The 71,177-nt window shown below is 39.7% G+C and overlaps 6 protein-coding genes across 11 annotated transcripts; 2 read left to right on the top strand and 4 right to left on the bottom strand.

Annotated features, from left to right (window-relative positions):
- Positions 1-18,872: 18,872 nt before the first annotated feature.
- On the bottom strand, positions 18,873-19,817 carry LOC122049566 (50S ribosomal protein 6, chloroplastic). The gene has a single exon (XM_042610940.1). The coding sequence runs from the start codon at positions 19,519-19,521 to the stop codon at positions 19,102-19,104; it is 420 nt and encodes a 139-aa protein (XP_042466874.1). The 5' UTR covers positions 19,522-19,817; the 3' UTR covers positions 18,873-19,101.
- A 12,517-nt stretch (positions 19,818-32,334) lies between these two features.
- LOC122047340 (homeobox-leucine zipper protein HOX19-like) lies at positions 32,335-33,695 on the bottom strand. The gene is made up of 3 exons (XM_042608542.1): positions 32,995-33,695; positions 32,845-32,924; positions 32,335-32,774 (listed from the first exon to the last, which is right to left on the bottom strand). The coding sequence occupies exons 1-3, from the start codon at positions 33,337-33,339 to the stop codon at positions 32,471-32,473; spliced, it is 729 nt and encodes a 242-aa protein (XP_042464476.1). The 5' UTR covers positions 33,340-33,695; the 3' UTR covers positions 32,335-32,470.
- Positions 33,696-43,528: 9,833 nt separating this feature from the next.
- On the top strand, positions 43,529-46,163 carry LOC122047337 (branched-chain amino acid aminotransferase 2, chloroplastic-like). Of its 4 annotated transcripts, none has more exons than XM_042608537.1 (10): positions 43,529-43,661; positions 43,751-43,803; positions 44,133-44,310; positions 44,388-44,567; positions 44,651-44,782; positions 44,850-44,939; positions 45,050-45,166; positions 45,424-45,519; positions 45,604-45,716; positions 45,825-46,163. In XM_042608537.1, exons 2-10 carry the CDS (start codon positions 43,754-43,756, stop codon positions 45,934-45,936), a joined length of 1,068 nt encoding a protein of 355 aa, XP_042464471.1. In that variant the 5' UTR covers positions 43,529-43,661; positions 43,751-43,753; the 3' UTR covers positions 45,937-46,163. The 4 variants fall into 4 exon arrangements, with proteins under 4 accessions (XP_042464471.1, XP_042464469.1, XP_042464470.1 ...); XM_042608535.1 differs by having other exon boundaries at positions 44,070-44,310; XM_042608536.1 differs by having other exon boundaries at positions 43,532-43,688.
- A 936-nt stretch (positions 46,164-47,099) lies between these two features.
- Positions 47,100-49,213, top strand: LOC122047339. 2 transcript variants are annotated; one of them, XM_042608541.1, is made up of 3 exons: positions 47,100-47,256; positions 48,361-48,780; positions 48,866-49,213. In XM_042608541.1, the coding sequence occupies exons 1-3, from the start codon at positions 47,191-47,193 to the stop codon at positions 49,082-49,084; spliced, it is 705 nt and encodes a 234-aa protein (XP_042464475.1). In that variant the 5' UTR covers positions 47,100-47,190; the 3' UTR covers positions 49,085-49,213. The 2 variants fall into 2 exon arrangements, with proteins under 2 accessions (XP_042464475.1, XP_042464473.1); XM_042608539.1 differs by having other exon boundaries at positions 48,346-48,780.
- A 554-nt stretch (positions 49,214-49,767) lies between these two features.
- LOC122047338 (receptor-like protein 44) lies at positions 49,768-50,923 on the bottom strand. The gene has a single exon (XM_042608538.1). It carries the CDS (start codon positions 50,788-50,790, stop codon positions 49,963-49,965), a length of 828 nt encoding a protein of 275 aa, XP_042464472.1. The 5' UTR covers positions 50,791-50,923; the 3' UTR covers positions 49,768-49,962.
- A 529-nt stretch (positions 50,924-51,452) lies between these two features.
- Positions 51,453-63,011, bottom strand: LOC122047336 (AP2-like ethylene-responsive transcription factor ANT). 2 transcript variants are annotated; one of them, XM_042608533.1, is made up of 10 exons: positions 62,904-63,011; positions 54,368-54,719; positions 53,699-54,293; positions 53,213-53,295; positions 53,015-53,023; positions 52,844-52,932; positions 52,682-52,755; positions 52,551-52,601; positions 52,388-52,464; positions 51,453-52,208 (listed from the first exon to the last, which is right to left on the bottom strand). In XM_042608533.1, the coding sequence occupies exons 2-10, from the start codon at positions 54,678-54,680 to the stop codon at positions 51,739-51,741; spliced, it is 1,761 nt and encodes a 586-aa protein (XP_042464467.1). In that variant the 5' UTR covers positions 54,681-54,719; positions 62,904-63,011; the 3' UTR covers positions 51,453-51,738. The 2 variants fall into 2 exon arrangements, with proteins under 2 accessions (XP_042464467.1, XP_042464466.1); XM_042608532.1 differs by lacking the exon at positions 62,904-63,011 and adding an exon at positions 54,834-54,994.
- Between the last annotated feature and the right edge of the window lie 8,166 nt (positions 63,012-71,177).

Genomic DNA, 71,177 nt, shown 5'->3' with positions numbered 1-71,177 from the left:
ATAAGACCATTGAAGCTTGAAGCAAGAGCAGAGAAAAAAAAAAACTCGAGCTTTATATGTGAGCTTTGTGTGAGAGAAGCATGTGTGTGAGAAGAGCACATGAGCACTTGCTTCCCTTCCTCTTTGAATCCCCATGTTTTCTTCCCTTCTGTTGTGTATTTATTTTGCTCAACAGAAATAGTGATAGTTTTCGGATCTAGTTCAGATCGTCACGACAATCAGTGCTCGGTTGTGCTCGTGATCCTGCCGTTTTATCCTGGGAAACAGACGTCCACCTAATCCTCTGAGCACCACGGAGGGGCCGAATCTGTTTTAAGGAGACAGCGCTCTGCTGGACTCGGCATCCACTCTGAGTTCGTGTTGCAGCTCTTGACATCCTGTCAGCAACTCTCAACAGCAACGTGGCGCCGCTCGACAACTAACGATGTCCGCGACTCATCTACTCGGTGCGTGGTTCGGCTCGCTAGAGTCGACAGTTTGAGATTATCTGCTCAAACCTACTTGATTGTAAGTTCTTGTGACTCTGGTACGCACTCAGAATTGTAACGGGTTTACACCCAACACTTTTCATCTGCTTCTTTTGAAGAAAACAAAGGCAACTATCTCTATAATTGTTTAGTTTTCTGTACAGTGGACCATGAACATACTAAATGTTTATCCGATTGTGCATCAGACTGCTTGTGGCAAGATACTGATTCATAGTTGTTGCATTTTGATTACCAAAATCATAACTGGTATCAATTTTTTCAAGAACACGAGTCTTTGATAATTAACCACTTAGTAACTGTGCCAATGCAAATCTTGTCCATTCCTGAGATATTATCTTTGAACAATCAACAAGTCTGAATAGTTGTCAGCTAAAATTCTTATCACTTTTAGCTACAAGGCAAAACTCTATTTCTGCTTTATTTCAAAAGTGCATTTTGTTTGTACTTCTTGGATGATAAAAGTTGGGATTGTGAAAATTTCACATGTCATTTGCTTATTCCGGTTGACTTTCATTAAATATTGAGATTTTGAAAATTTTACATTCAGTGTCTTTTCAAATATTTTGAATGGTGAATGGAGGTATTCAAAAACTCCAACTAAACAGCTCGGATATGGATGATTATAAGAGCAACAACTACATGCTATGTGGAACTGCATCCAAACCTCAAGAGTGTGACTGGAAAGTACTTTGACAAAAAACTATTAAGAAGACTTTGGGATTTAAACAAGAAGATGGTTAAAGCCAATGACTAAAGAACATTCAAGTCAAGAGGATAAGTAACATTTATCAAGATTTCTTAAGTTCATGCAATAAGATGTAGTCGATAGGAGTAGTTTTGAGTGTCTCCTAATTAAAATTTCTTTGTATGCAAGTAATTATGTTTGTTATAGAAGTGTAAGGATGATAATTTCTATATTGATCTTAGTTGTTTATTTAATAATATGCTGTTGATTGAAATATATTTATTTTCATTTATCTTTTATTTGTCTTTGCTATTAAAAAATAATAGTTTAAACTTCTTATCCTTTACTAAACAACAACGTTTTTTTACGCATTGTGAAACTGTTGTCTTTACTAAAAAAGACAACGCTTTTTATGCATTGTCTTTGACAAAGATAACGCTTTTTATATACTGTCTTTAACAAAGACAACGTTTTTTATGCGTTGTCTTTGTAAAAAATGGCAACGCTTTTAAAACGTTGCAAAAGCATTGTCATTGCTACAAATGACAACGCTTTTAAAGCGTTGTCTTTGAGCAGACTTTTAACAACAGTGCTTTTAACAACGTTTTTTCAGCCACATAGACAACGCTTTTAAAGCGTTGTCTATTAGCTATTTTCTTGTTGTGTTTTTTTCTTTGCTTATAAAATTTTTACAAGGATTATTTCTTTCCTTTTAATTGTGGCCAGCCACCCTTGCTTGGTGCCCAAGCAAGGGGTCAACCAATCATCCTTTAAAAGATTCAATCAATTAAACCAATTAATGATTGGTGATTGATTCAATCAAGAGGAAAGAAAAGGAAAAATAAAAGGAGAAAAGGAAAAACAAGAGGCCTAATGAATTAACAATTCTTATTCTCAAGTTGGCGCTTCCTCTTGTGGCTGGCCCTCTCCCTCTTCTTATCCCCTTGCTCTCTTTTGTTCCCTTGAGGTGGTGGTGGCCGAAACATAGAGAAGGAGAAGAAGGCTTTTGGGTGATGTTCATCTTGGAGGATCGTCGCCCACATGACGTCCAAGGCGAGGCGAGGAATACGGCAGAAGATCTCGAGGTCATTAGCATATAAAGAGAAGATATAACTAGTAATTTTCTTCCGAATCATGCTAGTTATTTTTCTTTGTATGAATTCCAAACACAAGAGGCAATAGATTCTAGTTTTTCGGATTTGTTATTCGAGTTTGTGTTTTTGTTTTTCGAATTTGTGATTCGATTGATCCTTTTGGTTAAATCTAGAGTTATATAAGGAAATTAAATATTAGCTTTCCTTAAAAGACTTTGTCTAGGAAGTGGTGGTTGCTCTCATATCCAAGAAGGACTAGTGTCTCGCCATGTTTAACCTGGAAGCTAATTTTGAAAATTAATATTTAATTGAATTTATAACATAGGTGGATTTGGATCAATAGTGTTAAGTTCCGCTTACGATCCAAATCTAACCCATTAAGAACAGATAAGTTAAATTTGGAATCAATAATGTTAAGTTCCGTTTGCGATTCCTAATTTAACTTCTAAAGAATACAATAGGTTATTTAGCAAAGGTTCAACACTTGTACAAAATTTTTGTACAGTGGAAATGGTACGATCTTCCTAGGACTAACCAACAGTCCTAACATCTCACTTATATCTAATGTATACTAAAACACATACAAATCAACCTATAGTCCTTATGAGATGTAAATATTGCATTTGTCCTAAACTAAGTGATCATGTATTTCTATCTCTACATTTTAAAATTGATCATTCACCTAGGATGTCACTTGTTGATTAATGTCATTGTTTTTAATTGCAAGGAATTGACATTGTCAAGTAAAAAAAAACATGACAACCACCATACCACGCACGTGCCACCCCATACCTCTTTCATTTCTCCCTTTCTTTTCTCCTCTTCCCCCCCCCCCCCCCACACTACTTTTCTCTTTCTCTCATTCCTTCTTCTCTTTTCTGTTTCTCTTCAACGACAGAAGAGAGATCGCAGCAGCCCCTCTTCTTATCCAGCACGAGTCCTCCTTCTCCTTCCTCTTCACCAACAAGCAAGAGGAATGCGAGCAACAACCCCTCCCTTCCCTCTCTTTCTCTTCTTCCTTGTTCTCCTGCATTTGGGCAGCACCATCGGAGCTTGCTGGAAAAGAAGGGGAAGGAACTCTAGCTGTTGCCCTCTTTTGGCAACAAGAGCAGTAAGTTGTTGCTCTCTTTTCCAACCAATCACAACTGATGTTGGAGCTCCACCGGAGCTAGCTGTGGTCATGCCGAACTCGCTGAGGCTACTGGTAAAGAGAGAAAGATCATCCATTTCCATGTTCTTTTTGTTTTCATCCCTCCCTTCTTCTCTGATAGCTTCAACAGCAACACCCTAGATGTTGCCTTTCTTTTTCCTAGCAAATACCCCTCCTGTTGTCCTTGCTTCTTGGCAACAACCATCGGAGCTCGCCGCAACTTGCTGGAGTTGCCAACAAAAGAGAGGAAGGGAACCCTAATTGTTGCCCTCATTTCCAGCAACCACAACAATCTTTAGAAGGTATACTTTATGCCTTGTATTAATCAATGTGTAGTTAGGAGGGATATCTAAATTAGAACAGAGGTTTCATTTAGGAATGCGAAGTGGTACAAAGAAGCGAGATTAAAATGATCCTTCAACTTCGAGTTGTAGATAAAAATTTAGATGTTCATGTCATGGTTCTTATTAGATAGTATTTTGACTATTTGAGTTATGTTTGGTATTATGTTTGTAGACACGAGCTCGAGTGGAGCACGGTGACTTGCCTACCGACACTCAAAGATTTTGCTGTATATAAAGTGGGTACATCTCTCTTTGACTCATATATTTATCCTTGTGCATGAATAAAGTACTAATAAAATTATATATATTTGTATAATTGTTTTCAAAAGGGAATTAAAATGATATTAGAATTAGCGAAATGGATTAAAATAATAAAAATCATGGAGGACAAATAATTGATATTATTTCTTATTCACATAAGGGTCCATATTGGGATTAATATGGGAAGGGTTGCTTTAAAAATTAAATGAATATTCTGAATTACTCTTCTGTTGTTATCTATCTTTTTAACTTACTTGACCTTTCATACTCTATGCTTTTAATGATCTACCTAGTGATACTTGTAGTTTTTATCTGTGAACCCTAAGATGATAAATTAACAGACTTGATATAAAAATCTTAACTTGATTGACTATTTGTTATGAAAAGAGAATAATTATGATAAATGGATAAAATGAAATCCTTAAAGTGAAATAATAAAGATGATAATGAAGAATTAAAAAGTGAAGACTATGAGTCTAGCTTTATACCAGAGCTTTATATTAGAGTATTGGACCGTCCACATGTTACTGTGGTAACGCGACGGTCGTGGTCCAGAGTACCTGACCGTACACCCGAGGCGTGGTGGCGTGATGTAGCACTTGGTCAGTGTTTATTATGTCTTCTACCGGTGAGGGTTGATAGCCCGTACGTCAGATGACGTATGCGACAGTTTTATATTCTGAGGAGGCTTTTAGCCTATACATATGACATTACACTTTGATGATATTGGCTCCAGTGATTTAATTTTTAATTGATCTATCAGATTTACCCATGTTGATATTGTACCATAGATGATATGTGCGACTGTTGATTAAATAAATAAGATTTGAGAATTAATCTTAATTGATGATAATATATGAAGATGAATTTTAATTCTAACAAATAAATGTTAGATGATCATAAATATACAATTATGTATATTATCTGAGAACTCAAAGAAGAAATAAAAGTTGAAATAATAAATAATACCTCTTGGGTTTCTTAAATAAGATTAAATTCATGCACATCTTTCATGATTACCACTTAGCCATTTGGCTAACTTTCTACATTCCTTGGCCTCTAGTATTGTAGGCACAGGGATCCTTTTGATATTGTAGTTGATTTTGGACTTCCATAGAGTTGCTCAGAGATCTTGACGTGCTGATTTTCTAGTTTGTTTTACTTTTGTTTCGTTATATTTACATTTTGTAATTTTATTTCAGATGTCGTTTATTTGTATACTAATTGTAGTCTATGAAAACTATGATATATATAACTATCAAAACAGAATAACCAAGAAATATATCAAATATATATATAACTATCACATGCATATTTTCCAAAATAAACTCTAAATCTATATCATGAATAATTATGATGCATGTATGAATGTATCATGATATCATTGCAACATGCATGTGTGAAATGATGACATGACATATGATGGGCAAACAAAGTATGAAAATTTAGCATAAATAATATACCTAGATTATCTATTTAAGTATCCTAATTAATTAATTACTAAACTAAAATTAATCCTAAGTTGTTTTTTTCTCCCAAGAAAATACCAAAGACCCAACTTGGTATTTCTTTTACTCTTCTTATTTGTGCAAATTTTAATTAAGTCCAATTCCTCAAATTTTAGCACGTTTTACTCTTTCAAAGAGTAGCCATTTAAATCTTCTCATTTTCAAGGAGTACAACTATTTTAAAAATACCTTCCAAGTGTCAACTTCTTCAATGTTAGGTTAACTACCATTCCAATTAGAGTTGACACTCTCTAAGCCCATCTAGGGTGTAGAGAACACACTCTTAGGAACTCAAAACATATTGGTGCTCCTTGAGTGTGCTAGGTACTCACTAAGGATAACTTCCCTAGTTACCTTTTTAATGACTTTCCTAGGCTTCTTAGAAGTCTTGGTCATGCTAGACTCCTCACGATCAACTCTAGGGATAACTTCCCTTGTGACATTTTTAGTGACTTTCTTAGGCCTCTTAGAAGCCTTAGTCGCATTGGTCTTCTCAAGGTTGCTTATAGGGATAACTTCCCTTGAAACCTTGAATTGACCATTAGACCTAGGATTAGCTTCACAACTATATAATGGAACTCTATGGTAAGAAGATACATCCTTCTTGACTTGAGGTTTGTAACCCAAACCCCTCCTATCATTAGACAGTTCTTGTCTATCTATTTCTAGGTTTTTTCCATTTGACCCTTGGACACCATTTCTCATTTTTCTTAAGGGGCTTTCTAATTTATCAAGTCTTGACTTCAAAACTTGATTTTCTTTCCATAAGTTGTTGAACCCCGTGGTTGTTTTGATGTGATCAACCAAGTTAGGTTAGGTTTTTTTTGTTATTTGATCCATGTGTCTAAGTGTGTAGGAGCTTAGGAGCGCAGGAAGTCAAGCGGAAGACGCAGCTAGCGAGAAGGACGGCACGGGAAGGGAGCCGACGGGCTTGGTGCGTCCGAAAGATGAGAAAGTTGTAGAAGAGTACACCGGTGGACGAGAAGAACGTGCACGGAGTTCAAGGGACGAGAAGCCAGGTCGGAAGCCTGCTCGAGGAGAAGGCCAAAAATTGGATTCGAGTGAGCCCTGTTTCGGTTGGCCGCAATCACCCATGCATTCGGAGCCTCAGAAGAAGAAAACAAGCCAAAAGGAGCTGGAAATGCTAGTTGGAGGCGCCTTCAACGAGTTCGCCTATAGTGAAGGAGACATTCTAGTAGAGTTGTTCGACTGCCTTCGATTAACAACCCCCTGGGTTGTAACCAAGTTAAATTCCCTGTCTCTCTTTTATTACTATTTATTTTAGATTTTGTTGTTGCTATTATTATTCTTTGAGTTGAAAAGCCTTGAGGAGGGTATTCTTTATTTGCAGGCAATTCACCCCTCCCCTCTTGTCGGCCCCGCTGCTCCAACATAAGTCCTCAAGTTTTGATTTTTCATTAAAACCTTGAGTTTTCATTTCCTTAGACATATATCTATTTTCTTTTGATTTCTTGCCTAAATTGTTATTTACTTTCCTAATCTTAGGTGAGGTAATCTCAACATGATATGCTACATATTTTTCCTTAACCCTATCATGTTTTTTATTTTCATGATAAATAGTATTAAAGTTATATAAATTTGAATTAGCGTGCTTTTTATCATTACTTAGAGGAATTGCATCAATAAATGATATCTTGGGGTTGCTTTTAAGAGCTCCCTCTTGACTTGAGCTTCCTCTTTGACCCTTGATCGGAATCTTCCTCCTTGGGCATTGACTCTGGTAGTGCTCCTTTTACTTGCACAAGAAAGACACAATATATTCTTTTACTTTGTGTACCAAGGCTTGTATCTTCTTTGACTTCTCCTTTACCTTGGTTGTCACTTGACCCTTCTTCTTGATCAAATTAGGGCACTTGCTTTTATAGTGCCCACTTTTCCTACACTCAAAGTAAATAATGTGATCTTTATTTTTACAAATTGAAATAGTTATACCTTCTTTGCTTGTAGGGGTGACACTTTCTTCTCCATTTGATCAGGAGGTGGAGGTTTTTTCTTGATCTGACATTGATGATCTACACTCCCCCCTCAATCCTTGAGGTGGATGTCTCTTCATCCTCAGATGTTGATTATCTCTCAACGTCTGAATACTCATGCACATGAAACAAGAAGTACACTCATTTGCCTTTATCTTCGTGCTCTCTAGAGGATGGACCTTCTTCACTTTCTTCTTCTTCTTCGGATGTTGAGCATCTCTCAACTTTTGACTCCTCATGCTCTTGATTCAATGAGTCTCCTTCTTTGGATTTTCATGATTTGGTATAGTGGAGGGGACTTCATAAATTTTTATCAATTTGCTCCAAAACTCCTTGGCATTTTCATACTCTCCGATTTGAATCAAAATGTTGCTCGGTAATAGGTTGACCAACAATTTGGTCACTTTATCATTGGTCTTGCTTCTTTGAATTTTTTCATTGCTTCATTTGCTCTTTTTGAGGATTTTGCCTTTGTCATCCTTTGGAGCCTCAAATCATTCCATTAGAGTAAACCATTGCTCTATCTCTATCATTAAGAAGTTTTTGATCCTTAATTTCCAAAGATCAAGCATGTATATACGAATGGCAGAGGTGCTCTTGTATCATATCTGAGTCCATCTTGGAAATCTATCTTCAAGTTGAGCTCCCTTGATGATAATCTCGAATTGTTGAAATTTTAGGGCTTCAACTGCCTCTATCTCATTGCCCTGTCGGCGATGAGTCCGATAAAGAGCAGCCTCACTCTAATACCACTTGTTATAACACTTCGGAACTAGAGGGGTGTGAATAGCTGTCTCGCTTGCTTGCTCACTTCGTAGATGTTGTTGCAGCGGATAAACTTAAAGTGACAAACTCCCCACTATCAAAAACACTGCTTCTCGGAAATAATCCAGAGGTGGGCAAACCTCTTATAACTCACATAAGCAATACAACTCAAAATAATAAGCAAATATACAAATAAAAATGAAAACCCTTTTTACTTGATCTCTTGTTGCTTGTGAATGTCTCTTGTAAGCTTGGAAGTGCAGCAATACCTCATCCCTAAGCTTCCAAGAACTGGCAAAGAAAATTGAGTGAAGGGTTGTTGCATTTGAACCTCATTGTCGCCTTTATACTTCACGATCTAGGGCTCCAAATTGATTGGGCTTACTCCTAATCGATTGTCACGTAAGATCCGAGCAATCCTAGCTATCCAGAAGTCATAACATGTGCAACGATCATCTTCCAATCGATTTACTGATTAATTGAGAGCAACTGGATTGATCGACCAACCTTCATGCTTTCAAAGAAGACCCCAGAATCAATTGACCAATCCATTCCGTCTTTCCTTGCTCATCACAAGAAACCTGCCCCAATCGATCAACTGATCGATTGGAGTGTCCCAATCGATCGGCTGATCGATTGGGTAGCACACTGTGCTCTTGCGCGAATGGCCACCAATCGATTAGTTGATTGATTATCATAGCCTCAATCGATCAGTTGATCAAGTGGGCTATCATTGCTCGTAAGAACTCTCCCAATCAATTAATTGATCGATTGGGTTCTGGTTTAATCAATTAGCTGATTACCAACCCTAACTTTACTAACTCAAGTCTAGGGTTTCAAATTCCAACATCTGATCAACCATGACCTGTCGGGACTCCCTATTTCTAGCATTTGATCAACCTTGAGCTGCTTGGATTTCATCACCAAGTGTTTGGTCAATCTTTTGACCCACTTAGACTTTTCTCCCCGTGTCAAGTGTCCGGTCAACCTTGACCCACTTGGACTTACTGTCCTGTGCCAAGGGTATAGTCCTCCTTGACCCACTTAGACTTCCAAACATTAGGTGTTAAATTCGTTGGATCGAGTCACACATGAGAGGGGAGTGAATCACGTGGTTTTGAAAAACTTTACTTTCATTTTGATATCAAAGTAAATGCAGCAGAAAAACATGAAAATCAAAAGCAAGTAAGAAGATAGAACTAGACACGGTTGATTTTACTTGGTTCGGAGCCTTCGGCGACTCCTACTCCAAGACCTAGGTTTCACGGACCTATCAATGAGTAATCCACTATAATACCTCTTCCGGTACCTCCGGAAGAGGGAATCGAGTATAAGGAAATTTAAAACAATTGTAACACACTGCACTTGTCCTTTTGGAATAATTAAGTATACAAATTAAATTTACCAAACATTCTTTAGTAGATGGTCGACTTGAGCTTGATGTTTGGGAGGATTCTCAGCGGTAGATGAGCATATCAGGGTTGTAGCAAAGTCGTAACAAGAAGTCAGAGTAGTTTGAACCTCAATCGGACGCGTAGAAGCTTGTATATCAGATAATTGATGAAGCTTGGTCGAGATGCTCTTATAAAGGTTGTTGAAGGCGCCTTCCACATGGTTGAAGGTGTCTCCAGTGTGCAAAACTTGATCCCGAAAAAATATCCATCCTTATCGCCGAAGAGGTCAGAATTTTATCATGCGGAAGGCGCCTTCTATGCACTGAAGGCGCCTTCCATGAACAGTTCCAAGGAGCCTTTCGATGCTTGAAGGTGCCTTCTATCCCCTGAAAGGCACCTCGGGTACTATTCACTCGAGGCATTTTGTGCTCTTCTTATCCTGCAAAACATGTTAGTCCAATAAACTAAAAAATAACCTGCAAGACAAGTGTTAGCACAAGATTACTGAGTAGTAATTATACCTTGTCTCCCCGAGATCAGGATCTAGTCAAGGTCTCAGTTTAGGGATTCGAAATAGATCTAAACTGGAGTGATACCTACTGCCCCTCAATCAGGGTGCATCATCACCGAGTCACTCTCCTCTAGTGACTTACCTGTACTTACCCACTTACAGTCGATTGACTAGCCTCATGATCCACCAGGTTTTCATGTCAATTGTCAGGTCCACAGACTCAATTGGATTTCTACCGGCTGTTAGATCCCACGGACCTAATTGAATTTTCTGTCAGATATCCTGTCAGCCCGTTGAGCTATCTAGACTTGGCACCAACTATCGGGTCCCACGGACCTAGCTGAATTTCAGTCTGATATCAGGTCCTCCAGACCCATCAACTCCTGCACACTTGGTTAAGCAATTAGATCACAATAACACCTAATTTAACTCACTTGTCATTCACCAAAATTTAAGTTAGACCATTAGTACAAACTGCACCAACACAGTCAACCTGGACTCATATGGATTTTCACACACCTGGCTTCATTCATTAGGATTTTCCATTTGCCTGACTTCACTTACTAGAATTTTCCAACTGCTTAGTTTCACTCACTAGGTATTTTCACACCAAATGTCTGGTCAACATTGACCCACTTAAATTTTCATCTTATGCCAACCTTCCCGTTGGACTTGCCCTTATTCAACCTCCAGTTAGAACTTTCTAGTCAAGTATCTGGACAACTTTGACCTACTTGATTCTTCTTCATATCAAACTAATCAAACCTTGATCAGAGAGAAATTATACTAACAATCTTCCCAAATTGACAATTGTCCATACAATTTTCATATATTGTCAAACATCAAAAGTCAAATATCAAGACTCAAGTTTGAGTAAACTCAAACTTAGTTAAACTGGTCAACCTTGACCTAAGGAAATTACAACAACACCCGAGACCAGGATCTAGTCAGGGTCTCAATTTAGATTTTTAAAATGGACCTACATTGGACCAACACCTACTGTCCCCTTAATTAGGACATGTCCTCACTGAGTCACTCTCCTCCAGTGACTTACCTTCATTTACCAACTGTCAAGTTATCTCCTTGACATCAATCTGACTCAATACGTCTTCCTACCAGAATTGTACATTCAGACTTCACCAATTGGGAACCAAACATCCTGACCTCCTGCAGGATCGCACATCCAGACTTCAACCCATCGGGAATCGAACATCCCAACCTCCTGCCAGAATCTCACATCTAGACTTTTTGCCTGGTGTATGGTCCTCTTGATCCGTCAAGTTAGTCAATTCTACCCACTCGATAACAAGGTTAGATCAATACATCTAACTTTAATCTACTTATCATTCATCAAAACTCAGATTTGATCATGGGTGCTAAATGCACCAACATAGAGGACATCATGTAAGATAAGAGTTAGGCTACCATGCAACTCAAATTTGCAAGTACTGATGCCTTTGACTTCAACTTTAGCATTATTTTCTATATATATCCATCTTGTGTCGCAAGGAACTCGATGAAAATGTACAAACACTTCATGATCTCTAGTTATATGGTTTATTGCTCCTGAGTCTACAATCCACACAGGATAAGATTCAGTTAGTAAAACAATACTAGAGACACATATAGTACTCACAAAAGTGTTAGTCAGTGCTACCTTTTTAGGCTCAGGGCGCTCACGAGCAAAATGACCAAATGCTTGGCAATTGTAGCACTTTATTTTGCTCTTATATTTCTTTTTCCCAAACATCTTACGCTTATTCTTTCAGTTTGTCTTGAAGTTGTCTTCTTGGACTCTTCCACAACATTCTTCCCTTTCTTATTTTTCTTCTCGTTCTTAAAGCATTTAAAGACCGGAGATTTCTTGGAACTAGACTCAGCCACAAAAGTGCTTGCTATGGACTTAGCATCACCAAACCGCTCATCCTCAAGTTCAACATGGAGAGTAGCATCAGAGAAAGTTTGAATGCTATCATTGTGAGTAAGATTGACTTTCATATGCTCCCATTTGTCAGAAAGAGATTGGATCAAAGCTTGAACCTGTTGCTCATCAAAGAGAATATGACCAACTGATGTCAATTCACATATCATGTTTGACATAGTTCACAAATGTTGTGATCAACTTGTTTCTTGTTAAGTGTCAAACTTGATAGTCAATTGTCTTAGACGGGTGACTATAGTGCCTTCATATTACTCCCTTAGGTACACCCAAATGTCATGATCAGTAGGATGCTGCTCATATTCATGGATGAGATCATCAATCACAGAGCTAACCAAAATAGCACAATCGGTGAAATCTTTCTTTTTCCATGCCTGGTAAGCTTCTTGATCTCTCCTCCATTGGGCATTGTTAACCACACCGGGATTATACATGATTTGGTTGATTCCCTTTAAGGCATCTTGCTCATCAAACACATACCAAATCTTTTGATGCCAAGTATCAAAGTTGTCACCATTCAATTTGTCACCTTTGTTAAGATCAACAATAATAGATTTTGATGTCATGGTTTATATATATTAGAGGTGATAACACATGTTAATGCTCATTAAATATATACATTAGTGTTTGTATTTGTAATTAACATCTCTGATGAGTTAACATAAAACTTAGACTCAAAAGTTCACTAAGTTCTCAATCATTATCTACAATCCTAATGTTGCATTATCATAAATTTAATTTCAAAAGTTACAATAAAAAAATATCAATTAATTTTAGATGAGAATCACTCAAATTCTTCCTGCCTAAAACTACCACATAACTTAGAATATCTCAATAAATTCTAAATAAATATATGGAGACAAATATGTATTAAAATAAACTAACATCAAAGTTTATAATTCATGCTTGTATTCAAACACAAATAAAACATAAATTACATTACATATTCCATATTATATTTATGTGAAACTTCAAAATAAACATACATAATCACTTGTCATCGTCCTACGGAAAATCTAATTTCTTTTTATATTACACATGTGAGTTATCATTATGATCATTCTTTTTAAGAGCCTGTCTGATAAGTACTAGAAGAATTTATCCTCAAAGATAATAACTTTTTCATATCGAGTTCAATCTCTTTCCTCCATCTCATAATTAATGATGATTTTATCGCATCAAGGTAGATCAATGATTCCCTTTGGTTAAGTATTTCATCAATTGTGTTCTTCTAACGTCCAAACAGAGAATCTCTTAGAATTTGAATTATATAATCATATTCAAAATAATGACCCAAACACACAAGATATAAATGTTTCTCTTCCCAAATTTTAAGATGTTGAAGTAGGGTGTGAGGCTCTTTGAACTTTAGTTGCTCCTCGGAAGATACTAAGAGTGTGTTTAATTCTAGTCTTATTTATACTATGAGAAAAAAAATTAAATTGGGCACAAAGTTAACTGTAATATTTAACATTCAAGATGATAATGTTAAAGTATCACAACAATATCTCATTCTCAATTTTATTGGCTAATTTTCTTTAGATATTAAACGCAAGAAATTCTTATGGATCACGTTAACTAAAAAATTGATATTCATAATTATATTAAACAATCATAAACTCATTTCAGAATTCAATTACGAAATACACAGTCCAACTATATTATTTTAAAAAACTTTTAAACACCAATTTTTTCAAAAATATTATTAGACCGATTATGCATCATCATTTTATAACTGTGAAATATTAGATTCTAGGAATATCTCTTAATATTTAAAACAGTAGATTAAAAAAAATAATACTGTAGACTTATGCATATTAGACGTGAAAATATAGTACCGCTTGCAATATATGAAATTAAAAAAAAAAAAAAATTGGTGCATCCTTGCTAAATTTTCGAAACATGCAGGACAAGCCAAAAATTTATTATATTTTAATTTCTTCCAAATTCTTTTAAGAAATAACAGGTGGACTCTATTTTTAAAATGGTTGTTCACCGCTTGGGGAAACTGTACGTGTTTGACATTGAACAAACTTCGGTAATTTATGAAGATGTACTTATATTTTTAAATTTATAAAAGATGTATAATTTTTTTTATAATCATCTTCTTATTTTATCCTTTGATAAATTTAATTGATTTTTTTTTTATCATTTCTCTCTTTTTTTTTTTTTTTTTTTTTTTTTCTTTTCTACTATACACTTTCCTCTCCTCTTTTTTATCTTCTCTTCTTCTTTTTTCCCCCTTTTTTTCAATTATTTTCTCAAACCTATTATAGGAGATCAGACCTACGTTGGACCTGATATCTCTCCATATCAGGCCCAATGTAGACATGATACGAGGAGATATCAGACCTAACAATAGAAGAAAAAGAAAAAAAAGATAGAGAGATTTAAATTGTTCAAAATCTCTAGTCCACCACTAAGAATGCCGAAAAAAAACAATGGGAAGTATATTTAGACTCATTGCAATTTTAAAAATCCACATGAACTGAAATAAGTGCAATCGGAGCTCTCTAGGTTCGTTTTGACCAAAACCTACTGATGGACCTAGAGAGCTCCGATTGCAGTCATTTCAGGTCCTGTGGATTTCTAAAATTACGAGGAGTCCAAATATGCTCTCCTTTGTTATTTTCGGTATTCCAGTAGTGGACCAGAGGTTTTGAAAAACCTAAATTTTTTTTTCTTTTTTTTCCATTTTTTTCTTGTTATTGGGCCTTATATCTCCCCATATCAGGCCCAATGTGGGCCTGATATGGGGAGATATCAGGCCTAATGCAGAAAATAAAAAGAAAGAGAAAGATTTAAGTTTTTCAAAATCTCTGATGTACCACTAGAAATGTCAAAAATAATAATAGAAAGCATATTTGGTCTCCTTGCAATTTTAGAAATCCATAGGACCTCAAATGGCTGCAATCTGAAGTCTCTAAGTCAATCAGTAGATTTCGGCCAAAACTCACTGATGGACCAGAGAAATCCGATTGCACCCATTTCAGTTTCTACATATTTCTGATGTTGCAAGGAGTTTAAATACGCTATCTATTATTTATTTCAACTTCTAAAAGATGTTAAAATATAATAAGAAAGAATCAGCAAAACAATCCTCATACGTTTTAGGTTTTTCAAAACCTCTGGTCCACCACTAATAATGCCGAAAATAACAATAGAGAGTATATTTAAACTCCTTGTAACATCAGAAATCCATAGGAACTAAATGAGTGCAATCGGAGCTCTCTAGGTCCATCAGTGGGTTTTAACTGAAACCCACTGATCGACCTAGAGACCTCAGATTGTAGTCATTTCAGGCCCTGTGAATTTCTAAAATTGCAAGGAGTTTAAATATGTTCTCCATTGTTATTTTCGACATTTCTAGTGGTGGACCAGATGGTTTGAAAAACTAAAATCTCTCTTTTTTTCTTTTTTTTTTTGTTATTGGGCCTGATATCTCTCCATATCAAGCCTAACAACAGGAAAAAAAAAAAGAAATTTTTTTTTTTTTCAAAACCTCTGGTCCACTACCAAGAATGTCAAAAATAATAATGGGGGCATATTTGGACTCCTTGCAATTTTAGAAATCCACATGACCTGAAATGACTGCAATCTGAGGTCTCTAGGACGATCAGTGGGTTTCGATCAAAACTCACTAATGGACCGGAGAGCTCCGATTGCACTCATTTCAGTTCTTGTGGATTTCTGATGTTACAAGGAGTTCAAATATGTTATCTATTATTTATTTCAACTCCTAAAAGATATTAAAATATAATAAAAAAATCAACAAAACAATCCCCATACGTTGGGTCTGATATGAATCATATCAAGCTCATGTTAGGCCTAATATGATTCCATATCAGGCCCAATATGGGCCTGATATGATTCATATCAGGCCAACGCATGTGGATTTTTGTTAATTCATCGTTATTATAATTTACACCTCCATAGAAGCTGAAATAAATAATGGAGTCTCTGTTGATTTATGGGATTGCAAAAAATTCAAATATGTCATCTACTGATTATTTCAACTTCTCCAAATGTATTCTAATGTTATCAAAAAAATCAACTAAACTCTAAACATTGTAGGCCTGTTATGTATGCACACATGGAAAAAAAGAGAGGAAAGACAAGAGCATAGAGGAAAAATTAGATTGGTTGCATGCATAGAAAAAAGCAAATAGAAGAAAGAGTGAGAAATAAAGTGAAAAGAGAAAAGGTCAGATTTATCAGAAGGATAAAATAGGAAATGCATTTTAAAATATAAATTTTTGATAAATATCAAAGTAGTGTATACGTTTTTTGGAAATGCACTTTGGTAAATTGTCGAACAAACTTCCTTGCATGCATCTCTTATGTCAGACACGTATAATGTCTCCCACTTTCTCTCTCTTTATTTATACGATGCAATGAGAAAAAAAACACCATAAGCATCCATTCGGACCATTCCATCTGAAGTTTGGACAAGATGAAAAACAAACCACTCGCTAGAAATTCAACTAAAACTTGGCTATGATACTTATGATAAACAAAAAATTAATTAGAAAATCAAATAAAAAAAACATCATTCAATTTAGGATCGTTTATAGTTGATTTATTAACCTTCCTTCCGATGATAGTAATGCCTCAATGGTCTAATACTGATCACGAACAGAAAGTAATAAATTCTCAGAATCTAAATACTTAATAATTATAGTGTTTTGATTTGCCAAATTGAAATGAAGTCAACACTTTCATAAGAAAAAATGAGAACTGTTTTTCTTTTTTCCACCCCACTTTCTTTTCATATATTCTTATGTGTATGATTATGTGGAATTAAGGAGGTTAAGAAAAAAAATAATCATTCTCTCCAAACATTTAAATTTAATATTTGAATTTATCTTAGGTTGAATCAGGTCAATCCTTATGAGCGACCTATTTAATTATTATATATTTCTTACATTATCAATCAACTCTGAAAAGAACTATCAAAGTTGGTGGTATGAAGACTTGGTTTTTTTTAATTTTAGATTGGAGTAATAACAAGTGATAGCGTGATTAGCTTAGAATTCTTGATTTATTTGTATTTTTTCATATGAATGATAAATTCCTATTTGGTATTGTTGTGCGCAGTTGACATGAAAGATTTTCCTATAGTAAATGTTATTTCTAAGGTAATATAACATAAGATTAAGATATTCTTAAATGTCTTGTAGTATTAATTTTATTATTATCCAATTACATTGAATGGATTAGTTACACAAACACAAACTTGTCAAGGTACTTTACACGAAAGCATATTATTGCCTATAGCTTTTGTGAGCTAGAATGGTAATCTTATCAATCAACTCAGAAAAGATGTAAAAGGTGGAACCGTCATTTTAGCGGTCCCCTGGGTTCGACCCCACAGATGTTCAGAGGAGGTAAATCATGATTAAGCTGGGCGGGAGGGGTGACTGGGGGTCGAGTGGAATTTTAGCACAACAGACCGAGGTTTTACGCCCGTGTGCAGCTGGCGACCCTCGACCCTACGGTCTTCGATGCAAGCGTCCAGGCACCCTACTAGCTGATCCAGCCCGTGGGGGCAATCAACTCAGAAAAGAGCTATCAAAGATAGTGATAGGAGTTCATTATACCACATATATCATATGGAGATATACCGAACTATATCGATTTAATAATATATTAAAAATTTCAATACAATATAATACCGTACAAAAAATTTTCGGTATCTATCAAAATTTTCAGTATACTGTGTCGATATCGAAATTTAACATTATATTGAAATTTAATCATACCGAAAATTCGGTATTCTAAATTTTCGGTATATTGAAATTTTGATACGGTATCGGTATAATTTTTTATACCAAATATTTCGGTACAATAGACGGTATAAATTTCACTATACCACCCATAGTTTGAAAAACATTAAGGGATAAAGTTGAGTCAAAATCCTATTTCTTAGATGTTCAAAATCTAATGGAAATCAGACTAGTTATTGCATGAGTCCATTTACCTTTATATTCTATGGCGGAGAGTTGTCAACTAAGCAAGGTGAAAAGAAAATCTTTAAACTCTGAATTAGTATAAGACTCAGGAGTTGGGATACTTGCTACAGTGAGCAAATGACTTAGATGTTGAACAATCGGATGAAGACTAATATCTAAAATACACATGAATAGATATCTACATACAATCACTAAAAGGGCAATTCTATCATATAGGATCACCAAGAGGAAATACATGTCTATCTCGACAATTTACACACTGCATTCTTGAACCAGACATAGAGAAAGCTGTAAAGCAGATTCAAAGTCACACAAGTAGAATTCTTGATGAACACAGCCAGACAAGTTATCGTTTTGAAGCTTCAATCAATCTCAGCTAGTGGCAGTTTGCAAAGAAGAACTGCATAATTACCTCCATTGTGCAAGTGAAGGTCATATGCAAAATTTAAAGCCAATTTGAAGTCAAATGCAGCTTAAGTTCTTGATGTACACAACCAAGACAAGTGTATAATATTGAAGTTTCCAATCAACTTAAAGTGGCATTGAAAAAGGAAGAGCTGCTTATTTACCTCCATCGTGCAAGTGGAGGTAATCAAGCAAAGCAGCTCTAAAATAAGACTTGAAGTGAAATTCTTGGTAAACAAAGTCAAACAAGTTATAATTTTGAGGCTTCAATCAATCGCAGCAAGTAGCATTGTGCAAGCAAGCTCTAAATCAGATTCGTAGTCAAACACAACCTAAAGTCTCGATGAACACAACCAGAAAAGTGTATAATTTTGAAGCTTCGATCAATTTCAGAAAGTAGCATTGTGCAAGTGGAATAATTCCAGTGTCATTCATATTATCAAATAACATGACCTAAATTTGCAGGACAGTAAACAATTCGAGCTAGACAAAACATCGAACACCTGAGAGGCAACCACGACCACGAAGGAAACACGACGCATATAGTGACCAAACCGACAGACGAGGGCGTTACCGGGCGGCCGATGCGACTCATCCGGAAGCGGTGGCCGGAGCATCACCTTCAACCGGCGGCGGAGGCGGCTCCACCGACGAGACGAGGGTCCAGTCGGGGGGTAGAACAGGGAGAGGAGGGTATGCGGTGGGCCCCTTGCGCTTGATGTCCCAGGGCTGCGTCTTCTTCGGCCTCGTTTTCATGTGGTGCGACGTCGCTTTTTTCTGCGGCCGCGAGGAGCACTCCACCACCGACGGCGATCCCCTGTCGCCCCCTCCGTACGACGGAGAAAAAGATGATGGCTTGGGGTTCGCGCAAGGAACTCGGACCGCGTTCGCCAGCATCACCGCCATGGATGCCATTTCCTTCCATCGACCAAGCGGCCACGCGGCCACAAGTAGGGGATGAGTCTCGCTTCCGGTGTACCTACAGCTGGCATGTGCTATCCAGCACCTCATAGTCAATTCCGACACGTGCCGATTGGGGAAGACTTCCTTAGTTTAATGATCATGAACCGGCGGAAGAAATCTCGAGCCGGCTGGAGAGGCACGGTTTCGGGCTTCTTCTTTGCTGCTTCTCGATTGAGAAGGAAATCGATACCTCTGAACTTTGATCTTGTCTTCTTACATCGTCTTGCACAATGATACCTGGATCCCTTCTTCACTTGCAGGATTATCAATATCTGTATGCAGTAGAAAGTTTTCTAGTTGAACGATCCGTTTCATCTTTTCTTAGTTTGCAGCGTTAATCTTGATCATGTGCTCGATCATTTCACTGGTTGTAGCATCGAGGATTTGATTGCTTCGTTGGATCTTTATATTTATATATGTAGCAGAAAGAGTGTCCAAGGACGCGTTTTAGATTTTTGTTTTTCTCAGTAACATTAGTGTTATCCTATGGTAGATCATCTCTCCAGTTGCCGCATCGACGCGCGGTTTTAATTCAGTTCTGGTTTCGATCTTTTCTTCCTTGCGGAATTAGGTCATTGTTAGAACCCTTGTCATTACTTTCGGATGGGGGTGAGTTATATGGGCGTGTAGTAATTTACGCCCTATCAACCCAAGATTTAATCCTAAGACCTCGTGTGGTAAATAATCATCAACTTAATTACCATCTCAGTTATGTCTGTGAAAGCTTTTATCATTACTTTCTTGAGTATTTATATAGTCATCTAGAGAACATCTCCATGTAGATCGGAATATCATCATTATTAGAGCCGATGAGAGGATTAGATCCAACGGTCATTGGTGGCCTCTCCATTCATTCAGCACCATGTGTCAGTAGGTGGTATATAGTGTTGTTTCCGGTAAATTCCGGAGTATGTAAACTGATCGTCGAGGCTAGTGTTCGACACTATCTCCGTAAACGATATTGCTCCGCTACGGTGCTTAACGGATTGTTGCAATTCGTTCCCAAGATACAACGACGACAATCGTCTCGGAATCGTAGCACTCCGACTTCCGAGACCAGCGAACCTTCTCGTAGGCTTCTTAGACTCTTGAATACACAAGATGAGTGAGTGAATACTTGAGGAAGAGAAGATTAAGTTGAGTGATTTGATTCCAATCTGGAGGGTTCTATTTATACAGAAGGAAGAGGCTTTAGGGAGGGGTGTGACCTTTGGGTGGATTAATCTGGGCCGTCCGGACTGAAGAGTTATAACCCTTCACATAGCCCCTTTAATCTCATCCATCAGATCTAAGAGTTGTGACCCTCAGATCTATCAGCCATCGGATCTGGATCCATTGATCCGATGCTTCAGATCATGTCTCATCCCAAGCCGTCAGATCGTGACTCATTGTGATCAACGTTGATCAACGGCTGCCATCCGTTCGCCCAACCAACCTCGCGACGATGCGAAGTGCAAAGTGCGCCTACAAAGCGCCCATTGCGCACGTGCGCACGTGGCGGGTGGCGGGCTCACAGGTGCGAGCACCTGCTCGCCCCTGAGCAAAGAGTACCTGGTACTTTTCTGAGTTAACTCCAATAACTCAACATCATTAATAAGTAAGGAATGCACATCGGAAATTTCCGATGTGGGACTATTCTCCCTTGCATTTCCTTAATGAATAACCAACGTTATTTTGGGCCGACTTTGAACATTAATTTCTCATTCACCCTTAATCGGTTTTGAGCAAATTAATAGTCTAAATCTATCTACGCGAAACGTAGATTTCAATTTTGAAGTCAATTACGACTTTCAACAATTGATGGCTTCTGATTTTTCCTCCTCAAAATCGTATTGGTCCATTTAGGCCCCAATATCCAACAATCCCCCACATGAATGGAAATTAATGTAATGCGTGTATGCATGCTGACACTTTACAAGAGTCCAATCGATAAGTCACTGCATCGGGAGAGGTAGCTTGTGGCTTTGAACCTTCCGTAGTGGAATGCTATCGAGTATACTAGGTTGCGCAGTGAACGTGATGTCTTGAACTGCTCAGCTGTTTGTGTATACTAAGACAATAACACCCACACAGAGACCTATCTCACCTACTTTAGGTTCTCATGGTTGGTTCCGTTTTGGCCATGGACACCATCTTGGATTCATGAGTGTTTCATTGAAGCGGCCTGTCTTCACACTCACATAGGTGACACTTCTATCAAGAGTATCCTACCATACTCCACCTTATAAGGTATAGAAGTCACTAAAAGCATAAGCTTAACCTCACTACATGAGGTAGGACAGCACAAATTCATCCTAGGATTGGGATAGAGATAAACTATCTCTTGTGCTGAACCACAACTTCTGAAACTTTGTTGTCCCATTGAACCAAGATCTTGGGATCTCCAGTCAACAAGTCTGGGTGTTCCACTTGAGTAGCTTTCAGTTGTAGATGTTTTAATCCCATTCCTCTTGATGAGCAGTATACTTGATCTCGACTCAACCCTTCGTAAGAGGATCGCCAAATTATCTTTGGACTTAACATAGTCGATTGCAATCACTCCATTCGAGATCAACTGCCTAATGGTATTATGTCTACGACGTATATGTCTTGACTTCCCATTATACATACTACTCTGTGCCCTTCCAATCGCCGATTGACTATCACAATGGATCAGTACGGCAGGTACAGGTCGGAATATCTTCCAAGAAGTTCGCACCATTCACTTCCTCACCTGCTTTGTCTAGTGCTATAAACTCGGATTCCATAGTTGATCGAGCAATGACGTCTGCTTAGTGGATTTCAAGATACTGCTCCCCCACCGATCGTGAATACATATCCACTAGTGGATTTGGAGTCTTTGTATCGATATCCAATTAGCATCACAATATCCCTCCAACACAGTAGGATATTTTCCATAATGTAATCCATAGTTCATAGTATATTTCAAATATCTAAGAATTCGCATCAATGCCTTCCAATGGGTGTCGTTTGGATTACTGGTGAAACGACTCAGCTTGTTGACCGTACAGGCAATATCCGGACGTGTGCAGTTTGTAAGATACATCAAACTGCCTATTATCCGAGAGTATTCCAACTGCGATATGGTCTCACCATGGTTTTTCGCTAAGTGTTGACTTAGATCCATAGGTGTTTTTACAGTAGAAAGATCGTACGCATTGAATCTTTTCAATACTGATTCTACATAATGGGATTGTGTTAGAACTATCCCCTCTGATGTCCTGAGAATTTTAATTCCCAATATAACATCTGCTTGACCCATATCTTTCATATCGAAATTTTTGGTCAACATTTTCTTTGTAGTCATGATTACTGCCCATTATTAGCATGTCGTCTACGTACAGACAGACGATTATATAGCCTTTGGGTGTGTCTTTGACATAAATGTATTTGTCACATTCATTTATTCTGAATTCGTTTGACAGCATTACTTTGTCAAATTTTTCGTGCCATTGTTTAGGCGCTTGCTTAAGTCCGTATAACGACTTAACAAGTCGACACACCTTTTTCTCATTTCTTGGAGCTATGAACCCTTCGGGTTGCTCCATATAAATTTCTTCTTCCAACTCACCATTTAAGAACGCAGTCTTAACATCCATTTGATGTATTTCAAGGTCATACAGTGCTGCAATGGCTATTAGCACTCGTATGGACGTAATCCTTGTCACCGGTGAGTAGGTGTCGAAGTAATTAAGGCCTTCCTCTTGCTTGTACCCTTTGGCTACAAGTCTGGCCTTATACTTGTCAATTGATCCATCAGCTTTATACTTGCGTTTTAGTATCCACTTACAACCTAATGGTTTATTACCAGAAGGAAGGTCTACTAATTCCCAAGTATGATTATTCATGATAGACTCAATCTCACTATTGACAGCTTCTTTCCACATTGGAGCATCGGGACTAGAGAGAGCCTCACTTAATGTTCTTGGTTCCATTTCTGACATGAAAGTCATGAAATCTGGCCCGAACGATTTCTCAACTCTAGCCCGTTTGCTACAACGTGGCTCTTTGTTTTGATCGTCAATAGTTCTTTTATAACAGCTAAGTTCGGTAACGACATTCTCGTTTGAACTTCCGTTGTTATCATTTTCAATATTTCCCTTCTTATTTGGGAATACGTTTTCAAAAAATATTGCATTCCGAGATTCTATGGTTGTTCCCACATGAATATCAGGAATGTCTGATTTGTGAACTAGGAAACGATATGCACTACTATTATGGGCATATCCGACAAATACCGCATCGAACGTTTTAGGTCCGATCTTTACTTGCTTTGGTTTAGGTACTTCGACCTTTGCCAAGCACCCCCACACTTTCAGGTATTTGTACGATGGCTCGCGGCCTTTCCATAGTTCATAAGGAGTTTTATCACTTTTCTTATGAGGGATTTTGTTGAGAATGTGATTTGCCGATAATATTGCTTCCCCCCACAAGTTTTGAGGTAAGCCTGAATTTATCAACAAGGCATTCATCATCTCTTTTAGTGTCCGATTTTTACGTTCGGCAACACCGTTCGATTGAGGTGAGTAAGGTGCCGTTGTTTGATGAATAATGCCAGATTCTGAACAAAATTCATTAAACGGTGCATCATATTCTCCACCTCTATCGCTACGAATTATTTTAATTCGTTTGTCAAGTTGATTTTCAACTTCTGTTTTATAAGTTCTAAATGCCTCTAGGGCTTCGTCTTTACTTCTTAAAAGAAAGACATAACAGAACTTTGTGCAGTCATCGATAAAAGTAATAAAATACTTTTTACCTCCTCTAGTTTGCACAAATTTCAAGTCGCATAGATCACTATGTATTAACTCTAGAGGAGTCGTTGACCTTTCCACCGAATGAAAAGGTAGTTTCGTCATTTTTGCTTCCACGCACACTTCACATTTGTGTGTTCCGTCAACATTGACGTTTGGTAATAAATTTAATTTGACGAGACGTTTAAGAGTATTATTATGCACATGTCCGAGTCGATCATGCCACAAATTAAAACACTCAACAACATAGCTGGAAGCATTTATTTTATTACCATCAATATTTCGGAGTACAGGCATTACAACCATTTTGAATAGACCCTTTTCTAGGTACCCCTTTCCTACGAAGATATTATTCTTCGTAAGTACAAAGTTGTCTGACTGGAACACTAGCCTAAATCCGGCCTTAACTAGTGCCGCTCCAGAAACTAGGTTCTTACTGATGTCGGGAACATGGAGTACATCAATGAGTGTTAGCTCCTTTCCGGACGTCATCTTCAGAACAACTTTTCCGAGTCCGACAATTGGCGACGTCGTGGAATTACCCATATAGAGCTTCCCGCCATTTATCGGAGTATACTTGGAGAACATCGCCTTATCGGAACAGATATGACGAGTTGCTCCAGTATCAATGAACCACTGTTTCGGGTTGGTATCCACCAAGTTGGCTTCAAATACAACCGCAGTGAGATCCAAGTCCTCAAGAGAGGTTGCGACGTGGTTCGCAGCATCCTTTGGCCCCTTGGTTGGCTTCTTCGGGCGTCTGCAGTCCTTGGACAGGTGTCCTGCCTTTCCACAGTTGTAGCAGGATCCCTTGAACTTCTTCGCTTGTGCCTTCTTCTTGAACTGTTTCGGCTTTTTAGCGTTCGGCTCGACCAGGTTGGACATATCGTCTATAGTCCGCTTGGTTCCTCTGCAGTCGGATAACTTTCGATTATCCTCCTCTATTCGTAGCCTCAGGATCAGGTCTTGCAGCCCTATCTCCTTTTGCTTGTGCTTTAGGTAATTCTTGAAATCCTTCCATGACGGAGGGAGCTTCTCAATTACCGCAGCAACTGCGAATGACTCGTTCAGCTTCATTCCTTCGGCGTCCAGATCATGCAGTATTAATTGCATATCTTGGACTTGAGATGAGACGCTCTTTGAGTCCACCATCTTGAAATCCAGAAACCGGCCGACGATGAATTTCTTCAGTCCGACATTTTCGGTCTTGTATTTCTTCTCAAGCGATTCCCACAAAGATTTCGCTGTCTCCAATGAACAATACACGTTATACAACGTGTTGTCCAAGGCGTTGAGAATGTAGTTGCGACACAGAAAATCTCCGTGCGTCCACGTATCGCAAGCAGCCTTGCTACCGTCCGTAGCGACTGGCGGGTCTTCACGCAAAAACCGTACAAGGTTTAGCGTTGTTAAGTAGAACAGCATCTTCTGCTGCCATCTTTTGAAGTCGGCTCCGGTGAATTTCTCCGGCTTTTCTCCGTGTGGAATGGAACGGCGGTCGGAACGGCCGTCGGAACAGCGGTCGGAATGGCGGTTGGAACGTCGTTGGTAGCCATATCAGTTTGTACGGAATATCGTTTACGACTGTTGTTTCCGGTAAATTCCGGAGTATGCAAACTGATCGTCGAGGCTAGTGTTCGACACTATCTCCGTAAACGATATTGCTCCGCTACGGTGCTTAACGGATTGTTGCAATTCGTTCCCAAGATACAACGACGACAATCGTCTCGGAATCGTAGCACTCCGACTTCCGAGACCAGCGAACCTTCTCGTAGGCTTCTTAGACTCTTGAATGCACAAGATGAGTGAGTGAATACTTGAGGAAGAGAAGATTAAGTTGAGTGATTTGATTCCAATCTGGAGGGTTCTATTTATACAAAAGGAAGAGGCTTTAGGGAGGGGTGTGACCTTTGGGTGGATTAATCTGAGCCGTCCGGACTGAAGAGTTATAACCCTTCACATAGCCCCTTTAATCCCATCCATCAGATCTAAGAGTTGTGACCCTCAGATCTATCAGCCATCGGATCTGGATCCATTGATCCGATGCTTCAGATCATGTCTCATCCCAAGCCGTCAGATCGTGACTCATTGTGATCCAACGCTCTAGATCGCATCACAAGCGATCCACCATACTTCTTTGATCAACGTTGATCAACGGCTGCCATCCGTTCGCCCAACCAACTGTCCAGTCATCTCCCTTTGCCCACGAGGATGCCACATAGGCACTGCCATGTCAGGTACTAGCCTGACACGTCACCCGAGTGCCATGTAGGCACTGCAATGTCACCTGGAGCATAAATTTAAGTGCGCCTACAAAGCGCCCATTGCGCACGTGGCGGATGGCGGGCTCACAGGTGCGAGCACCTGCTCGCCCCTGAGCAGAGAGTACCTGGTACTTTTCTGAGTTAACTCCAATAACTCAACATCATTAATAAGTAAGGAATGCACATCGGAAATTTCCGATGTGGGACTATTCTCCCTTGCATTTCCTTAATGAATAACCAACGTTATTTTGGGCCGACTTTGAACATTAATTTCTCATTCACCCTTAATCGGTTTTGAGCAAATTAATAGTCTAAATCTATCTACGCGAAACGTAGATTTCAATTTTGAAGTCAATTACGACTTTCAACAATTGATGGCTTCCGATTTTTCCTCCTCAAAATCGTATTGGTCCATTTAGGCCCCAATATCCAACATATAGGAGACAAGATTTGACATACTCAAAACCACACCTCCGATCTCCCAATGCTATGCGTCTTGGAATATTCTATGTCACTATTGGTGAGCATGTATAAGGTGTAGACCTGTTTAGGCAGAGACGAATCTATGTTGGGGCTCTCCTGGGCTGTAGCCCACCCCTTCAAAAAACTATCAAGCTATCACAATGAGGAAGGAAAGAAGAAACTTGCTGCTGGAACTCATGGCTCGCAAATGAAGGATGCAGATGGAAGAAGAAACTTGCTGCTCCTCGTGAACCGATGGAGGAAGACTTAATTATAAGAGCCGATCTCTCCTAAATCTCCTTCCCCTCAAGGCGACGGAGACAACAATCTTCTCAAATCAAGCAACGACCGATGGATGATCGATTCCCTTCTAATTCGAGCCCTACGTATAACAAATCGATAATACTAATCCCTAAATCACTGCTTCAAATTGCCACAGTAAAAATCTGTATTCATTACCTCTGCTTTAAATAATGCATGAGATTTTGTGAACCACATAAAATATCTTATATTAATTATTCAATTCGTGAATTAGAAAGATATCTTATCACATTTTTAATAATTCTATTTTTACTTTTGTTTGAATATAGGTATCCTATGTAAATATTATTTATTTATTTTTAATTTAAAATACTATCATTGCTAAAAAAATGTCTTTTAAATTAATATTTTATTAATACGTAAATAAATTAATATTTTGAAACAATCATATATTATAAACCCATTTATTTTTAATTACATTTCAATAATCAATCTGAATTCAATTTGTCAAAAATAATTTTTAATATACATAAAATAATATCAGTTTATCTCATAAGAGAATATACAAAAATAATAAGAAATATTTAATGGATCAAAATAATCATATGTATTAAAAATAAATAGGTTGCAATACGTTTGAGATGACGTATTTGTATATATGGTATATTGAGAAAAATATTTTATACTTATTACCGTATATAAAATGCATATTACTAATGCAATCTATCTTATTGTTTTAGAAAAATAGGTATTTTATAATTGTAATTTGACATAAAAAAATAATTAATTTATTTTCATTTATTTTATTTTGATACTTAATTCATAATTATTTCATATTCATAGCCCAGTCCATCTATAAATCCTAGATCCGTCCCTATGTTTAGGGATGATAACGAGTCAAATTCAGATCGGATATCATATCCTTCATCACCATACCCATCGTGGGTTGAGTATTCATTCTCATATTCATACCTATTAAAGGATAAGATATCTTGTATACTGATCCTGTCCGAAAGTCGATGAGATGTGGCGCTCTTGCTGATCTCTTGTGGACTTCGCTCCCGCCTGCAACACAAGCAGCGACAGTGCCGAACCAAGGAAGGGGTCCTCGGCGATGGTCCTCTGACGCTCAAGTCAGTCTCTGGCGAAGCAAGAAGAAGCAAGAACTGTAGCGCAACAGTAAATATCGTGTGTAACGCATACCTCCGCCGATGCTTGGACCCCCTTTATATAGAGTTCCAGAAGAGCGTGTGCACGCTTCCCAAGGCAAGCATGTATCTCAAAACTTTCCCTGAAAAGACGTATCAGTAAAGTGTCCCTGACACAGTACCTTAACGGGCTGAGCATATCTCTGAAGTGACAATGAAAGCTTCCACCGTACAATCCTTTGGCTAACCATGCCGCTTGTCAACGACACAAGCTCCCAAAAGGATATCAAAAGATATCCTGCTGTGTCTGTTACTTGACCGAGCGGAATAGCCGCTCGGCCGGAACTCCATTGTCTGCATGCTGTCTGCTGCCGGCCCGAGTGAGATATATAGTCACTCAGCCGGAAGTCCACTGCCCGTGTACTGTCTGCTGTCGGGCCGAGCGGGATAGCGGCTCGGTCGGAAATCCTTTGTCGTGATATGTCGCTGGGCCGAGCGGGATTGTCGCTCGGTCGGAAGCTCGCTATCCGCGTATTCGGCTGATGTTGAGTCCGTTGCTCGGCCGAGCGGGGTACCTGCTCGGCTTGGCTTTTGCACGTTGTTCTCACTTGAGCGTCGGATCTTTGACTGCTCCCCGTGTCGAGGGCGACGGTGGATCGGATCCTTTCTCCCGGTCGGAGAATACTTCACCCGACTGGACGATGCCCTATACGCATTGACCGTCTTGACTTTGACCTCCTTTGACCTCCACCGTGATCGCAGGGTGAGGCCCCTCCTCATCACCGCATCATATACTAAGATTTTTTTTTTTTTCTTTCATCCAACTATTATCATTCAATAATAACATATTAGAATTAATATATATATATATATATATATATATATATATATATATATATATATTATAATTAGTTTAAATAAAAGAATAATTCTCAAAAATAAATAAATAGTATCATATTTGTAGTTATTGACAAAAAAAAAAAGCTTTAATCCTTTATATCAAAAAAAGTTTAGTAATTGGTAATCGTTCTTGAATCAAGGGATTTATCTTTATCGATTTTTATTTGAGTTGAATTCATAAGTATTTGAATTGTATAATCTCCAATTACTGATATTGGTAATCGACCCATTGCAATTTGATTATAGTTCAATTCGTGATGATCATAAGTAGAAATTCCATATTCTTCAGTCATTGATAAACAATTTGTTGAACAATACTCGACACAGTTACCACAAAATATATATATATAATTGTCATCCATAGACCTGTCCTTAGGAAGAAAAAAACGAAATCGATTTGGGATGTCGTTGGGAATATATAAAGTCTAGGTTTGTGATCGAGACTAAGATAATGTCAGAATCCCTTGCTGAGAAAGGGTGTCAACGAATAGGGTCAAGCTGGAGATGAAGTTTGATCTGAAAAGGAGTTTGAGATTGAGGAAGAGTTTGAGATTAAGAGACAATCTGAGACTGAGAAAGAGTCTGAGATTAAGGAAGAGTTTGAGATTAAGAGGCAATTTGAAACTGAGATAGATTTTGTCGCCGAGACTAAGATGGAGTTAATTTGTCGTTGAGACTAAGATGAAATTTATTGCTGAGAGTGACATATGACCCGTGGTTTATCCTTTGATCGAACTTAAACATCGTGGATGAGCCTGAGACTGAGGGAAAGTCTGAGATTGAGAAATAGTTTAAGACTAAGATGAAATTTATCGCCAAGACTAAGATGAAGTCTCTCGCCCAAGATGGTGGAATCTGTTGTCAAGATTGAGATATGGCCAGTGGTTTATCCTTTGATCAGACTTGAATAGTGGAGATAAGTGTACTTTCAATTAAGTATGAGTCTCATTTGAGCGGAGTTACTTGGATCAGGTATAACCTATCTGACAAATCAGTATGACTCTTGATCTGTGGGACACATAGTTGGAAGAGACCCCGCATCAATCGTTAACGGTGCTTAATCTTTGCTCTGATATTGGGATTCCATGGCGTTGAAATAAGTGGGTCATATATGTAAGCATGAACATATACATACACTCATCTTTAAGCTCAAATTGGACAATGACTTATCAGTAGAGTTCATCGTGAAGGCCTGAGGTAGTATGTTCGATCCAAAATAAACTAGTACATATTGTATCTGATAAATTTGTTCCACCACCCAAACTATGTGGAATCTAATCTGAAAGTTTTTTTTTAGCCAGAACCTTGTCATACCAGTCTATTACCACAAGTCCTGTTCTCTCATATATATATACACACAATCAAGTTGTCTATAATTGAACTGTTGGGTCAGGACTGGTGGAGTTGAAGTCTATAATCACGAAATAGCTTCTGTTCGATCCTCATGAATCTTCAGTTTGACCAACAACTTAGTATTTGACATTCTAATTTAGTCTTATACACGCAATTATAGACTACTCGAGTCAAGTTAAGTATGTTGAATTATATGTTGAGCATGCCAAATAAGTAGTGTTTTCATTAGTCCAGTCCAATCGCGATTTGCAGTGAGTTCAAAGCCGAGTTACCTTCAATCCATTCCGTCTATCTCAAATGCAATCCAACTAACTAAATCTTCAATTAAGATCCTCTCAACTTAATCTCAATTCGACTGACTTCCTCCTGCCTGCAGCCGACAGACATCACCACCCCATCACGTTACTAGAAAGAAAAACCCCACCCTAATTAATCGCAACAGTTGACCTTGCTTCCCTCTTTTGATCGATCGAGAGTAAAAGATAAAAAAAAGCACGGGCTAAGTGCACTCGACCTAACTATGGAGTGCTGGATTAATTTGTGTGTATACGCAGGAAGCATCATTGCTAGCTTACGCCACCATGCATGTCACGAGCGAGTGAGCTATCACTATCCTTGTGTTCACCGATAACTCATTTATTCCTTGCTTTCCCCGCAAGCTTTACTTCATTGCTTTGAATTCACAGACATAACCTCGTGTGCAATCTCAACGAAATTGGATTCAGACATATACACATCATGTCTACTTGTGTGTCCCTCCCATACTAGCTAGCTAGCTATCCTTCTCCACGTAACCAGTTCCCAATATTTATAAATATTAGTAGCACTGGAGCAGTCAGTCACTGTGCTCGGGACCAAGATACTAATCAAAATTTTAAGAACAATCACATATAAAAAGATTTAAATCATCCGATCTTGCAGTCCACACGAATTCAATTCGACCCTGTTATTCATGTGGTGTCCAATAGACGTTAGCTCCTCCGTCACATGAATGTTGACTAATCTCGCCAACTTGCTAGATCTTGCGGGAAATGAGTAATCATTGACAGTGCTGAGATTTGGATGGCTCTCGAGATTGATTCATAAGAAAGTAAAAACAACAAGGGCCCACCAAAAAAACAGATTAAGATTCGAGAATGGTGGTGAAGTTCGATACTCATCCAAATTTTGAGATTTAGTTTGGACTTTTGTCGCTCAGTGCTCCCTAATTGTGTTCCATTAGGCAGTTAGACATCGACCAGTTGGAATAATATATATAAATCGTTGGCCCTGCACTAAAGTCGCCGAACACTCCATGTGTGCCTTACACAATCATGGCAAAATCAAAGCTTAAATACGCTTTATGTCATGATTACTGGCAGCTTTATTTAAATATCTAGCAAGATAAATGTAAAGATTATGATTGCCTCACCTAATTTTTTAAAAGAGTGTGTGTGTATGCATCAATTACTCACTCACCTTAATGAGATCTTTCTTTATCTTCTTCACCAATCATTCCTCCTTAGCTTCCCTTCAATTTACCGACACTATCACGTGTGCTATTTGCCTATTCTATCCCCCCTGCCACCACCATCTTGTCCCTCCCAAACTAAGAAAAACGTGTAATGATCAGTTGAGTTCTAAGTATGTTCTTGAAATCCGAATTGTGTTATTATATTTATACACGTACGGAGAACAGAGCAAACACAGGACGACCGAGCAATCCAGGAGTAAGTGAACTTGGTAAATAATAAACATATATATATATCAACTACATTCTGTCCTGATCACAACAATTTCTCCCTAGCCCAAGATGAAAAGAGAGGGTGTGGGTCAACTACCGCTAATGAATTAATACTTCCCCTGATCGATTAATTCAACACGTCGTGGAGTGGATGAAAGGATTACTACTAAATAACTGGGTCTTCGGAGCCACCGCCAGCGGCTCGCCGGCCCCGCCCTTGCTCCCGGGGACGATGGCCTTGCAGGAGGGGCACACGGAAAGGGTTGCTGCCGGAAATTGCATGTAGACTGCCGGAGGCGGCGGCGGCGGCGGCGATGGCAATTTTAGGGACTTCAGCTCCTGCAGCTCCCTGTGCAGTCGCCGGTTCTCGTCGGTCAGCGATTCGCAGCACCGCTTTAGGAACTCACAGTCGACCTCCGTCTGCTTCAGCTTCGTCCTGCGGTTGATCAGTTGGTTAGGTAATCATTCAAACGCGCTTAGAACGGTATAAATTATCAGAGAGAAACCTCGCTCTTCTGTTCTGGAACCAGACCTCCACCTGCCGCGGCCGCAGGTTTAATTGCTTCGACAGGGCATGCTTCTGTTTCTGCTCGTTACAGAATCAGGGAGGGAGTGTGAGCTGGGGTTAAATATGCCACAAAATTAACTATACTTACGGGATTCAGGGTGCTCTGCTCCTTGAAGCGGTCCTCCAACATGGCCGACTGCTCCTTGGTGAGCCTCAGCTTCTTCTTCCCTCCGCCGTCACTGCCCACGTAAGCAGCACCCTCCCCGTCTGTAAATTTCTTCTCCTTTTTGACCTCGGGCGATGGTTCGCGGGCTGCAGAGTAGGACGAAATGGCGCTGTGTGGCGGAGACGCTGCCCTGTTCTCCCTGCCGTCGCCCGAGAGGCTCAGGGCAAGTGGCGGACGCTTGCGGTTGCCGCCGCTTCCCGTGACGGCCAAGCCGAGGGCAAGGCTGGTGTCGCAGACATCGGCCTCCAGACTGACAGCGTCGTTCATGCTCTGCTTTCTTTGCGAAGACGGGGATGGCTTCACCAAGGATTAGAATTTGGAGATTTATAGACAGAAGAAAAAGAAAAAGAAAAAGAAAAAAAAAGGAAATGCGGCATGAATAGGGGAGGTTGACAAACGGAGGAAAGGAAAGGAAATGAAATGAAATGAAAGGAAAGGAGTAATTATCGAGGGAAAAGCAACGAGCAAGGCGTGATGTTGGCTTGCCTCCCTTTCGCCTTGAGATCCCTCTTCAATTCCTTCCTCGTCGTGACATTTATTAATTCTCAATTTTTGTAGCTAGTTTATACAAACATGCATCATAAATGGAATGAAAGAAACTTTGGTGCCGTGGCACACATGGCGTGTTTGGTTCCTTCATGGCATCGGAGTGGTTGCACTCCGGTGGATGTGGCCGCCTCACGTGCCTTGTGCCGGGCCTTTATTGGGCTGAGGGACGGTGGCAGTGAGGTGGACACGAGGGCTAATTGGTCAGTAAATAATTAATGACGCCATGGCCTCCCTCCGCGCGTGCCACACTAGTTTGCAACGCCCAAAACCAACCCCTCATCGAGTTACGAGCGAGCGAACCCTTTCGAAGTGGCACCGGCTGATCCACTAGTTTAGCTGCCATGTCAGATTAGGTAGAGAACATTGTATCTCATTAGGTGCCGTGTCAGATTAGGTTTAACACATTCTTCTATCGTACCAAACATAACCCATGATATCGGCCCTATGTGTTTTCCATGGGCCTCGGCCCAGTTAAATAATTAATAATTATATAATCAAGGAGCTAGGGCCAGGCTCACGATAAGCATTGACTTGAGGTACAACCGCGAAGCGTTTCTGACAAAGAAAAGTCTTAGCGATCTAATTAGTGAATAAATTTGCCATATATACGTTGGAGCATGATGGAAAGGTGAAGTAGATTATTATCCGTTCAAATCTTTTTTTAATTTTCAAAGTATTCTATCCATTCGATGTGTTGTAAAATTAGTGGGACGAAGTCCAATCTGAGTCCTCTCCTCAAATTGGGTCGGAATCAATCTCCATCAGCATCCCCAAGTGCTTATATATAAATCTTTGGTGGGCCTTCTTTTTGTGTAAGCCATGCCAAATGACTCATTTCGATCCCCACCTTCAATTTAGTCTACGTGATCGTGATCGATTTATCTCCACTCTCTCCTAAACTGTAGGATTGACTGACAGCTCCCTAAAAGTACTCATGATTTGATACCTTGGAGGATTTCCATCTTTTCCTGGCTAGCTGACATCAATGAGCATGTAGTTAGTTGCTACAGGGAGGCCACAAATCATGTTTAATTGACGTCGATGTTATCCGGTGCAGTACTGTTTGCACAATGAATTAATTCTATGAATGTCATAAATTAGCCTCGGCCCAAGGGAACTGAGACCGGCCCTTTGCCCAAAACAAATGCTAGCCTTTTTTTGACTATCGTATTCAATTCTTTCTCTCTTGTTTTTTCTCTCGTTTCTTCTTCAGTACTCGTTCTCGCTCACGCCACCAACCAGAAGGAAAATTAAGATGTCGCAGTATGTTAACACGACACTTCATTATAAAGTTGGGAAAGTGATGGAGCCAACCAATGCGTGAATTCTGCCACTGCGGATCGAACAAGCTAAGACAGCACGTACGGCAGCCAGGATTGGAGGACTTCCGGCTGCCCCTAATTTCTACTTTACTTCCTCCCCTTTTCCATTTCCTTCCTGCCTCTGCCGAAAGAAACCACAGGGTTCGAATAACGTGCATGTTTTGCAAAAAAAAAAAAAAAAAAAAAAAAGCTCAACGAATTGCATTGACACTGAGCGATACACGCCCCATGCAGCTACCACGCTCGCTTTGTCTGATATATTACAGATCAGCGCAACGTCTGCTTGGCATGGATCGTGATAAGCGTCAAACAGACTTGCTTGAAACGCAGCTCGCTTGCAATAATTCCTTTCGAAAGTCTTGCGGATTACCCCCAAAATGGTTTCGTGTTTATTGACCGTGTATGGCTGAAGCGGCACGGCTTTATTCCAAAGAATTTTTCCCTGTTTAGCATTAACAGGAACAATTCTAGCTGAGGAACGTAACGGCCATTCATTAATTGCTGAAGAGGCGTGTGTTAAGCTCTTTTTGCATATTAATATCATTTTGACATTCTGATTGATTCTGCGGCTCTCGTTTTGTTTTTTTCCTCAAGTGTTAACGTGGTTTCACGTTCATTGCAATTTGTTTTTAAACGCCACATCGGGTTGGCGCATGAAAATTTTTCATCGGCATCAGAACGTAAATTAGAAAGTACTACAATAATTAATGGATTATCAACCCAGCATTTGTAGTTAATCATCAGTCAAAAAAAAAAAAAATTCATTCGGTTCTCGATTTTTCAATGAATACTAGATATGTATCATCGGAACTGAGACTCGATTTTTCAATGAATACTAGATATGTGTGAATGGAGAAAAGATAGAAAGAAAAAATACTCCATTTAAATGAGAATTTAGTCTAACATTAGGATGTTGACGAGTGGCTCATATTTGGATGAAGGGATGTCATGGAAGAAAAATCTATTAAGATTTTTCGTAATAAAATTCTGTTAAGATTTTATATAACAGAATTTTGTTATGTTTTTCATAACAAATTCTGTTACGTTTTTATCGGGTCTGGGGGTTTAGCAGTATTTATAGGGATCATTGTAAACCCATTGTAGATCAGAAAACACAAGAATCATTAGATGTGATTCTCTTGTGTAGAAGAGAATTCTAATAAAGCTTCGGCCGTTTTGTGGAGTAGGCAAGTCGCCGAACCACGGTAACTCTTTTTCTTTCTCTTCTTCTTCTCCTTCCTGGTGTTTGCTCTCTTTTGTGCGTCTTTGTCTTGTTGTTCCGCGCGATCTCTTTTCTCTCTTCCTCTTCTTCCGCGGTTCAGAAAGGTTGAGAGGTATTGCCCCCTCTTTGCACAACATAGGAGTTTTAAGGTATATTGGTTTCGATCTTGTTAAAAAATTATGGAGATGGTAAGCTAGAAATATGACTGTCGCGTTGACTCTTGTAGACTCTGCTCCGCTCTGTAACATAAGAAATGTCAGTGTCAAGCCAAGGAAGGGGTCCCCACATTGGCCCTTCGACGTTCAAGTCAGTCACTGGAAAGAGAAAAAAGATGAAGAGCAACAGTAGACACAAGCGTGAATAGTGAATAACGCGTACCTCCGCCGGTATATAGATCTCTTTATATAGTGCCTTGGTGTGCGACGTTCGCACTTCTCTTGAGACGTGAGCACGTTTTCCAATTGATCGTGGGCACACTCTTCAATTTGTCCTATGAAAGGATATGTTAGGAAAGTGCCTCTGAGACCATACCTTAACATGAAATGCATATCCCTGACAAGACAGTAGAAGCTTCCGTCGTACGATCTGCCTGTTGACCATGTCTTCTGTCAGTGACGATATCTCCCTAAAGGATACGTCAGTGATCCAGCTCCTCGGCTGAGTGGGATAGCCGCTTGGCTGAGTACTCCTCCGCTCGGGCGGACTCGGCTGCTCTTCCGCGTGGACAGGTCTCGATAGTTTGTTTTCGCCCGACTGGACTAACGCTCCTCCTCTGCTTTGTGACGATCGTATGATGATCTTGGCCAAACGGGCGCTTCGTTTGGATCGACCCTTTGCTGATCGAGCAATACATGCCTGATCGGCCACTACTGGAGAGATCTATTTAGCCCCTCGGTGTCCGACCCTTTGTCGTTAACCTCCTTGATTTTGACCTCCACGTTGGCTGCTACCTTCGTCATTTGACCCGCATTTAGTGGGCCCCCCTTTATCATAGCATCACAAGTCTTCTCCTCAAGTCTAGTCGAAGGAGGTTACAAATCCGACTGACTGGACGAGTAGTGCCTCGGGTGAACCCCACTGATCGGGCACTCTCTGTGTTCTGGAGGCTGGTCAGCCCATATCTTCTAATTGTCGTTCAGATAAGCGTCGAAGTTTTATAGCTGAATTGGAGATCTAATTCGTCGGCTGGCCATTGATTGCTTTGAACTCGAGCTCCTGAATGGATCACATAATCTTCAAAGCCTGCGGTGGACCTGTCGCTCAATTGCATCATAGCCAGATATTTGTGTCGATCAGGATTATTGATGACAGCACTTAGCGAATTTTTTCCCTTCTCTGCGCTTTCTTGGAAGAGCTCCCTTTCATAGTGGTTGCCGTCATCCAAATTTCTGGAAAACTATGCAAATCCTCGATCATTATGGCCGAGAATGCGGTCATGACTTTTAATTAAGTCTCATTAATACTCTCCCGTAGTTGACGACCACATGCCCTATCTTATGCCACCGCACGTTTGACATGATAGACGGATATCCCCTGCTGATGTGACAAGCGACTTTTCAAATTTCATGGCCAAATTTCGTCCTTATTTTTCGCAACCCTCGATCGGCCGACTCTAAGTGATCGGCCACGAGGTTTATAAACCCTCATCTGCTCGCCGTCATCTCCACTTTGCCTGGCGCTTTCGTCTTCGAGCAGTCTCTGCGATGTTTCTTCTCTGGGTGATCTTTCTCAGTAAGATTCTTCTCTTTTTCCTTCGTTGAATTCGTGCATTGCTTCTTCTCTATTCCTTTGTTTTCGATGGCCGATTTTCCACAACTGCTTGTGTCCATCCCCCGGACTTTGGTACACTTCAACCAAGTCTAGGTTTAACGGGGAGGAGATAGACCAGCTTAAATCCTCATACCATTTTCCATCTTATTATTAAATTGTCATTCCCTCTGCTTATGACCGGCCACACGAACCGCCAGCCAACTTCTTAACCTTCTTTAAGGACCAATTTTGTGCAAGCCTTCGGTTTCCCGTTCATCCTTTCTTTTCCACCGTCTATAAATATTTTCACATCTCCCTACATCAATTAGTACCAAACTCCTTTAGGTTGCTGTGCGGGGTAGTAGTTTTGTTCCACCTGCATGCCCTTCCCTTGATGCCTTGGGTTTTTCATTATTTCTATTACCCTAAACTATCCAAGCCGGGGGCCTTCTTGTTTCAAGCCCGAGTGGCCTCAGTTTGACAAAATGTTGTCCTCCAATAAGCATTGGAGGGAATATTATTTCTTTGTTCATTTTCCCGAGCGACTCGACTTCCCGATCGGTTGGTAGATGGAAGTGATGACACCTCCGTCGCTCGGGAGATATCGAAGTCGATCGGACTATCTCAAACTAACGTCCAGTTTGGCCGGTCATAAGTATCACATTCACCGGCTGCTGTTGGAGGGCGTCCTATATGCATTCGGCCTAAGCCTAATCCGAACATGGCTGCCGCCCAACCTAGGTATGTTCTTCCTTCTCCTCATCTTTGAATCTAACTAATTTCTCTTTCTTTTTTGCAGCCCGAATCATACTGAGGGTACGTTTAGCCGACAAGAACAGGCTCGTGGATGCAAATATCAATGCAGCGGTCGTGGCCGAGTTAGAGAGTCATGGTCTAGAGCCGGTCACCCACTCTGACGATCCATTCGGTGAAGCGGGTGAGACACATGCACCGACCAGCGAGGGTGGAGGGAGTCAAACAACGACTAGTAGACCGGCGGTTGTCATAGCTGACCTACCTCCCGAGGACATTCCATGCTGTCGATCGCGGTGGCCTCAGAGTCTGCTACCTCTGGTGAGCCTCTGATACGACACAAGAGGTAACGCGGGGAAGCTTCTTCCCGCTCTACCACTTCCACCCTGCAAGCCCTTGCTCGCATCGATTCTCGTCCATCATCCGAGCTGGGCGAGACATCGACGCTCACTCTTCCTGAGCAGGGAGCCACAACGTTCCATACTTCACTATCCTCCAACCGAATGGCCTCGCTATTCGGGCTACCATCGAGGACTACTTGTGCGTCATCGATCGCCTTCATGCCACTAAAAACCTCGCCGGCCGCACAAGTATCCATCATACGGGCGTCCTAGATGCCTAAGTCTATGGGGAGAGCGACTTCTGAGCCTTCCAGTCCGAGCGACTAGAGACATAACAGTCATCATCCATTTGCCCACTGATGAATGGTGCAGCCTGGACGACGTAGCATCCTGGACCCCGAGTACCAGATTCAGATTCAAGTGTCGCTAGCACAAGTATAGGTTGATGCCAGGGTCCACATGACGGTCATCTCACCGGGGAAGCTTGCGAATAGTCATACCTATATTGCCACTAGGGTATGCATATTGCCTTTATATTTACTTGCTTTTATCCGTTCGACACTTACAATCTCATTATCACTGTAGTATTGGGTGGAGAGTCTGGTCATGTACCAAAGATTAGCCTTTCTGGAGCATGAAGTCCAACAGCTGCGCGCTCCGAGAAGCCAATCAGAGGCTGCTCGGGGATGTACGGAGCAGTTGACTGTTGAGGCGGCCCAAGTGAAGGCTGATCTATAGAAGAGCTCCAAGTTGCTACAAGCGGAGAAGGTCAAGAGTGTCAAACAGGCTTCGCAACTAGCGAGGCTCAACAAGCAGGCCAGCTCCTTTGAGTCGAAGATAAATTTCACCAATGCTCGAAAGCTCCGAGCCATTGAGGACATGGATATCAAGAACAAGGAGGCTCGGGTCTTAGCTCAGAATCTTAAAGAGACTGAGGCCACGCTGAATGCCGAGCAGGAGAGTCGGTCGACAGAGCAAGCTGCGGTGAAGGTCCAGCTCGCCGCCAAGGATGATGACTTGGAATCATTGAAGTCCGAGTTGGAGACATCCTGATCGGCCCTCCAAATTTATCAAGATGAAAAGCCTAGTTGGTTTGAAGTCCTCAAGCAGGATTATCTTCGCTCGGACGCCTTCAACAACCAATTCACGGACTGAGCACTCCATCCCTTCAATTTCAGAATTGATGAGACTATTGAGCAGTTGAAGAACGACGACTATCTCCCTTCCGCGCTTACCAATAAGGTTATCAACCGGGAGAAGCTTATCGAGTCGCTCCCCGACAATGCGCTCGACTATCTCGAGTAATTTTCATTTTTGCCTTCTTGGGTCGCCTTCTGTATTTTCTTCAGATGTAAAAAAATTTTCTAAGTGTAAATGAATGTATCACCGTTCAACATTTCATCTTTTTGTCAGACTGTGCAAGTGCTCGTTGATGACTCGTCGTTCGGCATTTCGTCACTTTGTTAAGTTTTGTAAGTGCTAAAAGAATGTGTCACCGTTTGGCTCAAGCGGGGCTATGCACCACTTAGCATTTTATAAAGTTTTTTGAAGTATAATTCTCCGCTTTCTTGATCGTCAGTGTAACTACTCTCAGAGACTTCTGCATGCTCATTCCAGCATAAGCCGAACGGTTGTATCATAGCGATGCGTCTCTGTTTTGGTTACTACTCGACCTGTTAACTTTACTTTATGAATTTAGGAAGCCACTTGATCTTGTTCATCGTCGACTCAGTTTTAGAGCCGCCACTCGGCTATTATTCGTCGTAGACTCGAGTTTATAGCTACCACTCGGCTGTTGAAGTGTAGATTTGGGTTTATAGCTGCCGCTCGACTGTTGAAAGCGTAGACGAGGGTTTATAGTCACCCATCGTCTCTTGAAGTCGTAGACAAGGGTTTATAGTCTCTGCTTGACTATTGGCATAAACTAAGGTTTATAGTCGCCGCTCGACTGTTGATGAAGACAAAAGTTTATAGTCGTCACTCGACTGTTGACGTATACTAAGGTTTATAATCGCCACTCGACTATTGACGAAGACAAGGATTTATAGTCGTCGCTCGACTGTTGACGTAGACTACGGTTTATAGTCATCGTTCAACTGTTGACGAAGATAAGGGTTTCTAGTCACTGCTTGACTGTTGACGTAGGCTAGGGTTTATAGTCATCGCTCGACTGTTGATGAAGACAAGAGTTTATAATCGTCGTTCGACTGTTGACGTAGACTAAAGTTTATAGTCGCCGCTGAACTTTTAACTTGGCCGAACGACACAAAAGTCTGGAACACTTTGGATTTTTATTCATTGTCTTCCTACATTCACAAGACACATACTTATACTAGTACATCTGGATTTAACCACGCACCTCTCACTTAGCCCTATAGGGCTGGAGATGGTTTGTGTTCCAGGGTCACTCGAGCTTTCTCCCATCTTCGTCCTGTAGGTAGTAGGCTCCCGAACGGAGCTTCTGAACGACTTTGAAAGATCCTCCCTAGGGAGCCTCCAGCTTGGTGATGTCGCTGCTCAGGCGCTCCTATAGGCTCAGCCGACGCCTCCTTTCTTCTTGTTGCTTGGGCCTCTTCTACGTTTATGCACTCCATGGCCCTCCTAAGCAGGTGGTTGAAGTCTTTCAGCAATCTCCGGATGAGTGAGCGGAAGAACTCTCCTTCGGTGAGCTCCTGGGTGAAGGCGTTCACCAATATTTCCAAGGAGACTAATGGAATATCCATGGCCACTTAATTGAAACGTTTGATGTAGACCCTTAATATCTCCTTGGGCATTTGCTTCAAGGAAAATAAGTTAACGCTCATCTTCTTGTAGCGGCGGCTGTTGGTGAAGTGGTGCAAGAATGTCAGTCGGAAGTCTTTGAAACTATGAATCGAGTTGAACAACATTCATCTGAACCAGCGTTGCGTTGACTCGGAAAGGGTAGTGGTGAAGACCCGACACTTCACCCCGAAAGTGTACTGATGAAGTGTGGTCGTGTTATCAAACTGGATCAGGTGGTGGTTTGGATCGGTTGTTCCGTTGTACTCATCAATCGTCAATGGGGTGTAGTGCTTTGGCAGAGGGTCGTCCAAGATTCCCTGAGAGAACTGTTGATTGATCCGCTCGGGTGAATTATCATTCCTTGGTGCTTTCCCTTTGCATGCATCCCGAAAGGATGCGTCGTCCGAGGAGGTTCCTCGTTCCTTATCCACTCGGTCTAGCTCCTTTGATGGAGTGTGGAATAGTGCTCGATGGAAGGGGATCGACACGTTGGGCGTGTCTCCGTATATGTCGGTTGACTTCTTACTCTGTCCCCGAACTGGTATATGCTCTGCTCAGTCTTCATATCCGGCTTGATGATCCCACTGTTGAGGTCGCGGGCTCCTATACCTGGCGATCGGCCAACACTTGTTGTTGTTATTGCTTCACTATTTTTACTGCTCGAGCTTGTATCAACATATCCAGCTCCTCCTTTGTTAAAGTCACCCTGGCGAGTCGCACAGTGTCTTCCATCTTCGCGTTTCAGATGTAGGCTATGTTTCCTCCCACAAACAGTGTCAATTTGATCCTATCCGATAATCGTGGAAATGACAAGCTGGGGATGTGGTTGCCGCATTGACTGGATGTAGACTCCGCTCCGCTCTGCAACACACTAAACGTCAACGCCGAGCCAAGGAAGGGGTCCCCGACGTTGACCCTCCGACGCTTAAGTCAGTCACCGAAAAGAGAAAAAAGATGGAGCAACAGTAGACACATGCATGAATAGTGAATAATGAGTACCTCCGCCAGTGTATGAACCTCATTTATATAGTACCCTGATATGCGATGTGCGCACTTCTCTCGAGACGTGGGCACATTCTTCAATTGATCATGGGCACGTTCTCCAATTTATCCTATGAAAGGACATGCCAGGAAAGTACCTATGACATCAGACCTTAACAAACCATGAATATCCCTGTCGAAACAATAGAAGCTTTCGTCATACGATTCCCCCCGTTGACCATTTATTGTGTCAGTGGTGCTATCTCCCCGAAGGATACGTCAGTGATCCATCTGCTCGGCCGAGCAGGATAGCCACTCAGCTGAGTACTCCGCTCGGCCGGACTCGACTGCTCTTCCACGTGGTGACAGGTCTTGATAGTTTATTTCCGCCCTACCGGATTAATGCTCCGCTCATACGCACGCTCCTCTACTTTGTGATGACTGTATGATGATCTTGGCTAAACGAGAACTTCACTTGGACCGACCCTTTGTCGATCGGGTAATATATGCCCGATCGGCTACTACGGGAGAGATCCGCTTGACCCCTCAGCGTCTGTCCTTTTATCATTAACCTCCTTGACTTTGACCTCCACGCTGACTGTTAACTTCATCTTTTGATCCATACTTAGTTGGTCCTTTTTTATCACCGTATCATGTTCATATGTATGTAACTAAAATATTACTATAAAATTAATAACGATTCCTATTGAAATTAATGGCGATTCCTATTGACATTAATGACAATATTAAATTCACTAATTATATTTCATACTACCACGTTTTTTAATTACCGTGGATAATCAATCTTATAATTAAGGAGGAGATCGAGGGAGAACGATCAGTTGCAATTTGCTGCTGTCCTCCGCCGGTTTGTAAATTAGATTGAAGAAGCTACATCGATCTTTGTAGGCAAGGATAGCTCCCATGCTTTCTGGGGTCTGTATACTTTGCACGTAAGAATTTAAATAGTACTATTTGATCAACCGTGGGGTTTGCAGGTCATGGAACGCTCCTCTGCGTCATGCTCTGGCTCTCGCTTCGACACAGCCAGGTACGTAAGTTCTAATTCCTCCAAAAATCCTTCGAAAATTGTGAATTCTTGCTTCTGTTGTTTTAATATCCTTTTTTAAGGATGCCCTTGTGGAAGTTTATTTGATCATCCAATGCTGCTTGACTGATTATTTGTAACCATTAATTTTGAGTTTCAAAAGGGGGAAGAAAACATATAACCCACCCGATCGATTCTATCTCTTAGCTTATACAATGAAAATATTCTCTATTTCTAAGCATAGTAATTCTACAATTGTGAGATCATAGGAGTGACGAAGACGGTGCTGATATTCCAAACATCCAAATTTCACTTGTGAGATCGATTAACAGGAGTGACGAAGAGTGCGCCGATATGATCAACTGGGATGAGCTCGGCTTTGCCTCTGTACAGACTGATTTTATATACGTAATGAAATGTTCTCTGGATCAAAAATTCTCAACAGGGGCTCTCAACAGATACGGAAACATTGAGCTGAGTCCTTCGTCGGGCGTTCTTAATTATGGCCAGGTAGCTAGGAAACATTGTACATCTGCTCAACTGCTTTGATTGTTAATTATTTGAAGGTCTATAATTGTGGCGATCAGGGTCTATTTGAAGGTCTGAAAGCATACAGGAATACAGAAGGCGATGGCATTTTGCTCTTCAGGCCAGAAGAGAATGCACTTCGCATGCAAGTCGGCGCGGAGAGGATGTGCATGCCATCTCCATCTGTCGAACAATTCATTCATGCTGTCAAACAGACCGTGCTGGCTAACAAAAGATGGGTATACATAGACCGAAACATGCATGCAATATATTTAATTTGAGATATTGCTACTAATTATTAATCAATGATCGATGTACGTAGGTGCCTCCTCAAGGAAAAGGATCTCTCTATATCAGGCCATTGCTGATGGGGAGCGGAGCAGTTCTTGGTTTGGCTCCAGCACCAGAATACACGTTCCTAGTCTTCGTTTCACCTGTGGGCACTTATTTTAAGGTATTAATTTGCCTCCTCTGATCTCCACAGTAAATGTTTTGTTTTATTAATTTTGCATTTGTTTCAGGAGTCGATACATCTGGTCGTAAAGGATGAAGTTCATCGTGCCTTTCCTGGCGGAACAGGCGGAGTCAAGGCAATCAGCAATTATGCCCCGGTATTTTGTAGTTTTGTTTCTTTTTATCTGATCTAAGGAGCAATAATTTTAAATTCTGTCAGATTTCAAATTTTCACCCTTGCCCTATTTAATTTAATTTGTTGTCTCAGGTTTTCAAGGCACAGAAACAAGCAAAGAGTGAAGGATTCACAGATGTTATATATCTTGATTCTGTTCAGCACAAGTATTTGGAGGAGGCCTCTGCATGCAATTTATTTGTCGTAAAGGTATACATTGCCTCGTAGTTTTCTTCAATCAAGTTGTGTTTTACTCTGATAGGGGGAAAAAAGAGAAGGTTAATGGAGCAATATAAAAACAAATTAACTGGATCTACCAGAGTACAAATGTTCTATTTTAGAAAGGAATCTATGCATAACAAAAGTTAGAAGAGCAATCTGACATTAAATTAATTAATCCCAAATACATAGTAACAAATTAAAACCTTTCAGTCAATATGTTCACCGGAGCAGATAATTTCACGCAGGGGAATGTCATCTCGACGCCAATAACGATGGGAACCATTTTACCAGGGATCACGCGCAAGAGCGTCATTGAGATTGCACGAGATCATGAGTATCAGGTCACAGCTCCCCCTTTTCCATAAGAATTTTACACAGTGTCTTCCAGCTATATATTTTTCTGATGATTTTGGTTTAACTCTTAGGTTGAGGAAAGGCTCGTTGCTCTAGAGGAACTGTTTGATGCTGATGAAGTATTTTGCACAGGAACTGCTATCGTTGTTGCTTCTGTAGACAGCATCACTTATCAAGGCCAGAGGTAGCAAGCGCTGTATAAAACGATTTCTTCAAGAATATCTTCATATAATTCTGATTCTGATTCTTGACAATGAAGAACAATCGACTTAATTTGTGGAGCATGCTGCAGGATTCAATTCAAAACAGGAGACAACAGTGTGAGCCAGCAGCTGTACAAAGTCCTTACGTCGATTCAGATGGGCCTGGCAAAGGACGACAAAAATTGGACAGTGGAAGTTTGATCAATATATCGAAACCCAAATCACATATAGCTGTGACGTTGTGATCCCCTCTCCATATTAGTGCTCTTGATATATTATGATTGGAAATGAAGTTCGACGAATAAAATAAAAAAAATTAAATAAATCTCTATTTCTTCTAAATCTATTTCAGTACTTGTTGCAAAGGAAGCATCATCGATCCTTTGCTTACGATTTTTTTAAAAATATATATTCATAAATTAAAGAAATGGAAATTTTGGATTTATTTGATCGAAGATGTTCTTGGAATTTTCTTCCACATTTTACTAAAAGGAGCACGCTTTTTTTAAAACACCTTTAAAATTACTAAAATAAAAAAAAATAGTGTTATTCTTTTTCTATCCCCTCTCTTCATTCATGATTAAAAAGAACTTGTATCAGGTTCACTATTGGACCTGATATGATTTTATATCATGCCCATGATACACATCTCTGGTCTTTATACAGAGGAGGTCCCGGGTGAAAAAAAAAAGGTCCAAGATAAATTTGAGCCCCACTACTCAAGGTTCCCAATTACATGCCTAAAAAAATAAAAGTAAAAGACAATATCTGAAATATGAATTTGGACCCAACTATTTAAGGCCTCAATTACATGCATATAATACATAATACTAAAAAAAAAATATTTGGGTCCTCTCAAATAATGCACCCAGGGCCATCGCCCAGTGCCGCCCTCCTCGAGGGCCGGCCTTGACGATGAGCCTACGTACTATGGGTCTGATATAATCCAATATTATCAAGCACACGCTGAGTATAATATTTTCTTATATCATGCATTTTGAATCTAATATTGAATCATATCAGGTCCAACATAGATCTATTATTTTCTTATATCAAATCTGTGCATTGAAAAATAAGGTGGGATTTAAGATGTTAGGGAGAAGAGTAGAAAGAGAATAATTCTATTTTTAATGCTCTATTTTATAGTTGTAAAATTAAGTTGTTTAAATAAGAAAGCCGCTCCTTTATGTAAAAAATCGAATTTTCTTCGTCAGGATACACGAACTACAAATTTGATGGGCCGCACCATCATCTTCAGTCCAACAAGTGAAGAGATTAGAATCGGCCCAAATCAAGAATACAAAAAACACGAATCTTAAAGTATCGTACACGCTTTAAAAACGCACCATCGTTCTGGATATGGGCGGAGCGGAGGAGTTGATGAAGTCGTCGACTTGGAGGGAGACGAAGAAGAGGAAACCCTAATAAGTGGGAGGGCGATCTGCATCATCGGCAATGGCGACGGCGACGGTGGCGGTCGCGGCAACTTGTTCGAGTTCACTGCTTCTTCCCAGACGCAAAGTTAGTTCCAAACTTTCCTTCTTTCCTCGTCGTCGTCTCTGGTCAGTTTTTTTTTTTAGTGCTGTTGAACAAAATTCGTCATCAGTTGAAATTTGGTAAACTTGGGATTTGTTGGGGGAATGGGACATCATGACGAAAAAGTGCTGATTTAAAACTGGAAAATCTAGGTTTCTGGGTAACGCTGATTAGCATTTGAGAGAAATGTTCTGATGGTGAAGTGTTTGGTGAACCTTGGATGAGACGGTTTATTGAAAGAAACAAGATTAGTTCTAATGAAAATTAGATTCCTTTCTCCCCATTAGAGCTAATTTCTTTTCTCGTCCGACTTCATCAAACACTTCAGCATCTGAATCAAGGAAGAAATTGAACCAATAAACGATCCTTTAATGGCTGAGAAAGTTTTAAAATTATCTCTACCTTTCATTTTTTTTTTGTATATATAATATTGTTATGGAATGATTGGATAAAAAGTGAGGTTAATACTGTTATTGTGAAGGATGAGTTGGCAAATTGGAAGGCCAAACTTGTATAGGTCATACAGCCATGCCGCCAAAAGTTCAGAATTAGCTCGGGCAGCTAAGAACTACATGAGAGCTGGTGAGAATGATTATTGCTTAATGCTTATCGATGGTGAGCAGGAATAATTAATATATGTGAGGAAATCATTGGGTTCTGATGTTTGAAGATTTAAGCCACTGTAAATGTTCTAAGAGACCAAATACAATAAACTCAAAAAACTATTGCCTGGCTATCGTGCTAGTGTACCCATCCTGAATTCCTATATGTGATGCTTTTTCAATTGTCTGATTAGAATAGATCATATAATTGAGTTAGAAATGTGCTTGATGAACTCTTTAACTACTTAAAGTTGGAGTTTAAGTGAACTCCTATGAGTTTGCCATGTTGATTTTGTCATGATATTGTTCTTGTTAGTTCAAATTCGTCAAACTTTGTAGTTAATATTATGCCATTTTAATCCCCTGAGATTCATCTTTGTTACCCACCTAAATAGCACAGACTGCACAGGGCATATAATATACTAGAGAACTCATATAGATTCTTTAACATCAATTTTCTCATTTTTGTCAGAACAATGATCTGCAGATCTGGAAAACTTATGACATTCATAGGCTCTATCCTTATTCCAGAATTCACTTCAGCCAGAAACATGTAAGGGGTTCGTTCACGAAATTGCAAGCTTCTGGTGATTTTGCAGACCCAAAGAAAGCTAGTATCCATCTCCATAGGTTAGCAGATAAACTGCTGGAGGTCTTTCCTAAGCCATTGAAAGAATTTCCTTGGGAGGAAGCCAAAAAAGTTGTTCTTCATCAATTAGTCTTTCTCGGAAAAACAGCTCTTAAGTGGTCCTTCATTGTGTTGTATGCTCTAAGCTTTTTATCAGACATATCTCTTTCTATCTCATGTGATTTAGAGCTTCTAATACCAGTCGGTCTCTTCATTGGTGTATCACTAGCAGAATTCTTAAAAGAATCCCTGCAAGAGTTTTTCAAGACTACTGCAAAGGTAAACCCTCTGGTTTATTATAGTTAACTTTATTCGTTCCAGCTCATGATTTGAAACCAGTCCATGTTTTGACTTATTTGAACAGAATGGGGATTTCGATAAGCATCTTCTTGGCATTGGATCACTTTTTGTGCTCGTTAAGTGCATTTCTTTGTGCTTCCAAATGCAAGGGAGGTTGTTTCTTTCTCATGCTGCTAATGGTGGGCTGATGCAAGTTCTTTGGCTTGCACGGAGGTTACGGCAGACAGATGATCTCCAGAATCAAAACACCCGATCAACCAACATCCCCAGTTCTAGCGGTTAATGACTGTCTTATAAAATATCAACAGTTTACCATTCATGATTAATTGAAAGAATGTGTTAATCGGGATCTATTCATAGTGACTTTTCCTGCATAGCAAATATACTCGTAGTAAATGGATGTTGCATATAACAGAGCCCTGGTACCTCCGTATACAGTTCTGCCTCTTTCTCTGATTTGGAAGTGTTTGATTGAATTATTCATCGTGTGTCAACACCAATAGCAGTGCCTCGTGTATTTATTGAACTGATTGCTTTGATCAACTCAGAAGCTGCTTAGCCCAAAGTGTCATTGACGAGTGCCAGAAAAAAAAGTGGTAAAAGTAGCGACTAAAGCTAGTGAGCTCAATAAATTTACATTTTAGTGATGTAACAACACCTAGTGCAGTGAGATTGAGGAAGGCACGCACTACTCCACCACAAGTGTTATTTGTTCATTGGGAAATGAAGGGCAACACACTTTGGAGCTCTATTCAAACCCATGTTTGACTTTTTGGCCATTGACTGTTTGACGACAAGAAAGGGCCCGTCTTAGTGTTGGCCACTCATTTTTTCTTCAGTCAACAATCAATCACCAGAAACCATAATTCATGTTCCAGCTTTAAAGGTGATGAACTACTTCGCTGTGCTTTGTCCTCGCTATCATTTTGTTGTGTAAAAGGCTACAAACAGAGTCCATGATTTGATTAATTTCTTTATGAACGTTTGGTAAATTTGCCAGAACAAAGTTGCAATTTTTTTTTCAGGCATTCTAATAGGAAAAGAGAACCAAGAAAGAGCTAATTTTACTGATCGAAGAATCATAAGATGAGCTCAAGATATGGGATTTTAATGGCGAAACAGATCCAAATGAAGAAGAAGAAGAAGACACGGATTTCTTCCCTATTCGCCGTCCACGGACGGCTGCTTCCTCAGCCTGAGCCAGACGCAGACGATGGTGAAGCTGAGGACCAAACTGATGAGGCCGCTGCCGAGTCCAATCCCGACAATGGCGATCACCGAAATCCCCCTCCCTTTAGCCGGTGGCAGCGGGTAGCCGTAGAGCCCCTTGTTGCCGGCGAAGGAACTGGCGTTGAACCGCGGCAGAGTCCCGGTCCGATTCGCAAGCGACGGCGGGATGGGCCCCTCGAGGTGGTTGTAGGAGACGTCGAAGGCGGAGAGGCGGACGAGGAGCCCGAGCCCGTCGGGGATGTCGCCGGACAGCTGGTTGGAGTGGAGGTCAACGACGTTGAGATAGAAGCAGAGGGCGAGCTCGGGGGGAATGGGCCCTGTGAGGCGGTTGACGGAGAGGTTGAGAACGGCGAGGTTAAGGAGGGCGGAGATCTCCGGCGGGATACCGCCCCCAAGCTGGTTGGAGGAGAGGTCCAGCCACTGGAGGTTGGTGCAGTTGGAGACGAATGGTGAGACGGCGCCGCCGAGGGCGAGTCCGGCGAGGGTGAGCTTGTAGACGCGGCCGTTGTTGCAGGTGACGCCCTCGAGGTGGGAGGTGAAACCGTCGCAGGGGGCGGCGAAGGCAGCGCGGCTCCAGTTCCGGAGGCTGTTGCTGGGGTCCGTCAGCGACCGCCGGAGGTTGGAGAGGCAGGCCTCGTCATCGGGGTCCGCCGAGGCCCACCGCGGGAAAGGGAGTAGGAGTGCGGCGAGCTGGACGGCGAGGAGAAGCTCCGGTGTAGGCGCCATGGAATGGATTCGAGGGGATCGAGAGCAGCGCATGAGGATAAAAGAAGGGGAAAAAAATTACCATCTTTGAGCTCGTGGTCGTGGTCGTGGAGTTTGTTTAAAGATGGTCATGGGCTCGAGGCAAATGGCGTGTTGGATTCCGGTTCGTATCTATGAATTTAAATGCTTAAAATTATGTTGGATTTGGATCATGATTGGTTGCATCCCTTGTTTGATTATTGGAATTGGAGTTGGGGCATCCATTTGTTCTATGGGACCTGACCTGACCTGACCTGATAAAGCAGCAGGAGACAGTAAGTTAGAAAAAGGCACCGCATGCGTGCACCAGCATCACGGGTGAACCGTAGCTTCAGGCTCCCTTTAGTGTTTACTACTGAGGAGGGAGGAAGATAAGTGAATCTAGTTTTACCACAATAGTCATCGCCTAATCAACGATCTATATCGTTTTAAGAGCTCCATTGGCAGCAATAAGGTCGAGAGCAGAGGTTGGCATGAATGCCAAAGAGGGATAAGGAGGATGCAATCAATGTCAACAACTGTCCCACTGCCACTCCAAGACATTGGCAACAAAATGTTTGTCTGTTCACTATTTCAATCATCTCTTCCCTGCTTCCATGCAATTTTGAACCATAGCACTTCAATGCATTCATCATTTTTTTTTTATGCAAGCCAGATGATGGTAACGACGGTCAAGATGATGGTCAAATCTTTGCACATTGTTGTCAGAGATCCAACTGTTTTTTTTCTTACAGTAGAATTCTGCTCGAAGAGGCCTACAATTTCTGTAAATTTCTCCCCCAAAATTGGCCCCACTACTGGAAAAATAAAGACCTACTGACAAGTAAAAACAAACTGCACAAATAGGAAATCAAACATCAGCTGCCCAGGCAGCAAAAAACTGGCATCTGAGAAGACATAGGAAACGCTTGTTGGCCTGAGCTGAGCTGAGCTGAGCTGAGCTAAACTGATGGAACCCAAGAACTAGCAGTGGTAGAACCATTCAACCTTAGTGATGTACGTCAACGAGAAGCCAGTTCTGTCAGGAGCCCCTTCAGTCGTCGCCATTGCTGCTGTCTCTGCGTGTTGGTGGTTGCTACTTCCCAGATTCTCCAAATCATCCACAGCTCGGGGTGAGCTTAAATTTTCAACGACCGGTTTGGAGTCCTGTGCCGGGTGAACTGAATGGAAGTCCATCTTCCAACCTGAAGCGGTGGTGCTGGTGTCGTTCACTACGAAGACGTCTCTCGAGTTGTTGCCTTCAGAACTAGTAGGTTCTTCTCTTTCTGCATCGATCGCTTTATTTCTCCTGGCATGCTCCGCCGATAACAAGGTAGTGCTCTCCAGTATCTTTTCCACATCGTACCTTGTTATGTCGAAGTTGGGCACTGCATTTACGCCTCGAAATTTAATCGCAGCTATGTCGTACGCTTCGGCTGCTTCTTCCTGCGTGCCTGAAAGTCCATTTCCCTTTGAAAATTAAGCATACGCTCGTTGTCTTTCCTAGTTAGGCTTCATTATATCAAAGAACATCCGAGTGATCAAATGACGTGGTATTAGCATATCGTAGGCATAATTGACTTTCAATGTAAAACAAGAAAATTCGACAGGAAATAATGGAAAAGAAACATACTGAAGGTCCCAAGGTAGAGATCTTTGTTTCCAGCGACCCTACCAATTCGAGCTTGCCACCGTCCATGCTGGTGATGCCTGTGAAGAAATATCAAATTAATCAGCAAACAGAATGTGAAGGTAGTAAGGGTTTATGGCAGTAGATCACTCTGAGTTGAAGCAACCTGGTGACTCCGCGGTACATTGAAGCCCCTCGAGAAAACCCACTGCTTCTCCTGTAAATAAGTTGAGGCAAAGTAATGTTCTGGAAATACCAGCTAAAAACGAGTAGTGAATGGATAAAAATGAGATTTACCTTCTTAAGTGTGCAACATACTCTTGCCTGGTCATATTCTTCATTTCTTCAAGCTCTTCTTGATAATTCTCCAACTGCACGATATCCAGCCAAGAGAAAAATCTAGTAGCAGATTAATTAATGTTGCAAAGCTAAAGAAAATTTAAACCGATCAGTGAATACTGGAAAGTTAATATGTGTTGATAGTCCCCAATACTTCAATGCCGCAAGATCATATGCCCTAGCAGCTTTTTCCTCTATATCATAACCCCCTGAGAGGCCGAAATGACAAAGATAAACGAATATTGAAACAGAAGAAATGAAGATGAGTTTTTGAGTGCAAAGCAAGCGTACCGAGATAAACTGCAGAAAAAGCGTATTCATTTACGAGACCCGGCAAAAGGAATAACATAACAAATTAACAAGATTACAATTTGTAGTTAGAAGGGTTTACTCAAATGTTGAATATGAAACTGAACAAGTAATTAAGTGCGTTAATATGACAATGAAAGAGTATTCCCAGCAAACACTTCAGCTCATTTTTCAACTCACCTTGCCGCCCTTTCCTCGTTTGACCTTCCTGCTTACAACTGTTATCCCAAAGATGTGCTTCATATCTACCGGTCCACCGATGCCTGAAGCATGTATCACATGAGATAAACTGGTGGAATCATCAAGGATTCCGATAAGAACACCAATACATAAATATTTTGATTGATTCACATAATAGCTAGCTGAAAATATATAGTAATCCAGAAAAAGGAAGCAATATATAAGATCTGAATGCATCATAATTAAATTAACAACAAATAATCTTAGTGAATGTATTTTTAATATTTTGAAAGAACCACACTGACCACAGGCATTGAAAATGTTCAAACTCATACTGTAACGTGCAAACTGATCTTGTTCTACTCATATATTGGATTAATGCATGAGAAATACATGCAGAAATAAACAAACTAGTGCAATAAAGATGCTCACATAAATGTATAACAATATATAGTAATTGGAAAAAAAAAAATAATGAAAACTGACCTCGTAACACCTCTATACTGAGAGGTCCTCTGGCCGAATGTGTCAATAGATTTTCTATGAACAGGCTGCTTGTAGGCCACTTTGCCAGCACCTCTCTTTTTTGGCGCATTCAAAGCCATGCATTCAGTCGCAGCAGAGCTCTGCAGAGGAGCTGTGACACAGCTGGACTGGGACCCAGGACTCATGGACAAGCTCAAGGGCTGCAGATTCCCATACCCAATTGCTCCGACAGGGTCAGATCCAAGAGCAGTTTCCTCGCAATACCCATTGTTGCCGCCATTGTAGTGCCTATTCACCCAAGACTTTAGGCTGGAAATTCCTTCGCCATTGGTTGATCCTTCCTCCATTGCGACATCATACATCTCATGGCATAACCCTTCATGCAATGGTTGGAAATACAATTGATGTTGCCTTTGGAGAAGGCCCAGGGAATGGTTTCTGTTGGCTTGGCTATCAGATTCTTTGCTGTAGTCCAAGCTTAAAGCCATTGCTGCCGTGCTATCGTCGTTCACGTACTGGTGATGGATTCCCATGTGTGGTGCACCGCCAAGGAAGTCTTCTAATATAGGCGACGGAGATTGCACCATTCCTACAACTGCAGTATCGAAATGTGCATCAGAACAATTGCAATGAGGAACATGTTTGAAATGGAAGAGCCAAGCAGCTAACCTTGCTGCTGCGATCTGCTGACAGCTTCCATGATGCAGAGTGATCCATCGGACTTCAACGGCATGACAGATAACTGAGGGTAAAGTATTGCTTCATTATCAGCGCCTTCCATGCCGTAGCAAATACCGGAGTTGGTGGCCTGTGGAAAATGGAAGATGCTGCATGGCACTGCAGTCGTAGTGGCAAATGAGGGTAGAGTTTGGTGGTGATGATGATTTATATGATCTTGGCAATGGTGTGGATTGGAAGATGCATCCGTGTTCATGGGAGAGGAAAGGGAGAAGCCCAGCCAGTTGTCGTTCATGGATTTCATGTTCCTAATCAGCACTACTAGAAACTCCAGGAATACTCCCTAAAATGAAGCTAAAAGAATTAATGCTGTAGCATAGGGCAAACAAAATCATAGGAGCTAACCAAAAAAAACATAGAATGAAAAAAAAAAGCTGAGAAGCTTTGCACAACAAACGTTCTGATCTCTTGCCCTTATCGAAAGCTTTGTTGAAGCCCTTTCAAAGAGCTGAAGATATATGGTGAGGTTGGCATTTCGAAAGAGATGCGCTCTTTCCTAGTCTAATATCTCGCGCCAGCTATCAAATATCAAGCTAGGTGGTGGTGAGACAACCAAACAAGGCTGCTGGTTTCAGTGAACAGACCATGAGATAGAGTTGACAGAAACGACGACTGTGCAAGTAGTCACTTCGCAACAGTACTTTCTGTACTATAATGCAGGAGATTTTATTAAATATTGGTTCTCTATTTGTTCGTATCCAAGAATACTCTGCGAGTGATCAAGAGAACATCGGGCATGGACACGTCGCACGATTAAAATCTGAATTCAACAATTCTCTTCCATCTCTTTTATGATAAAAGATGAAATGTTGGCTTCTAGCTTAGTATCAATATGAAGGAAGAAAATTTCTTTAACTAGAGAGGTAAGTGAGGAGAGGAGAGGAGAGGAGAGTTGAGTTATATGAGGTGTAAGGATTTATGCCCTATCAGTTTTAAGATTCGACCCCAAGATTTTATGTGACAAACAACCACTTACTTACCACTTTAACTATATTCATCTTTTTTGATTGCATACAAAGTGTTGCTGGTTTGTAAAAATCAGTACCATCTACACAACCAAATCAACACCATCCATCGTGATGTTGGTTTTTACAAACCAACACCACTTTAATACTGATTTGTAAAAATTGATCTTTAAAGACTAACTTCAATGTTCGTGCTAATCTAAGACCAGCACCAAGTTGTGCTGGTTTGTAGAAACGAACACCAAGTAGTGTTGATTTCTACAAACCAACACCATTTGGTGCTGGTATCTAACATCCACCTTGATGCTTGTTTGTAGAAGCAAGTACTAAGGTAGTGTTGATTTCTAAGTGGATGACATTAATTTGGTGGTGCTAGCATCAATGGTTTCTATAAAGTGGTGTTGGTTTATAGAAAGAGAAGAGAGTTATTGTATAAGATAAGAGAGGAATTAAAAAAAAAAAAAAAAAATTTTGAAACCCTGCATATTCAGATTTAATCAAATCCGATTCTAAAAATGGAAAAAAAACAGCTCGACCTCTTTTTCTTTTATAAAGTTTTTTAAACACCTTTAAATTGATTTGAATCATATAGGTGGACCAGTGAAGACTATGAATTTCTGGCAAAATTATTGTTTGATGGCCCTCCACCTTCTAGTAAAGCTTAGCTCGAATCAAATGATAAAGTGCTTGTTTTACTTATGACGGTCCTACAAACATCATTCCATGGTCGATTTTGTATAGGCTAGAGAATATATAAGACAGATTCTTTGTGTTATAGCAGATTCGATAATGCATGCATAATCACCTATGCTTCAAATTAAGGGACAATTTCAATGAGGAATGATTTCGCAAAGAGCATAAAGGCAATAAGGTGATGTGAGGTGGGAATGAAGAGATGTCCAAACTTACAAGCATCCACAACCATGTATCATTCTACCCGTCTTCTTTCTTGTTATTGCAGTGGTATTTTTCATCTTAGACGTCCAAAGTGATTTAGTATCATCGATTCCATAGTAAAATATAAACAGATAAATCATAGAGAATATTTTATCATAACACAACAACTCTTTGTATAGAAAATTTTTAACATCCAACAAGATATTTTATACCCGTTAAAAATTAATCTCAAGACCTATTGGAGCAACTACGCCCCTAATTATTATAATTATTAGAGCAAAAAGTAATATCGATGACCTTGGTTATTGGAGCAAAAGAGAATAACACTCATCCCAAGTGGTTCAGTATTACCAGCCCCCGATTAGATACAAATAAATAAATCATACGAACATTTTGCCCTAGTACAATAACTCTTTATAGGGAAAGGTCAGCCACCAATGAGATATTTTACACCGGTTAAAAATTGACCTAAAAAATCTACGGAAGCAAACCATAGGGAATGAACTCCACCCACAAGTCCGTTTGCGTACTGTTACCGATAATCCTGCATTCTTGCTGTAAAAACACTAGTGTCTACATGAATTTGTACTCATCTCTCAGCAAGTGTGTATTTGCAGAGAGATGGAAAGTGCCTCCGCTTAGGGAGCAGGAAATCGTAAATAAGCTACAGATTATATATTAACAAGGACAGAAAATAATGAAAAGCTATGGCAGCTAAAACAAAACACGCCTTCATTCTGGAGCATCCCATCAATAGAATGCAAGTAGATTATTCCAGCGTGAATTGCATTCTGATTATTCCTTACATATAATGAACATCACAATTGCATTCAGATTATTCCAGCGTCACCTCACCAGCTAGCTCAACTAATAATGTATTTCATATGTATTTCCCATCTAGAATACAATAGATAGCACACCAACGAGTTCAGCAAACTGAGGTCAATTACTTTCTGGAGTGTAAAGTTGATGTTTAACTCAGTATGATTTACTATGGAAAAATGTGGCATTCTAACAGATGAATTGGAAGTAGCAATATACTTTTGTTAATTGTAGTGATAATTGCAGGTTTAAAACAAGATGATATGCATTTTAATTCTGTGAAAATAATTTTGCTTAATAAAGCTTAAGGGTATATTAGGCGAACAAAGAATAAAGATAGATTCTAGCTAGGAAGAATTACAGATCAATGGGGCCGGGGGACAAGTATCAATTCAAACCATCAAGTATACTAAGTCTCATGCAAAGTTGGCAAACAGCTACGTGAACATAATGGATAGTCTATGCCCCTGGGGCATGGTGCAGCAATATGGTGTTCATGTAGTCTCATAAGTATTCATGATTTTATTTCTAACTACAGCATACTGTAGGACATTCTCCTCTAGTGGAATAATAAATCTAAAATGTTAGACTATTAGGCTGCTCGTTACGAGTACTTTAAGATTTATCGTGATGACCGATGAAAACTTTTATTGGAACTGGACCAATCATCTCCGAGATTAGTTGGCTCGAAAGACTGGATATGAATGCTAGCTAAATAATAATAATAATAAAAATGGACAGTCTATTGGAATATGAATATTTAAATGCATACATTACCTTCCACACTTATCGTTTCATATACCAAAACAACAACTAAATTAGAAAGTATTTGTAGACACATTGGTGATACTGTGATTCTATACATGTATATATATATTCATCCTTGCCTCACAAAGGAATATTTATGCTTCTCTTTTGTCATGCCCTTTAATTTAGAAAAAGATACAAGGCATAACCTTTTGGCATGCCTTTGACAAAAGACTCCAAATATGATCTCTATCCACAAATTAAATGCAACACCAAATTGTGTCACAAGTTCAACACTCTAACTCAAAGGACGACCATTCACACAAAAATATAATATTTTGTTCCAAGAGGCAAACAACAAATGAACGACACTCCATGAAACTTTGTCAATCTATACAGCTGGCCATTTAATCAATCTCACTTCTTCATACCACAAATCCAAGAAATTAAAACTCTTTCTATACGGTAATAAAGATTACCCCAAAAAATAGGTCAAAGCAATGAAGACTAGTTAACGTGGAGGTCAAAGTCAAATGGTTAAAATCACTGAGTCAGATGGACCCAAAGACTACGGACTAGACAGTGTTTGGCTGAGTGGGAGCGCGGAGTCGGTCGAACGCGAAGGGCCAACCAGACCATCTGATCGGCGGTCCTCGGTACCTTGTAGATGAAGTCAAGAGACAAACACTAAGTTACTGGGCCCACCGTCTTTGCCAATCGGACGATCTGGTCCGATCAGACACAGTGCACCTCTCCGACAATATATAAGCTGAGGGAATAACAGGTCAGTAGCTGCATTCTATACGGCCGAGTTGACGATATCCCAACCGAGTGGCGACCAGTCAGCCCACAGCATAACCCACATACATATCATATCGTACTCTTTTGAACGTCTGTGCCTGAAAGAACAGAACATGTCTTGCAGGTAAATCGTACTTTGGAAACTTTCAGTATGTCACATCACAAAGATTTGTGTGCTCACTTAAAAAAAAGATGTCAGGGACACTTTTCGATTTGTCTTTTCTTAGGGAGGCTTTGGAAAACGGGCACATGCTTTGGGACATGTGCACATGCGCTACATTGAAGTATAAAAGGATCTCTATCTACAAGCAGAGGTATGCGATGCTCGATTATTCTATGCGCTCATTGCTACTGTTTACTTCTACTATTCTCTCCTCCCGAGCCAAGTACTGACTCAAGCGTCGGACCTGATACTAACACTCCCTATGTTAAAAGCCAACACGGAATCTTCATCCAGTCAATAACAAAGCCACGTTCTCAACTACCGTATTCACTTTCATTAGTCATCTTTGAACAAATTTGTATCTTGATGTATCATTTTATTAGTCTGAAATAGACAGATGCTTACAGATAGCATTTCTTATTTTACCATTTTTACAAAATTTTAAAGAAAATTCCTAACGATCTCTTCTCTAAGAAAATTTTCTGTCTTATTTTTTAATTGTCGAACACTTTGACCCATAACGCATGGCTGGTTATAGCACACTATTTTAAAAAGAAAGAAACCAGTTCTTTCAACTTAAGGAGCACGCAAGCCTTTAGAAATATCTTTCTATTTCTACCATTTATCAATTTCTACGTGAATTTGATAATTGATTCAACATATCTAAAACTCATTGCAATAATTTGCTATCCATTCATCTCAACTAATTATGACTTCTTTTCTTACTGTTTCAACATATTTAAAATTATATTTATACTCTAATTAATTAACATAATATTATTATTTAAAACTAGTTAATTCATGTGGTCTTAATTAAAAATAGAATTAGAACAAATAAATTGCAGTTATAAGAAAAAAAACATTTACTGCACTCTCAATCGCTCTAATATTAGTAACTAAACTATCATTTATTTGTATCCTTCATCACATTAGCACAGTAAATAACTATCTAAAGACTAAGTCAATAAACAATTATTTGCAAATATTTCTGCTTTCTCTACTACTCTTCTTGTCTATATATTTTCTTTTATTTGTTTCATTATCCATTGATCTTCCCGACAATAAAATCACAATTATTCTTTTTTAAAAAATTACAATTTATTTTTCATTCTATCACCTTTACCTAAAGTATTTTTTAAAGCACTTGATCCCATTAAATTAAAGCAACATTGTGTCCTTTTTATTCTCATGCTACCCTACACAAGTTAAATACCTTCCACAAATTAATGTGAATCCATGGATTTGGCCCTTGCTAAATATTTCTTGTAAATAATTTAATACTAAAACCAGTTCATAAATTCAAGTTTTGATCTATAAAAGGCTCTCTTTCACTTTGTTAAAGTATTAGGTACGTCAACTTTTGGCACTGTTCCAGTGCATGCGTAAACCAGTGGGGTACTGAGAGTCTTCTATGTTGCAAAAAGGCGGGTCCCGCCGCCCAGCGGCCCCCTCACCCCTGCCCCACGAGTATGAGAGGGAGTAAATCACGGTGAATACGGGCCCGGCGATGACATGGCGGTCGAAGGTGTTTAGCACGGACAGATATTGATGTTATCGCAATTGGTACTGAGAGTCTTCTAGCATTCACTTTAGGGTGGTACAACATTCTTTAGCATTCTGTCTGCAAAATAATAAAGAAAGAAAGAAAGACCGATATCCATTTTTTTTCATTTCGAATAATAGAAAGAACGATGACCTGAGGCACAAGTCCTTTATCTTCCATAGATAAGGTAATGGGAATAGATACAGTTGGTAAGATTAACAAGAGAAGAAATAATGTAACTCAAGTGAAACAACTGAGTTTAGCAGAAAGAACAAGACGAAGAAACTAAGAGCATGAAATGAAGACATGTCTTCCGACCGGACCATGGAAAATGAATGTAATGCCTCTTTTATATGAAACAAATGATGATCACCTTTGTCATTGTGGCAACTTGACATGCACACTAAGCAAACTACTTGACAAGTCGTATGTCTGGCACTTGATAAGGCTATTCAAAAGATCAGCAAAATTTGCTGCAATGAATAAGTTTTATAGAAAAGTTGTTAATGTGATTCTGGAAAAAAAAGGTGATCACCTTTGTCATTGTGGCAACTTGACCACACTAAGCAAACTACTTGACAAGTCATATGTCTGGTACTTGATAAGGCTATTCAAAAGATTAGCAGAATTTGCTGCCGTGAATAAGTTTTATAGAAAAGTTGCTAATGCGGATCCTCCAGTACTCAGCAAAGGACATGGAGTAAACAGAGGACATAAAGAACACACAACAAAAATGCAACATTTTGATATGAGCAACTACATAGTATAGCTTAGCATAAAAGGAATGCCAAGATACTCATTCAGCCAATCATACATTGTCCTTGGAAATTTTCAAGGAGATTTCGGGAAAGGAGTCAAAACGAAAACTTTCAATGATGCTTAGGTTGATAAAATTTTCAATTAAACTTAGTTCAATGTTAAAGTTAATGTCAGACGGTGTCACTAAGATCACTTTAAACTCAAAATAAAGTGAAAATAGTAAATAAATAAGCTGTCAATTGAGAAGAGCTGTTATTAGACTGAATAAAGACTACAGCTACTAAGTTAGTGGAACTCTTTAGGCATCTTATTTACCTACTCCGTCTCCGTGTTTTTTCATAAAGAATCTTCGTAGTCCATGTTACACAAACTATACTGATGTAAATTGAAAAGAGGGAAAGCCCAAGGTCTCTGTCACTGTTCATAATATCGTCAATTATGTGTGGTGCTTGTCTTTCACCAGAGAAGCACAAAATCCAAGCCAAATCCAAGCAAGATCCCCTACATAACAGTTCAGATAACATAAAGGTAAAGTAGCAAAGGATCCCTATTTGGTAGCTGGCGAACGAGAGCAACCAGGGCAGTACACAACACCACAGTTGCGTAAGCACAGAGATAGAGAGCTGCTGCAGCGCAAGCAAGCTCACATGAAGAAATCCACTTTACCGAGGGGCTCCAACTCTTCGATTAAAGTCGCCATTAAAGTCTCTCCCTCCTCCTCCTCCTCCTCCTCCTCCCCTGTGTCACTCCTGCCGAGCCACGAGTTTTATTTTATTTTATGTTACCTTTACTATTTTCTTGCCATCTTCCTTTGTCTCTATCTTTTCCTGACTCTCTCTCTCTCTTTGTATCTTTTCCTGACTCGTTGAAGGGTCAACATCCAAACCCCAGCCATCCGTCCTAATCTTCTTCCTTCCTGCTTGTCTTGAGGAAAGATGTTAAATAAATAAACAACGACGGATTCATTATCCTAAAGTTCTTGTTCCCCTGTCTACTCTCCTTGCTTCCACTAAGGCGGAGGATGGAAAAGAGGAGACAGTGGAGAACCTCAAGGAGAGTCCCCATTGATGACATCGACATCATGGAAAATGACTGGTGCGACGGAGAAAGCGCTGCTAAGAAAAAGAAAGGCAATTGTCCGGGAGGGAAGGGTGCAGGTGCAGCATTATGACAAATCACATAAATAACCACGCCTAGTAGCAGCCTACAGCACCAGAGGAGGACCCTTTCCATCCGTGGTAGGGTCCTTATCAAAGTGAAGAAGAACCAAATGGTTGGTGAAGGGCATGTTGCAACATTCCCATCTGTAGGCATGTGATTAAAGAAGCCTGGAATTCGGTCAGTGGGTTCAATGCTAAAGTTGTCTTTAAGGGTCAAAGCTGTCTCCTGTTAAAGCTGAAAAGAATACTGTTTTGCTACTTTCCCTTGCTTTTATCTATGCAGTCTCGGAGGAGAAAATAGGTTCTTGATGCAGGGAATGTTAAAGCCAAGTGGGGCATTCATGAATCCGAGTTGGAGTTGCATGCGGGTGTTAATAACTCAGCTTTTTTGGTCACCAATCAATTATTCTGCAATTCTAATCAATCATTAAAAGATGGAAACTTTTGATTATATTAGTAAGTAAAGGTATCCCGCGGTTTTGAATGGCCTACTGAAAGTTCATCGTGCATGGGGCCGAAGCCTAAGCATGCTTGCATGGATGCCCTTTCTCTGTTTGAGTAATGTGATAGAACACAAAGAATAAGGTAGCAAAATTATTTTGATGGTTACCTGAATAGTGCATACTTCACCAGTGTGTCTGATGCTGTTCTGGCGACCTTGCAGAGACTTGGAAGATCATGCATAATGCATGCAAGATAAGGTACTGCAGAGATCTAGGCTGCTGTAGCTGGAAGTAACAACAGCAGCAGCAACTGATACAGAGGCCCTGGCAAGAATTTATTGAGTAAAGAAACGGCGTTCATTTGGGAGTGTACATAACAAAATGCGCCTGGAATATATGTAATGAATAAAGAAATACAACGAGACAACTTTTTGGAAATATAGTAATACCATCAGGATTCAGGCATAACTCAAATCGTAGAAGTGGACTGCATAATTGTAAGAGAGGTTTTTCTGACTCTTGATCATCGCAGCAGATCAAAGAGCGGTCCAAGAAGATTAAAAATAGACCTCAAAATCCTTACTTCATATTCCTCAAACCTTGTCGTTTAATTTTTTTTACTATCCCAGAACAAACAGATTTTGGTCATCACAATGATATACACAAACCAGACCCATTATGGCTGTACATCGAATCAAAAAGAATAATGTACTTTTTCCAATAACTAATCAAGCACTATAATTCAATAATATTCACTGTTCATACAAAAAACATAATATAATCTACACACAACTGTCTGAGAAGGGAAAAAAAATGGTTTGGGAAGGTTTTAAAAGACTAAAAACTGGGGGAAAAAAGGGAAAAAAAAAGAGAAGTAAACCACAGAAAAAGGGAGCCATATTAAGCGATGACAAGTGTAATTGTGTAAATATTCTTTCCAGTAATAATAAGTCTCTTAGTTATGTTCTGGCTAATATGTAATTTAATGTTCGTTATAATGATATTTATTCATTAAAGAAATTTGAATAATTGAGACGAAATTGGGTACCCACTACCATCTAACCCAATTGTGAGGAAATTGGGTACTTGTTTGGGTAAACGGGTTACGGATGAATAAAAATATGGTAAATAATGAATTGAATACCTATTTAAGCAAACAGGCAAAAATTCAACAAGTATGGTAAATCACAGATATCCACTGCCATCCTTAGCCATATTCTCCAAAATTATTCAAATCTACCTAAAAGATTCATGATAAAGTACAAGAAATGTAGCATAAATAGTTGAAAAATAACATAATTTACTGACACTAACGCATGGTGGAGCCCTATTTTGATATGAAAAATTAGTGCCTCACCTAAACTATAAGCTAATAACTATAGAAAAATACGGTCTTACTACTGTTTTTGTAGTCTTGCATGGATGGCTGAAGTATGTAAAGAAAAAAAAAACAAATGCTTAAAATAGCCAATATCACAGGCTCCATGTCGTGCATATAACCACTAAAAATGAGATTCTGAGAGACAACACGGAATCCTACCAACAGGCCTGAGGAATTATAATTTAGGACTTCTCCCGTGCAGGTTCAATGGGTAGTGTCTCCAGTTAGAAACTTAAGGAATTTCAGGCCTCCAGAAAATATGCTTCCCGGTCCACAACTCCTTAAGTTGCATATATAGAAACCATGGTGAGAGACTAAACACTAACAATTCAACATGGCAACAACATTCGAGAACCAACTTACAGATGCTCGAGTTTCTTCTTTCCTGATTGGTTATATTTTTTGATTTCATCCCAAGTCCTGCAAGGTTTGACAACCAGAAACTTGCTTTGATGATAACAATTAACCATCCATGAAAAAAACCATCAAATTTGAATGCCCATCAATATGAAACCAATTCTCCTCTACCAAACAGTGACGACATTACTCATTTAGTCTTGCAAATTCACAGGAGAAAAGACAGAAGTTATTATTACATATTTCAAATTGACCCTTGAGATTTGACCACTCATTTACCTTGCCGATTTAAAACGCATCGAAAATATCAAATGATAGAGCTAAGACACAGCGCAACAGTGACAGTAAGGAAAAAAAGATTTTCAGCAATTCTCTCATTGCAACTAACTCAAAAGCTCTTCTAGCGAAAATTTGTTATCCGTGTGATTGCTATTGCACTTAAGCTTAACAGGACCAGAGGAAGGACTCTTCTACATATCTCTATTTAGCATGGCTATTTGGTATTTAATGCCAACAAATAACAACAAGAATCTGAAGAAGAATCTGAAGGTATCTTGGAGGCCCAACGGATCTTGATAAATTCATGAAGGCTTACATGATGCATTCTTCATCTATTCTTTTATACCAAAGAATATTCACTACACAATCTATCCTTAGGGTGTCGGGTCCTCCTTGGTTTCTTGTAAACCAAAGTCTAGTCTTGTTTGATCAAAGCGAACCTCCTCCTAGATTACATACATATCTCATCGAAATCAGCTCCTAAAATGTGATTTTCTTGCTCCTACTGTTGGACCTTCAGTTAAAAATAGTAAGGATACCAAGACAAAGCAAGCAATGATATTTTGATATAGATCCATTTCTGCATCAAGTAACATAAAAGGCAGCAGACGATGTGAATATTAGAAGCCACAAGAGAGGCAGTAAACATAAACATAAAAGACCATTTAACTAGTTGTCACAGACCACATAAAGCCATTTGTCTATCAAATCCAAAATGAAGCTACTTCTGGAACATATTTATTCACTTTTTGATTAGGAAGGTTTCAAATTATGAGGCAAACAATAGGTAGTGCTAAAGTAGTAGAATGATGGCTAAGATAATGGAACATCAACATGAGAATGATAACCAAGATAGGGCAATTCTGAGTTCCATAGATTTGTTGAAACTACTTCTAAGAAACAAATTACATAAGCATTTTCTTTTGTACAAGGAGGCTCAGTATCTTGGTTCATGAACATATGAGTGAGAAAATCCATACAACAGTGAGTTATATAATTTTGTGAAAGGTGTAAAAAAGGTGATTTTCCAAACATCTATTAAGTTTACGACATACAGAATAACCAATGAAAATAGAAAAAAAGACTGAGGAATACAAGCACACAGCATAACCTAACAGATTGATCCCATCAAAGCACCAGAAAGGTGTTCTCAAGGGAAACTTTGCTCCATTCCACACAGAAATGATTGATATACTGAAATTTTTCTCCGTGCCATTCAGAATGAAGAGTGATTGATATATTGACATGAACTCTTAGAAGTCAGGGCGTGACGATCTATGCTGATCAACCATGACAACTACTCAGAATAGGCCTATGCAACTAAGGATAAAATTCCTTCGCCTCCAAAAAGTATTGTTAATTGCTTGATCCACATCCTCAAAGTATGGTCCCAATTATGTAGCAAAATCTCCACAACCTCCACCTAGGGTCACATTTTACAAAGGATGGTAATCTTTATCAATCTCAGGCACATTGGCAGACACTATGCAGCTCAAATTTTATGCAAATTTTTAGGTCATTTATGTTCTAAGTTCCTATTACAAAGAAGGTTCGGAATGAAGCATAAACAATTTTCTATTCCGCCGTTTCTACCTCTGCAGAGTGAAGAAACCATCCTGTATTAGACCAGAGCCACCAGACTCCAACTCTAGTGGGATTACTTGTTCTATCAGAAAGCATTTTCCCCTTGCACTTATCCAAACTAAAAGTAACCAAATTCCAGACTTAACGGTGATTCCCTTAGAACTCGTTCCATACAATCGAATCGTATCCATTTCAACCATGGCGATTACTCCAACCAAACACACTTTAACAAAGATCTCTTCTTATCAAAACGACTGAAACAAAAGCAGAAATAAATATCAGATAGAAAATGAGGAGAGGAGGAGAAGCGAGAAAGACCTTAATTCGAAGAGAACCAAACGCCGGCGCCGAGGTCAGTTCGAGTTCAGTTTTGCAATAAAGCCCTTGGAATCCTCTTATTGCGCCAAAGTTCTTCCTGCCTTCTATTGGGCCAATATGGGCCTGATGTTTTAGGCTGCCGCCATTGAATATAAGCCCATTGGACTGTGCTCTGTTGAGAAATGTTAGGTTTTAAGGTTTTTAGAGTTTAGGATATTACATGTGCAGAACTATGCAACATAAGGTGGTCAACATATCATTCCTTTATATAGGATTTTGTTACATGTGCACCATGTATGTGTATATATATAGAGGTTTGTTATGCTAGGGATTTTACGCTGTACACTTCGTGTACATTTAAATAAATCAGAAAATAAAAAATCCTATATGGTGTACTCACAAGCCAATAAAAAATAAATCAGAAAATAAAAAAAATGAAATACACGTGTTTGTACGGATGATCCCGGTATATATATATATACACGGATAATCCCGGTGATAAAAATATGCTATATATATATATATAAAAGCTATGCAATTAAAACGAAAAAAAATAATTTGACTGTGACTAATACATTTAATATGTAAAAAAAATATTATTACAAATTATGAAAAACTTCCTTAAATACAATATTTGCCGTCGAGCTATCTTGGTTACCATCTACATCGCATATTAAAATTGTTAGGCCCTTAGGATTTGTAGCTCTAGATACAACAACGTTCGGCTAGCCATGACTGAAAATGGGTTTCTTCAAAAAAAAAAAATGTCCAACATGACTGAAAGCTTCCTTGACTTTTGTTAATCATCATTACATATGAAACAATCAAAAGAAATTGTCTTGGTTGAAACTTACAAGGAAGTCTTGGATCAGAATGGGTCGATGATGTTCTTGGAATAAGAACTTTATGACTTGGTTTACTTCCGATAAGAATTGTTCCTTCTAAAATATGGTTTCCAAGCCTCGTGATGATCAATCTAGTTTCATTGCATAATCCAAGAGAATGATCTATATTTCGTAACAATCTAACAGGAGTTTCAATCTTCAAATTTAGTTAGTGGTTTGGAACTCCAGAACATCTAATTTCATTTAAGAATTCGAATGTATGAACGTCGTACAATATATCAACATTTCTATCTGAATGACATGTTGAATCAGAACTTAAATACAACATTCCTTCTAAATTGTTCAATAATATCATCTATTCATTTATGGACTAACAACATCAAAAATGTGTGCTAATATAACTCTATACTGGAAGTATGTTGTATAAATTATTATACTACCAAACAATGGATATATATTCTCGATGATTGTAACAATGGGATCATCACTATCTTTAAGCAATATTTCATTTGGAATATCAATCATTGCATAGCCATCATTTGGTTCTTCAATTTTTCCATCTCGTATATTTGAAATCCAATCAGAAAATCTCTTGATTCCATCACCATATTCTCATAAGATGAATTTTGAAGTCGCATATTCTTAGTCAATCTCAAAACTTTACAATGTCTCTATATTGGGATTCAATCAAAATTTCACATTGGAAATATTTAATAAAAATCATGGAATTAAAAGAATGTATGATATCTCCATTGATATGAGATTTTTTGGGGAGAGCCCAAGAGTAAATTCATGAGGGTCTAGGCCCAAAGTCATGGTATAAGAGTGGAGATATGTGGACATCCTTTGGGCACAACAAATGGTATCAGAGTCATGGTTTAGACCAGATGTCATGTGAGGCGTCCTTGAACGAAGTTGAGGGTAGGCCCGAAGTAGGTCAGGGTGACCGTATGTTCACGGGGAACCCGAAGTAAGTCAAGGTAACCAGATGCTTACGATGAGGCATGGAGCAAGTCAGGATGATCGGATACTTGCGGGGAGACAAGTAGGTCAGGATGACCGGATGCTCACGGATAACCCCGAAGCAAGTCAAGATTGACCGGATCCAGCTACTTACGGGGAGGCCCGGAACAAGTCAGAATGACCGGATGCTTATGGGAAAAGCCCCGAAGCAGGTCAGGATGACCGGATACTCGCGGGGAGACCTAGAGCAGATTAGGATGACCGAATACTTGCGGAGAGGCCTGGAGCATGTCAGGGTGAGTAGATGCTCGCGGGGAGGTGAATATGTCAGGGTGACCGAATGCTCACGGGGAGGTCCGAAGCAGGTCAAGATGACTAAATGCTTACGAGGAGGCCAGAGCAGGTCAAGGTGACCATATGCTCACGGGGAGGCTCGGACCATAAGAGTAATTGTGGTCCTTCATTTGAGGGGATGATTGTTGGGGTTCAATCAAAGTCTCACATTGGAAAGATTGGGTAAAGATCATAAGGTTAAAAGTATGCATAATATCTCCATTAGCATAAGATCTTTTGGGGAGAACCCAAGAGGAAAGTCATGAGGGCCTAGGCTCAAAATAGATAATATCATGTAATTATGGAAATATGTAGACATTCTTTAGGCATAACACTCCATATATAGGACGAATTAATAGTTGCATGAATAATATTATGTCTGCTACCCTTCGGAATAACTAGCAAAATCTATTTAAAATCACCACTAAAACTATTTTGCCTGCAAAAGGGAGTTGAAAGCTTAAAGAATTTGTAAATCTCAATATATCATGCATGCTTCTCTTCAATTATTCAAAACAAAACTTGTGCATCATTGGAGCCTCATCTCATATGATAAGTTTGGATTTCACAATGAATTCCACAAGAGGACTCGCTTGTTTGATATTACATGTTGATTCTTCATTAAGATTAAATGGAATTGCAAAGCGAGAATGAGCAATTCTTCCACTAGGAAGAAGAAGAGATGCTTAACACATTTTTTCCTTTGATCTCAAGACTGCTGATTGTGTCTTCCATATAAATGTTTTTCTAATACCTCCATAACTGTAAACAAAGAACATTCTACCTTTGTTTGAATCAAATGCAGCCATCACCGTATCATATACATGACGTTGCTCACAGTTTTAATTTTTCAGGAGATGATCATATTCTTCTGATAAAGCTCTTCTATCAAAATGCAACTCATCTTGTATTAACCTATTTCATGAAGACTAGAAATATTGATCACTGGAAAATAGCATTGATTGGAAATTACAGACTCTTCCCAAACTGCTTCGCGTCGGCTGATGCAATATGAAGACGATAGCATACTAAAAAGCACTCTCATTGATTGTGTTGAAGCCCATTGACTTGCCTCGACAATACCATCAATATACTTCTTATCATCGTTTTACAATCGTAATCCATAGCAAGTATCACAAAAGGACTGATACTAAACACCATTTACAAAAGATATGACATCATAGCATTTTGCACCATAGATGACGATCAATAAACATCTTAGATAGTACAAATCCCCAATCCAAAAGGAACAAAAAAAAATATGCCCACAATTGAAAATTCTCATTTCCTTGGAACCCATTTACGTGTATCTTGTTTCTAGACAAATTTCATTAGAAATTGAGCATAGGCCAATTCTCTTGCCTCGAGATATTTTTAATTGACCTTAAACCAAGCTAAAAACATGCTTTGATTAACAGTAGGACGATCGAGAACATTATTGACCTGATCCAAATTAGAAAATACAATATTTTGTTCATTCGAAAGATGAAAGCTCAATCACTCAACTAGTGGATGGATCTATGTATTGAATATCAAATCCAAAGATTCTCTAAGCAACCTCACATGAGGAAATATATCTACAATCATAATACATATTGTTGGTACAATTTACATTCATGATCTAACTTAGATTTTGATTAATGACAAATGAATTAAAGTTAAAATATTTGTGGTCTAATTACTTTACCAAGTATGCAGAAGTTGACAGATCTGAAGGACTTGACACCAGGTTAAAATCTAACTAGGTCCGTGAGACCCGATAGCTAGTGCAAAATCCAGATAGGTTCATGGGATCCGATATCTGACAAGAAGTCCAGTTTGATCCATGGGACCTGACAACCAGCCGAAATTCAATTGGGTTCGCGAAACCTGATAATTGGCAAGAAGATCTGGTGGGTTAAAGACAAGTCAAGCGACTGCAGTTGGTAAGTGAAGGTAAGCAATTGGAGGAGAGATTTAGTGAGGAAGGTTCCTGGTTGAGGGAACTGTGAGTGTCGGTCCAACTTAAGTCCATTTGGAAAACTTAAATTGAGACCTTGACTAGATCATGATCTCGAGGAGACGGAATCTAATTACTACTATTGTCTTGCTTAATTGTACTAACTTTATTTTACAGGATAAATATATTTTTTATTGCCTGGACTAACCCTTTTTACAGAAAAAGAGCTGCTGAAAAAAAAGGAAGTCCAGGCGCTCGGAGCTGGTTTAGGCGCCCGGACCAGGGTAGCTAGGGTGGCCTGCCAAGCACCCGGGCGGTTCGGGCGCCCCGCGCCCGGACAAGAAATGTCATCTAGAAGTAGAGTTGGAGCACGATGACTGGCCGAACCACGTCAACGGTCTAGGCACCCGGAGCTTGAAAGTGGATAAACTTAACGGATCAA

Source organism: Zingiber officinale, chromosome 2B, assembly GCF_018446385.1.
Source record: "Zingiber officinale cultivar Zhangliang chromosome 2B, Zo_v1.1, whole genome shotgun sequence".
Taxonomy (NCBI): Eukaryota; Viridiplantae; Streptophyta; class Magnoliopsida; order Zingiberales; family Zingiberaceae; genus Zingiber; species Zingiber officinale.
This window is presented reverse-complemented; position numbering and strand designations above follow the sequence as displayed.

What these genes read in the sequence shown, in the direction of transcription:
- LOC122049566 (XM_042610940.1), bottom strand. Translation starts at nt 19,521, where the DNA reads ATGAGGTGCTGGATAGCACATGCCAGCTGTAGGTACACCGGAAGCGAG.
- LOC122047340 (XM_042608542.1), bottom strand. Translation starts at nt 33,339, where the DNA reads ATGAACGACGCTGTCAGTCTGGAGGCCGATGTCTGCGACACCAGCCTT. An exon ending in AGCAGAGCACCCTGAATCCC is followed by an intron (nt 32,925 to 32,994) that starts GTAAGTATAGTT and finishes TGTAACGAGCAG; the next exon opens with AAACAGAAGCATGCCCTGTC. An exon ending in TTCCAGAACAGAAGAGCGAG is followed by an intron (nt 32,775 to 32,844) that starts GTTTCTCTCTGA and finishes GATCAACCGCAG; the next exon opens with GACGAAGCTGAAGCAGACGG.
- LOC122047337 (XM_042608534.1), top strand. An exon ending in TCTCGCTTCGACACAGCCAG is followed by an intron (nt 43,804 to 44,069) that starts GTACGTAAGTTC and finishes GTGAGATCATAG; the next exon opens with GAGTGACGAAGACGGTGCTG. An exon ending in GCAATTTATTTGTCGTAAAG is followed by an intron (nt 45,167 to 45,423) that starts GTATACATTGCC and finishes AATTTCACGCAG; the next exon opens with GGGAATGTCATCTCGACGCC.
- LOC122047339 (XM_042608539.1), top strand. Translation starts at nt 47,191, where the DNA reads ATGGCGACGGCGACGGTGGCGGTCGCGGCAACTTGTTCGAGTTCACTG. An exon ending in TGCTTCTTCCCAGACGCAAA is followed by an intron (nt 47,257 to 48,345) that starts GTTAGTTCCAAA and finishes CATTTTTGTCAG; the next exon opens with AACAATGATCTGCAGATCTG. An exon ending in TTTTCAAGACTACTGCAAAG is followed by an intron (nt 48,781 to 48,865) that starts GTAAACCCTCTG and finishes TTATTTGAACAG; the next exon opens with AATGGGGATTTCGATAAGCA.
- LOC122047338 (XM_042608538.1), bottom strand. Translation starts at nt 50,790, where the DNA reads ATGCGCTGCTCTCGATCCCCTCGAATCCATTCCATGGCGCCTACACCG.
- LOC122047336 (XM_042608533.1), bottom strand. Translation starts at nt 54,680, where the DNA reads ATGAAATCCATGAACGACAACTGGCTGGGCTTCTCCCTTTCCTCTCCC. An exon ending in CAACACATATTAACTTTCCA is followed by an intron (nt 52,756 to 52,843) that starts GTATTCACTGAT and finishes GATATCGTGCAG; the next exon opens with TTGGAGAATTATCAAGAAGA. An exon ending in TATGTTGCACACTTAAGAAG is followed by an intron (nt 52,602 to 52,681) that starts GTAAATCTCATT and finishes ACTTATTTACAG; the next exon opens with GAGAAGCAGTGGGTTTTCTC.